This window comes from Brachionichthys hirsutus, chromosome 8 (assembly GCF_040956055.1).
Source record: "Brachionichthys hirsutus isolate HB-005 chromosome 8, CSIRO-AGI_Bhir_v1, whole genome shotgun sequence".
Classification (NCBI taxonomy): Eukaryota; Metazoa; Chordata; class Actinopteri; order Lophiiformes; family Brachionichthyidae; genus Brachionichthys; species Brachionichthys hirsutus.
The window spans coordinates 12,532,249-12,604,337 of record NC_090904.1 but is presented as its reverse complement, the minus strand read 5'-3'; the positions used below and the strand labels follow the sequence as shown (position 1 = coordinate 12,604,337).

The 72,089-nt window shown below is 45.0% G+C and overlaps 2 protein-coding genes across 2 annotated transcripts in view; one reads left to right on the top strand and one right to left on the bottom strand.

Annotated features, from left to right (window-relative positions):
* LOC137898143 (transcription initiation factor TFIID subunit 4-like) overlaps positions 1–3,535 on the top strand; it is a 3,566-nt gene extending 31 nt beyond the window's left edge. Inside the window, exons 1-11 of the mRNA XM_068742140.1 lie at positions 1–83; positions 533–673; positions 787–876; positions 967–1,158; positions 1,249–1,385; positions 1,623–1,789; positions 1,874–2,004; positions 2,187–2,312; positions 2,860–2,916; positions 3,002–3,118; positions 3,371–3,535. The exon at positions 1–83 is cut by the window's left edge and continues 31 nt beyond it. Coding sequence (XP_068598241.1) covers positions 1–83; positions 533–673; positions 787–876; positions 967–1,158; positions 1,249–1,385; positions 1,623–1,789; positions 1,874–2,004; positions 2,187–2,312; positions 2,860–2,916; positions 3,002–3,118; positions 3,371–3,535 — 1,406 coding nt within the window. The remainder of the gene's footprint in view (positions 84–532; positions 674–786; positions 877–966; positions 1,159–1,248; positions 1,386–1,622; positions 1,790–1,873; positions 2,005–2,186; positions 2,313–2,859; positions 2,917–3,001; positions 3,119–3,370) is intronic.
* An 8,947-nt stretch (positions 3,536–12,482) lies between these two features.
* LOC137898258 (cadherin-4-like) lies at positions 12,483–54,495 on the bottom strand. The gene is made up of 13 exons (XM_068742277.1): positions 54,328–54,495; positions 41,247–41,402; positions 37,112–37,256; positions 31,147–31,319; positions 24,650–24,787; positions 20,910–21,095; positions 20,571–20,824; positions 19,576–19,718; positions 16,073–16,309; positions 15,161–15,394; positions 14,557–14,696; positions 13,022–13,186; positions 12,483–12,689 (listed from the first exon to the last, which is right to left on the bottom strand). The coding sequence occupies exons 1-13, from the start codon at positions 54,493–54,495 to the stop codon at positions 12,483–12,485; spliced, it is 2,346 nt and encodes a 781-aa protein (XP_068598378.1).
* Between the last annotated feature and the right edge of the window lie 17,594 nt (positions 54,496–72,089).

The following is a 72,089-nucleotide window of genomic DNA, read 5'->3' as shown; positions in this document are numbered from 1 at the left end:
TGCTGGTGACCCCCCTCCCGGCCCAGGCGCGGGGGGGCACGGCACCAGAGACTGCCACGCCAACGAGCATCTCTCCTGGCCAGGTAAGATCACAGAAACTATTTATGAGTCCTTCTGCCTGCAGCTGAGGGACATCACCATTAAACAAAATGTGAGCGCAGCTGTGTGGAAAGTAGGGCGGCGTTTACATCATTGTGATGTATGAAGTATCAACTGTCAACAAATAGTTATTTATTTTATCTGGTTTTTTTTCTTGCTTCACGAAATAGAGGTATTTAACAAAATGAAATACGATCCCATCGAAATGTTACGGTCGACTCAACACGATTTAAAAAATGTAAATACCATTGTTCATCCATCCGGGCGGCGCGGTGAGCGGCGCAGTGAGTGGCGCTGTTGCGTCACAGCAAGAAGGTCACAGGTTCAAATCTAGATCGCTCAGCCGAAGGGCGATGAGATAAAAAGGGTCGGATTGGAATGGTTAATGTGGTTTATGTTTGGAGGCGGGACTTAGACGTGCTTCTTATCTCAGCGATTTGTGTTTTTGTCTTCGGAGAAGATGGAGAATGTGAAGAAATGCGAGCGTTTCTTGTCGACATTGATCAAGTTTGCGTCTTCTGGAAACCAGTCGACAGCGGCAGCGAACGTGAGCGAGCTGGTCAAGGACCTGCTGGTGAGCGCCGCGCAGGGGCACGCCGGCCGCCACTTCAAACGCAAAATAAAAGGCTCTGAGAAACCGTCAGACCTGGCAGCTTGTTTTTTTTTTTGTTTTTTTTATTGTGCCAGGAGGACAAACTGGAATGTGAGGAATTCACCAGCAAACTATGCAAAGCGCTAAACTCCTCGCCCCAACCCTACCTTGTGCCTTTCCTTAAGGTGAGAAATGATTTCCACCCACCTGATCAGTCGTCTTTCAGTGTTCTGTAACGCCCCCCCCCCCCCCCCCCCCTCGGTGGTCCTGTGCAGAGAAGCCTCCCCGCCTTAAGGCAGCTCATGCCGGACTCAGCCGCCTTCATCCTGCAGAGTCAGCCCCCCCAGCTGGCCTCAACGATCCCCAGCATGGTGGTCCTGGGCAACCTAGCCCCCCCTCCCACTGCCCCAGGCAGCAGGTCCCAGCTCCAGCCAGCAGTGACTCGACCCACGCAGGCCTCCTCACTGGTAAACAGCCAGTCAAATGTCAGGCATCGCACCCGTTTCAGACATAAAGGCGCATCCTTCTGCTAACAATCGCCTCATCTACGTTTGCAGGTTATTCCAGCTCAACAGCAAGGAGCATTGCTGAGCCCTCAGGTGACCTCACCTTTGACCCCCGCGGCGACGCTCGGGAATCAGACCCCTGGGCACGCCTCTACCTGGAGTCCAAAGAACAAGCTAAGCACTTTCGAGTAAGAACACAAATTACAGAATTATTAAATGATCTCTCATAAGGAGGATCATTGAATGTACCCAGAGACGTTGTATGTTTAACGTGCCTCACTGGCAGCATCCGTTAAGGTAAGAACTCATGCATAGATGGATAAATACGAACATTCAAAGCTACTCCTGAAGCGTCTCATGATGCATCACGACTCACGGTCTTTAGCCTCGTGTGCCGGTTTGCCGCTCTGCCTGTATGTTTGCAGCGACAATGAGGACCTCAACGACGTGGCCTCCATGGCTGGAGTCAAGCTCACAGAGGAAAGCGATAAACTAGCAACCAGTTCGGGAATCGTGGGATTCGTGACACATTCCTGTAAGGAAGAGGCGTTCCTCTCCTGTCCCATTCTGGAAAAGAGAATGCTGGAGATCGGTGAGACACTTGCCACGCCGTTACTATTGCCCATCCCGTCCCCTCCTAAAGGCACAGCGATGCCTCGCCTCTTCGTTTCTCCAGGCAGGAGGTACGGCGTGACAGAGCTGAGCGCTGAGGCCGTGAACTGCGTCTCCCACGCGACTCAGCAGCGGCTCCAGAACCTGCTGGAAAAGGTTTCCCAAGTGGCCCAGCAGAGAAACACCAACTTCAAGGTTCATTTACGGCATGGCTGGAGGGATTAGCTTTAGTTTTTGCACGAAATATATTTCTGCAAAAAAATTAAAAAATGGTGCAGCTTTACAGTGTCTTAAGGTCACATTAATATATTAGAATTTGCGCTGTAATCTTTTGACCTTTAACGGGATGGCATTGAAACGCCGCTGCCTGCCTCCAGGAGGAGGGCAACTACCAGCAGAGCAGCGACGCTCGCACTCAGCTCAAGTTCTTTGAGCAGCTGGACCAGTTAGAGAAACAACGGAAGGAGGAGCAGGAGAGGGAGCTCCTCCTAAAAGCAGCAAAGGTACGAGCCTCGAGGCGCTGACCCGGTCTCATTGGGTTAAAACATACTCTACATTTAGCTCAAACGCGTGTAAATCGATAAGCCGTCCATCGGCTGGGAGTTTTTGATGTTGAATTGTTCCGAGGACACACTTTGGCATCTGTTAACTTTGCCTTTCGATTAAATGCGCAGGCCCGGACCTACCCTATTAGGTTTGACAAATGTTCTCCTGCTGGTAATAATTTTGACTCACCGTCAGGATGCAGCTCAAACAGCAGCTAACAAATGCACAGTGTGATATATGATTGGCCGTGGCAGCACATTTATTAAAGTTAATTAAATCTCAGCAGGTTTGTGACGTGAGAAACAAAATGAGACACGGATTAAAAAAATGATTTTGACACGGCAAACTAAGTTCCAGGCAAACTGCGTGATTTGTCTGTGTGTGTAAAATACTGAAAGGTGGCGTGAGAAGGATTGGAACCATTAAAAAGCATCGCTTTCCATCATGAATGTTCAGATTTCTTTCTCATCAGTTAGCGACGCATCTTGTTTTTCGGCTTTGCAGTCTCCAACTCGGCAAGGCGACCCGGAGCAGCTGCGCTTGAAACAGAAGGCAAAAGAAGTGAGACGAGAGGCGGCCCGTCAGTACTTCTCTGGTTCTGTATCAATGGACGGCGTGCGCTTGATTTCATACACGCTGTGTCCAGATGTGGCAGCAGGAGCTGGAGCAGATGAGACAGAGGGAGACCAACCAGGCGGCTCTGGCAGCCATCAGTCCCAGGAAAAAGAGGACGCTTCTGGACTCCTCATCCGCCGCGGCCGAGGTAGCGTTTTTTCCAGTGAGGTCCATTCTCCATTCGTTGTTGTTTATTATGGGATAGCTGTCAGGTAAAGCACCTGTTTGATTATTTTTATTTAAATGTATTTTATTCTTGCGGTTCTTCCTTTAAAATAATTCCACAATGAGGTGACGTGGATCAAGTGCCCGCCAAACACCTTCATTCATGTCCGTTCATAACTGTCTGACTCTTCTCATGACACCCACTCACCCACTCTCTCTCTCTTTCATCCCACAGGGCTCAGGATCGGGCCCCTCTCCGCTCGACGGGGCGGCGCCATTGGGCCCCAGACCCACGCAGCAGCGCGTCACGCGTGCCAATCTCAGGGATCTGCTCTTCTGTATGGAGAATGAGAGATTTACCAAGCACTCCCTTCTCCTCTACAAGGGCTTTCTCAAATAGGCTTGTAGTCAGAGGAGAGGATGAGGGAGGAGAGGGGGGGGGGGGAAATGAAGTGTGTGGGAAGAGCAACTGCTCCCACCACAGAGAGCTCTTATACATGATGAAGAGGAGCGCAGCGACTTAAGGTCCTTGAGATGAACACGCCAAATATTCTTCCTCCCAGATGAATGTATCTTTTCCAGGGCAGCCGTAGACTAATGTTCCTTTATTTACTCCTCACAACGTTTACAGGAAGTGCAAAACACAAGTCACCTGGCACAGTTCGCTCTCCCTCCCTCCCGTCAGAGTGGAGTAGTTTACAGATCACCGACTGAGTTGCCTTCCTGACTGTGAATAAGCCATATAGCCATCCTAGAGCAATTAACCCTTCATGTGCCGTAGCGTAAGCTTTCTGTCTTTCCCACTATTTGATTTTCTTCTTCTGCATATTTATTTACTAAAACTTGGTTGTTTAGTTATTTATTTCATTGCACTTGTTTCCTCATCGCTTAAATTAAAAAAGCAATGCGCTTGTATGTGGTTAAATTCAGTTTTGACATTTTGTGGGGCGTATTCAGGGAGCAAAAAGAGGTTTTGTATTGATCCCTTGAATTGAATTGGTTTTCTGACGGCTCTTCACACGCGTCCACTGGAAAGTTATTTATATTTTTGTAGCTGTCACAAATTGTATTTAAAAAACAAACTATTTTATTACTGACTGACTGTCGCTCTGGTCGAACAAACTGGAACGTCTTCCTGCATGTTTGTACATTTTACATGAGTATTGAGTATTTACTATACAACAGAAAATGTGTTTTCTCTATTGAACATTTTGAATAAATATTTTTTTTTACACTAACTTGTTTTGTCTCTTCGAATGATGATTTCCGTATTTCATTGCAGGGCAGCAGAGGGCAGCATTGTATTATCATGAACCTCCTGTGTGCTGGAGGATGCTGAGAATATTTCCACTTTCTGCACGAACAAGCCCAATGGCTTTAACTCCTTCTTGCTCTACCTGCTTGTGATAATTCCCCTTAATCCTCCAACATCTGTAAAGCCACATGTAGACACAGTCTGTGTCCCTTGAGTCTAAATTAGCATAATTTGAGCACAATCACATGCAGTTTAATAAATGTCTTTGTCTCATTTGAGTCCATCGCCATTATCAGACCAACAGCTGCAACATCAGACCCAAACATTCAGTAAGTAATCAGGCCACTGGGAAAGCAGCCGGATGTCCCAGTGATTGGGAGCAGCCTTTGTGTCTGCGGGGAACAATAAGAGTATATTTGGAGCCATCAGTGGGATAATAAGCCACAATTTTGTTTTCCCAAACGAAAGTGCGACTGTGAGCCGCTTGGGTGGCAAAAAAATAAATAAAAATGGAGAAAATGACAGATTGTTGTGTTGCTCACGTGGACTGAAGCTGTTCGACTTCATGCTCTGACGCACGCTGTGTCGGATACCTGCTGGCAATTCTTCACTAAATTTGGCAGACAAAATTGGATTTTTAAATGACATCACATGGTTTTGTTTTGTCCTCCAGGCTTTTGAGAGAGTAGAGTGTGCCCCCACCCCCCCCACTCCCCCCACCCCCCTCCATGGTGTGTGTCAGTGGTGATCCGTGTTCGGCCCAAACCTTCTACCTACTCGTATATTCTTCACGGCAAATCCCACTTCCACTCCTCAACACACCACTTGCACTTTTAAAGTTAAGTCCCCATGAGCTGCCGCTTGAGTGCCAGAGGCAGGGGAACAACAGGGATGGGACGGTTGCCTAGCGACATTTCTGTCACCATACCTGAGGGTGAAATAAACACCCTGAGCTTGCCAGAGGCAACAGGAGCGGAGTAACATCACTGCTTTCTTCCATGACATTTATTAAAGGGGCGCGTTATTCATTTGTTACATTCAGTTGCTCTCACCTTAGGGTGAGTCTATATAATAGAACACATCTTCACTTTGGCACTGGTGCCGGCACACTAATGTATGAAATGTGGGTGCTGCTTTATGATGAATTCTTTGTTTACACCCTTTGAAGGTTTGAGTTTTAGTGGGGGTTTTAGGCTGATGAAAACTTTCCCCGAGCCCCCACGACTTAGATCAATGTTATAGGTTTGAAAATCCTTATTGAGACTTTATTGACTAAAAATGCTGTCATTTTCTTTTAATTTTTTACATTTATACTTTTTGGAAATTCAAAATTCCACTCAAAATCCCACTGTATAAAGTTTTCAGATATGCAATTCTAAAAGAAAAAAAAAAAAATCTAACATTTCAATGCGTGTTTGGATGCCGTTGATTTGATTTGAATGTATGAATAAAACGATGTCCTAGGAGGGACATGAGAATCTGATTAGGATGAACTGTGATCCATTCGCTGCACTTTGTCATCCATTTATGACGTGAATAATTGCAGTAGCCTGTAGCCATTCATATCCTCCAATGGACGTGAATACATTTGAGCCTTTTCTGAGGAATCGGACCCTGAAACATGACACACAACAACAGTTCACCAGTTTACTCGCTCTCACAAGTCCATTTCCTGCGCGTCCATGCCCTTGTTCCACCCGGCTTAGCGCTGACTTTAGGACCCTTTTGTAACGGCCTCATCTGGGAGGCTCTGCTACAATAAGATCAGCATTTATGACCGCGGCTGAAATAGGTTTGTAAGCGTGGCTGAACCTGCGAGGTATTGATGTTGGGGTTAATAGCCCGTTGCCCTTTTTAATGGATTTGGATTAGGTGCTGCACTCTAGAATGACAAAGGAAAAAAAACAACAACTCTTTGCTGTGATGTCTGAGGCACAAGTCCAAAGATAGACGCTGAATAAGATGCTGCAAGCATGAGAGCAGCCTTGTGATGCTGCACCACAGGGAAATGCTAATCACTGCCACAGAGGGGGTTATGCAATCGCTGGCGTTTGTTTGTCCGTCCGTTAGCGAGATAACTCAAAAAGGCCACGACGGATCTTAGGAATGTTAGCAGAAACAGGCGATTACATTTTGGTGATGATCCAGAAGAGATCCTGGATTCTGGGTCAGTTTGAAATTTCAATGGAGAGTCAAAATTTGTTCCTCAATATCTCAGTTGACATGTTTATGGAATTCATCCAGATTTATGTATGAAAGTGTCATTTGTGGGTAATCACCAAGAAAAATATGCAAATTAAATTTCTTCTTGAAATGTGAAAGGAGCTTACACACGCAAGACGTAGAAGAACAGTCACCAAGCCCCCCCGACTAATCAGCTTACAATGGACACCTTGAAACTCTTCCTCCCTGTCGTGTTATTGTAATATTAACATTACACTTACAAGAGTAATTCTGGAGACATGCGTGGAGGACAATTATTTATTTATAACGACGACCGTGCCGCGCATACACTATTCATGGATAAGTGTTGGTCTCTCTTCCCGGAGTGACGCCGACAGAGGGAAACAGAGGAGCAGATGAGAGTGGAAGCTCCTTTGCACCGTTACGGACACCGGGGAATGACTTGACTGTGAAGGAATTATCTCCCACGATTTTAGTATTTAAGCCACAGTCCCAGCGAAGGCACTTAAACTGTGACTAAAGTGAGGAATTACATCCAGTTGATTAGAGCAGCCACTCTGCGACAGGATGCGGCTCCAGTTTACAAATGTGCTCATAATTAGAGGGTTCAGTTCTGCATGAGTACACCCTATATGGTACCATTTACATAAGTAAAAGTACCAATATCCCACTAGAAATGCTCAATAGCGTCACTTCCAGGTCCAAGTTAGTACAACTCCTGCATCCCAGTGATATTTCAACTACTTACTTTTGCATCTCCAGGAAGCAGCGGCGCTCACAGAAGTCATTTACAGACTCGTTTTCACCAGTTGCATGAATTATTGATGCACAACGTGATGATGATGATGGATATATTTATTAGATAGAATGTTAGGGTACAAGTACAGTCACACAGTAGCATGTATTACAGTACGAATAAAGTCAAACATCCTGTCTAAGAGGAGCATTTCAAAAAAGCCCTTGCGGTCTTGTTTCCGTTGAAAGTCCTTAGTACATAAATCATCGACATTTAACAGTACAATTTTTGCAATACAAATAAAAATAAAACCAATATTAAATTACTCAATTTATGCAAAATAACATTAGAAAAATAAAAAAATAAAAAATAATTTTACACCACAGATGTAAAATGACAATGAATGACAATAAATTACATAAATTACAATAAATTACCAAGACACTTAATATGTGCAACGTAGGTGGACAAAAAAGGGGGTGGGGGGGGGTTGATCCGGATTGAGTCGCGATGACTATCTCCGTTTCTGTCCCCCTGAAAGGTGTATTTTTAGGGCCGTTTTGAAGGAGGCCAAGGAGGTGCATGTTTTGAGGGCGGGAGTCATAAGCAGCTCGGTTATTTCTCACAACTTAGCCGGTCCTCGTAGGCTGGAGCAACAGCATGTCTTGAAATCCCATCTTAATGTGTGTCAGTGATTTGATTTCATAAAGTTTAACAGGAAAACACAATGAAACAAATCCACAGAGCCTCGAGCCAAATTAGCGGCTTTGCTTCGGCACAGCTGTTGAGCTAAATGCGCATCGGTGCGCTAATATGCTCGTGACGGCAATAACATAAAGTCGAGTCAATTTATTTATACAGCACAGCAAAAGTTATTTCATCACACTTTAAAAACAAAAAAGAGAAAACGTCTGGACGAAGCAGGCTCACTGGTGACGCTCGAGAGGAAACAGCGACTTGTAACAGTTATAAACCTCCGAGCAGATCCCGCCTCGAGACGGACGGACATCTGCATCGGGTTGAGAGAGAGAGAGAGAGAGAGTTTATACAACCATCGAGTACAGAATGCGTCAATTATTCATCCCCTTTTGTCTTTTTCTGAACTGATATGTGAGATTTTCAGATTCCCTTGGTGTCCATTCCACACATACGATTCCGATTAACAGCCCTTCATTAAGGTCATTATGTCTCCGCCATTATTTTCCTCTTCTACAATTTCTTCTTTCTCATCCGTCCTTTCCCTCTTGTATTGAGAGACATACTTTAATGGAGATTCAAAATGAAACTGATGTTCCACTTGTGCCGAATGTTGAACCAGTTCAAGACCCGTGTAGGCTGGTTGTCTCACATTCATGCGTTCATGATGGACTGCTCCCAGCTCCATCATCCGAACAGTCTTTATCTAGATAGGAACCAGGCTTGGACCTGTTTGAAGAGGAGAACTTGATTTACCCACACAGAAACAGTGGCTGGAAGCCAGCAGCAAAGCTTTCGGTCCACGGCGTGCGTTCCATTTATCAAGCGGGTAAGTTGAATTTGTTTTGCTCTTTTAATTTGCCATGAGAAGTTCAGCCAAACCAATTAAATAAAGTCTTCCTTGAAGCTAATCTGCTTACTGGCTGCGACTGAAGTGACCTTTTACCATCTAGATGATTATTTCAGTGCAGCGCGGCCCACCTCTGATGGCTATCTTAATAGCGTTGCTCCTCAAAGCTCCTCAATGCAGATGAGACCGCAGCGCAGCTCACAGTGAAAGGTTAATTTAGCTTTATTACTGGATGCTTTAATCTCTGGGATGATTCGGTGGAGATCATTTAGCAGCACCCTCTTTCCCCTTCCTCATACTCAACCTGGTATTTTCTTTATAAAGCCTCCTGTAAAGATGATCTCTTGTCCCCCCCTCTGTGCTTGGACCCATTAATTGCCTCTTCTCCACGCTGCCTACCTGGATGAGAACCCAGCCTCATTTTTCTCCCTCTCTCCTCACTTGTTGCCTGCCGCTCTGCTTTCTCTCCCGGTTTCTCATTAGAGGAGCTCTATCTAATGAGATTATGCCATGGGGATTAATGGTGTGGCTAATTGATAGACACATAGCCGGAGAGGATTAAATCCCTTTAAATCCCCAGTGGGGTTTTTTTTTTGGCGCTTCAGCTGACTAATTGAAATCACAGGAATGGACACAAATATACTTCCTGACCTAAACGCAGCTCTCCTACTCCGTCTTCTGAGATGCAATGAAATGATAAACAGCAAGTGTTTTATTAGGAAATGAAGCTGCATCCAACTCTCGGTTCAAAGGTTAATGGAGTAATTAACAAGGGTGTGAGTTTGTTCTGCTTCATGTTTCTTTCCATCACTTAAATTTCACAAATAAAGAGCGTGCAATTATTCAGCGTGTCAATAGAAACAATCGGTTCATGAACAAATTGAAAAGCTCTCAGAGAGCTCAGACCTCCGCCAAGCAGCTCATTCCCCTCCTAATTGGATTTACACCGTCCACATGGTGATCTGGATCCTCATCAAAAGGTTCTAAATTGTTTTTGATATCTTTATACACCAACCATGCAAAGTTAAAGTGAATCGGAGTCGATGTGTATTTTTAACTGATTGTTGAATCCATAAATTGGATTTTCAATGTTAAAATTTTATATTTTATTATTAAATATCAAATAATGAAATATTTAATATTTAATATCCTGACCTCATTCTGGATCCGATCCAGAAGACATTTTACATGATAGTTCATATTGGACCCCCTGTATGACTGTGATTTTTGGTGTGAATTGAGTGTGAATTTTACAAGACATGATTTTTGTTTTATCCAGATTTTGTTTTTGTATTTAGACGGGTATCCGGATCACTCTCAAAATTTAATGGGATCTAAGTTAGACCAAGACCCATCTTCAGATTTTTTTTTTTATCAAGATCCACCCAGCAGTTTTGTACCCACATTTTACAAAAAATAAATCACAACAGTATCCGCAATCCGGTTTTGATCCGGATGAAATTGGGTGGTAGGATAGAGGTCCCCTCCCCACATGACTGTGTCAACTTCCATAAACATCGGTCAATAATCAACCGAGATATTGAGAAACACATTTTGAAACTCCATTGACTGCAATGTTAACAAAAATTTAAAAGTGACCCAGAATCCAGGATCTCTTCTGGATCATCACCAAAATGTAATCGTCTATTCCTGGTAACATTCCCAACATCTCCTGAAAATTTCATCAAGACCCATCTGTAACTGTTTGAGTCATGACTCATGACAGATAAACCCCGGCAAAAACCTAACCTCCTTTGTAGAGGTAATAAAGTGAAGAAGCAGTGAAATTAAAGAGACTGTGTGCAGCTTATTTTTTTATGTTATATTTGAAATACAGTCCTGGTGAAAACTGATCCAACACAGCACCTTTAAACCTAATCAACATTATCGGGCCGATACTGAACCCACCCGGCCGCGAACACGATCCAGCATAGATAAAGGAACGTTCAAAAAGACGGGCATTTTCAAAACATGTCTTTATTTTCTGAAGCACACATCCATATCTAGATGAATGAATAAAATAATTCCAGGACACTGATTCATTGAACAACTATCAGCAGGCATGGCTAACGACCCTTCCGCTGTCCAGAGGCTCGAGGCCGACAGGAGGGATGCGTCTGTCCGGGACAATACAGAGTAAAAGGCTGCCTTTTCACATATAAAAAGGGGTCTAGAACAAAGCTAAAAAAAATGGAACAATCTCAAAAGAAAGATAAAAGAGCAAATCATATACAAGCGGTCATCTTTTAAATGGAATTATGCTTCAACCAAAGACAAAGAAAAGAACATATTAACATACACGTCCCCAAATCCCACTGCAGAGCGAGGCAAAGAGCAGCAGCTTGTATGTCATCAATACTTCAAAAATAGGTATCTTACAGTATTCTTGTTTTCCCAGTGTCTTTATACAGAGTATATTCATATAGTTTCAGATGACTATGTTCACATTCTCACCACAGAGCAACAAGTGCTTGAAGTAAAACCTTTGGAGAAAAGAAAAATCATGCACTTTTTAATAGTTTTGTTGGCCGATAAAAAACAGGAATGCTCAAGGCGACCAACCAGCCCCCCCCCCCCCCAAAAAAACCCAGAAAAAACAAAAGCCCAATCGGATGCCCTTGTTCCGGGTTCTTCTTTCTCACACTCTCGGCCTAATCTCATGCCTACATAAACGTTAACACTGTGAAGAAAGCAACACGAAACCTTACAGGGCAGGCAAGGCGTCTCCACCTCGACTCGGTCCACAGAAGAAAGACAGGCATTCTCTGTGAAATTAGAAAACCCCCACATGTATAAAAAAAATGGTCTCACACCATGTCAGTGGGTCGACGGGTGACGCTTGTGAAAGTCAAACTGAGCAGGTCCTTGGAGAAGAGGAAGAGGCAAAGCGATCATTCATTGGGTTAGGATGTTCTGTCCCTGGATGTGTCCTTCCCTCCTGGGACTGACTGCTGGGATTGTTCATCTGCACCAGTGTGAATGGGAGAGGAGAGCGACAGGCGGGGGCTGGTTTCGGGAGCATGTGTGTGTGTGTGTGTGTGTGTGTTGGGGGGGGGGGGGGGGGTGACGGAAAACGCGCCTCCGACTGGACTACACAAATGGCAACCGATCCTGAGATAGCAGGAGTCTGATACAAAAACACACCACAAAAGGCACTTTATAAAATGACAGTGCTTCTGTTCTAAGGAAATTCAAGTTGACAGAGTGAAAAGAGAGATTCAGAGAGAACCGAAAACAATCTCTTCAGTGTTAAGACTGAAAGCAAGAGATGGGTTTTGTTTTAGCAATCGATCAAAGCTCAAATTCACTCCTCGTGTCTCTCAACGACCGCCTTGATTCATCCCCGGAGAGCCCCGGGTCCGGCGCAGGGAGAGGACAACAACGACAAAGAAAAGAAAAGAAAAGAACATCACGCTACAAACTCGCCACAGAAAATATAGAAAATAAAGCCAGAATACAGTTGCGTTGCAGCAGAATTCATGTTTGTGGGCTTGGTTCGCTGCCCGTTTAAGGGTCTGTTCCTCACATGTCCACCGCAGAGCCTGCATCATGTTCTTCTTAGGAGCATCCATCAAATCCCCATCCGCAGCTCCGCCCCCCCCCCCCCCCCCCCCCGTTCTCCGCTCTCAGTCGTCGCCCCCTCCTCCGTAAAGGTCGGCCAGCTTCTTGAAGCGAGGCCCCCAGTCGTTGAGGTAGTCGTAGTCCTGGTCGCCTGAGCTGATGGAGTTGAGCGAGCTGACGGAGCCGGCGGTCGAGCCGTTGCCCTCGTAGTCGAACACCAGCAGGGAGTCGTATGGAGGAGCCGTCGGGTCGTTGTCCGCCGCCCGCAGACCCTGGAGATGCGAAGGATTCGACAGATAATGAAATGATCTCCGCCAGCGGAAAGCGTTTTCTTCCAGACCGGACGTTGGCCGATCGCCATTGTTTACCAACCGAAAAGCAATGCTGTTGAAATTTGTCACTTCATTATTATTCATTATCATTTTACTGAGAGGAAGGAATAAATCACTGCGTTTTGGCCCGGAAAATAAGATGTTCCGCGCACCAGAACTCATGCTGAGCGAAAATCAGGAAGGCGATGCGAGCGCTACGAGAACACGGCGAGACCGTCCAGCCTCGGGGGGGGGGGAGGAAATGGATTTGGAGAAAACATTTAGCAACTTACATCGTTAATGAAGTCTCCGATGTCTCCAGGGTGGGGCAGACTGGGTCTGACGGGGTACTGAGACTCAGCAATCACCGGCCTCTCATCCACCCTGCGGACCCCCGTCGACTTATTGATGATGTGGTCCAACGACTCCGGCTGCTGCAGCTGGCTCAGGTCGTAGTCCTGCACGGAGGAGGTGGAGCCAATCAGAACAACGTCAACGCCATCTTGTCCCTTCTGTTTTTATTTGAGTGGGCGTGCATATTTTACACGGATTTAAAAACGGAATATATCTGCTATATATCGATTTTTGTTTCGTTTGTTTCAGAAAACTCCGTTCCAAAGTTGGTGCATGCATTTTAATCGAGTCCAGTCTGGCCTCGCCGACTTGGACCTGCATCCTGTCAAGTCAAGAATGACCTGCAGGGAAACCTTTCCTCCAAACTAGTGCTGCGGAATTCAGCGTTCTCCTGCTAGAAGGAAAGTCTTAAGCAATAAAAAAAAGAATAACGGAGCAGCTGTGGTTGAATAATCATCATTATACGTAGTGTGACTAATTGTTAAATTCCCAATACGAACGGGGCTCATTCAAACGCTGAGCCTCCTCCTGTTCCCTCTGTACGCCCATGAATGCAAATCACAGACGTGGAGAGAAATCAGTGGCGTAACCGATGCAGGCGACGCCGTCGTCGCAAAAACAGATTACAAACGGTAACGCGAGTTCATAGCGGGAGGAATCCTGCAGGGGAATGAACAGATAACAAGCTGCATATCAATGTCAGGAATAACACCAAGGAGGTGATTGTTGCTTTAATAAATAAATGAATCAGCGGCGCTGGGATGGAGCAGGTGGACAGAGTATAGAATCAACCGCGCTTTGAAAAGAAGCTGAAACATCCAGTGCCAAGCCCCTTTTGAACTTTTACCGAGGAGCGGCAGGAAGCCTCCTGCATGGAAAACGGTTTAAGCACAGCCCAGGACAGCAGGGGATTAAAACCGCCCTGAACATCAGCGGCAACCCGTCGCCCGAGCATCTGTGGTGTCAATGCGATGTCTGCATGGAGCCCAAAGGATGCTGGGAGAAAACACCCACCCCGCCCATGGCCCCTTCACTCTGCAGCCATCTGGGTAAAGCACAGAAGCATCGGACTTCAGAGCAGCTTGGTCTTCCTCAGGGTGTGACACTCCTCCTCCTCCTCCTCCTCCTTGTGTTTTTGGACTCTTTCAATAATATCTCTCTGATTACCTCCACAAAGGAGCTTCTGTTTCTGCTGGTCTTTACCAAGACGCTGTGGAATCAGTAGTGGGCAAACGGATTTGTTGCATCTTCAAAGGCTCTGGATCCAGATCCAGAAGAATCCGCCATTACTGAACGTGATGCTTTTTGTGAATAACTTTGAAACTAATAATGACGTCAATGTGAATCCAAATGATAAAAGTTCGTTTTCATGGTTAAGGAATCTAAAAATATCGATAAAATAAATGTCGGACAATCATTTTTGGTGTAAATCACAATAGAGTGGGACTGAGGCATTCATGATCTTGACCCGTACCTGGTCTTCCTCTCCGCCGCCCTCCTCGTCATACTTCAGGATGTTGTCTCTGACGTCGTCCTCGGGGTCGATCAGCAGGGGCTTCGCCTGCCGCTCCTTCTCCCGGCGCTTCATCCACACCACAAAGAGCAGAACCATGGCTGTGAAAAGCAAACGGTCGTCTCGGTCAGGAGCAGACACCGGAACGGTCGTCACAAACAGTCTGACATTCTGCTGCTTCCATACTGCAGCTATATTCCTTAAAACACATTGATATTACACTTCAAGCTGTTTATTCCAGCTCATTATTAGCATCTCTTGAACTATTTCGTAGTTTTGCAGGCACTGCCGACTGTAAATGCGGCACATCTACACACATTCATCTTTATTTATACACACCTCGATATGTAAAATATACACATTACTGCTTTTTGTACTTAAGCACAGATCTCAATTAGCATTTCTTCGTTTTTATATTTTATGCATTGAAAGTACATTTTTCAGCACATTTCAAGCAAATGCAGGTCAGGAGGCTTCACACGAAAGCCTTAAAAAAAAGAGACACGGATTCTAATTGGAATCAAATTTGAATCGATCTAATCTCATCCCGCTGCGATGCACTCACTGAGCAGGATGATGATGCAGATGAGTATGGCAATGATGGCGCCGGTGCCAAGGCCGTTGGCCGCCACGGCCCCCGTGGCGCTGCAGTCCCCGTTTTCATCACAGGGACAGACTTTGACCCTGATCACAGAGCGGTTGGACAGGGGAGGATTCCCCGAATCAGACACGATGACCGGAATCTCGTAGACGCCCGCTTCCAAGTAGGAGATCCTTAGCCTCATTTGAGCATAGTCACCTGGAAAGTGGTGGAGAAAATGATGGAGAGAATATAGTGTAAACGGGGAAGTGGAAAGAGATGTGGGGGGGGGTAGTTGAGTTGGAGGAAAGAAGGAAAATAAGGATGCAGGAGAGCTTTGGCAGCAGGATATCACGCTTATGTATGAGTGAATGACACGGCGGATAAAAGCTGTGACCAAACAGCAGCCATCATTCCACGTATGAGAGGAGGCAAACAACAACAACAACAACATCTCTCAGCATCTATCACTCAGTCAAGCTGAGACAAGAGCCTCGGTGGAAGACAAATCCAGGCACGCCATCAGATTTGTCCTTAAGACAGCTGCTGTGATGCATCCATCTGGGTGGAGCAGGTGACAGATCGGCTGCTGGGGGGACAGACGGATGAATGGATCTCATTTGTCACAAGCGGCCGATCGTCCCTCAACGCTAGGTGGCACCTGCGTCTTTCACTGGGAGCTTTGTGAAACATTTTGTTCGACTTGGACTTCTCCCACAGCTCGAGCAATCCCCGCTCTCCCTGATGGATGTCAGCGGTTATACCACAGAGCGGTCTCTTCACCCCATCTATTAGGTTTATGATTTAATTCAGCAGGGGGGGGGGCGGAATGGTTCTACGCCATTTCCACAGTTTCTCAATGTGACACAAGAGTAGCGTTATGAATACAAAAATTACCGTTGAGTCGTGAAATAGTCCAGTTGCGACGAACGCTAGCAGGAAAAGAAGGCAGCTCGAACACAAAAGGCCCCACGTTGGGGTCGGCGTCGGCGTCGGAGGCCGTGATGTTGATCCGGGAGTTGGGGCGGGCGCGCTCGCACACCTGGGCCTCACGTGGTATGAGCACCGGAGCGTTGTCGTTCACGTCAATCAGGTAGATCTGGAGGGTTCCCGTCCCGCTGGCTTGAGGCGAGCCTGAGGGGAGGCGAGAAGGAGAGAAGGGAGAGACGGAGAAATCAAAGGAGGACACGGTGAGGTAATTACACAGCGGAAGAAAGAGAGAGACGCGAAGTGAAGATGAGGCGGAGGAATAAAGATTAAACGAGTGGAGCCGGAGTGAAAACCGGGAAGGCCGAGTTGAGAGACAGCCTAATGATAAAGGTTCAGACGAAGGCCAAACAATTCTTCCGGCTGATTCATGTGAGGAGGAGAGAAAATGAGTTGAACAGGGAGACAAACAGCAGAGCGGCAAAAGGTTGTGTTTGCTGATTAGCTGGAAGCGGAGCGCCCATTTGTAGTGAGGCGTGCAAACAAAGCAGCGGGAGCATCGCTGCCACGCAAAGGCAAAGTGTGTATAATAGAGTCGTATCTTCCATTCTATCTGTTAGGCCTACTGCACAGTTTCCAGAGATGTTGGGCTTTTTCAAAATTTATTTTCTGATGTCTATAGTTCGTGAGAAAAAAAACAAACGAAAACCCTGAAGCTGCAGTTTTTTGGCGCTTTAGTGTTTGGAGCCGTCTGCTTTCTGAAACTTCCAGGGCGAGACTCACACAAAGGCGGCGAAAAAGACTCGAAGGCTATACATCGAGTCTTACTCATGTCGGCGGGGCCCCGAACAAAACCATCAGTTTGGGGGACACATTTATGTTTTATGCATCAGCAGCAAACCCTCTAATGCGCCTTGATGACAGAGAACATCGTCTCTGAAGTGCAGCCCGAGTGAAATGCTGTTTATCCGTCACTCGGCTTCCATCGCTGGAGATAAGAACGCTTTCATGTGCGCCGCTGGTGATCAAAGTTGTGTTTCTGGTGCGCCTCAAGTCGCTGCAATGTGAGCCGTGAAAGCCTTTGTAACGATGTTGAACTACGGAGAGTTTCAATATTTAACTAGAAAAAGCACTCAGACAGCGCAGACCTCCGCCAAGCAGCTCATTCCCCTACTAATTGGATTTACACCGTCCACATGGTGATCTGGATCATTATCAAAAGGCTCTAGATTGTTCTTGGTATCTTTATACACCAACCAGGAGAAGTAAAAGAGAATCAGATTTGATGTGTATTTTTAACTGATTTTTGAATCCATAAATGGGGTTTTCAATGTGTATCCAGACGGGTACACTCTCAAATGTTTCTTTTTTTTAATATTAAGATCCATCCATCAGTTTTTCCAAGAGACAGACAGATAGGCAAACACCATCAAAAACATAACCTCCTTGTTGGGGGTGAATATTGGTCTGAAAATGAGAGCGTAACACCTTGAATATGATCTACCTTCAGGTGTTTTAGCACGCCGGTTTGGACTGGTGTTCTTCACAGCAGTCGAAACACCGCCAGGCTGCAATCTTTCCCTTGACGATGATCTTATAAAAAAAAAACCTCGCTCCTCTGTTTTGTGTCTTTATAGGCATAGATCAAGAAATGCAGTAATTGTCACATGTATTACAGTCCTTAAAGTCATTTTTGTGACAGAAATAAAAACATATTATGTCTCAAACTGACTTTTCTGCAAAGCGGGTATTTTCAAGTTTGATACTTACAATTTACCGTTCCTACTTTTTCAGTTTAGCACGTCCCTTTTCTGAAAACTTCAGTGACACAAGAATCAAAATAAACTCCGGATGATGGACGCGCGTGCACGGCTGTGCTGTGATATATTGTGGCCTTGATATCCGGTTGACAACCCCCTGCGCACAGACTGTCAGCAGGCTGAATAAAATTCCCGATGCAGTAAGGCATACAGGGAGTTTATCCCAGCAGCTCGTCAGAGTAGTATTTCAACTTTTCCCCTTACCAGACGCCAACTTGGTGCATCAACTATGTAAAGGTCTGTTGCCCAAGGGCCATCGACCGTCTTGTCAGTTATGATCGGCTGCATGCTTTGTTGCTTCTTACACTTCACTTGAAAAGAATGAGTAAAGAGAATCTCAATCAAAGTGGAATACATTCCCTTGTTGACACAGGGCCCCAGAATCAATAGGCAGTCAACACTTGGAGCTTAAGTTGGTGTGCTTTGGGGCAGCAAATCCCTCATTTTGCACTGGAGTAAGAAACACCTGGGTCCCTCCTCCTAACAGAGATAGCAAGCGCGTTTCTTTGTAGTACTTTAGTACTTTAGCTTTGTACACTGTTGCAGGACAAATGCTGAAGAACACTGACTGATCATCTTTATTATTCTAACCAAGATAAGATCAGCGGTTCTTTGTATACTGCATACGATCTACACTATTTTGGCTTCACACAATATATTTATATAGTGGATCTAATACTATTCCATTTCCAATTCATTTTACTTCTATTGTGCCAGATCATAACAGGAATTCATCTCAAGGCATTTTCAGGTACTGCAGAGAAACTTGGCAAAGGAGGCAAAGAAAAACTTCCCTTTAAGAGGCAGAAACCTTGAACAGAACCTAAGACTCAAAGTAGACGGACATCTGTCTTGACCGGTTGGGTTGAGAAAGAGAGAGACAACAACGGCGAGACAATGACAGAGACGAGAACAGGTAGGAGGAGAGTAAAAAACAAAGAGGAAGAGAGAAGAGGAGCAGAATAAAACATAATATATAAGCTGCTGATTAAACTGACTGACAAGCTGCTATACAAGAATTAGTGAAACGCTAATATCACCTGCGACTAGATGTCACAACAGCACATTCCTGCAAACTACAAAGTTAAAGTTACCTGTTTCATAAGAATCAGAACATTTCAGCAGTTGTTTGACATCACGCCCTGATTAAATCTATATGCGCCAACAGTCATCTGGAGACGGAGGCGTTGATACGCTGCCGCTGTCGGCACCTTTCTATCAGTCGCATCCCGGCACCAATGTCGGGATGTTTTCTGCAACTAAAGGAGTTATTTTCTACAAGCCATCTGGAGATTCTCGGTATGTGTTTGTAGAGACTGATGCAGTTATTTCTGAGATATCAAGAACGTTTCCAGCGTTTTGGGAGCAACAACAAGTATTTTAAGACAGAATGTGTTTTCCTGACCCAAAACCCAGAGTCATAAAATAAAACATTCAAGAAGAAAATACATGTTTCAGTGATAGAATAACTTTATTTCTTATTCAACAGTAAAAATATTTGTCTGGGTTTTAATCCGATTGCAAAATATGCAAATATGTTATTATTTGGTGGCAGTTTAGCCGCTAACGTTGTTCTGCCTCTGTTGTTCTGTACGCTGCCCTGATCATAATTCAATCATGACACACTCAGTCATACCGACTTACCAGACTTACCATTGTCGAATCCCAGGAACGTCGCCTCGTACACATTGTTTTTGACGTGCGTGGACTCTCGGTCCAGCAAGGCCATGGTGGTGATCTGACCATTGGTCCGGTTGATCCTCAGCCAGTTAGCTGGATCTGACAGCTTGGAATACCTGTACACACACACACACACACGCACATCAGCCAACTGCTGTTTGATTCTCAATCAAATCTAATTACCATATAAACCGATATTGACCAAGTACCTTTAAAGTATTACTGCATACATAGAGAGCTGAGGATATGTTCACCAAGATTATGTTAGCGGCGGCGGCTCATGAGCATGAAGGCCGATGAAAACCGCATCCTACATGCGGAGAAGTCAAGCAACACTCTTAACAACTCTCACTACTCTTTGTGGCCACGTGGCTGCCACAGCAGATCTCACGATGTCATCGGTCCTGATGCGATGGTGGGAAACGACAGCAGCAGATAAAGTCTATAAATCCCATTGTCGACTTCGACAAGTCTAATCTGACCAAGAGGAGGACGTGCTTCTCCCTCAGGTCAGAGGAGAGCCAGTTATCTGTCGTCATGGGAGACGATTCAACAGCAGCTATGACACCAGAACGTCGCCATAGTGATAGACGGTCTAAATATAAGCAAGGTCATTGGTGGCTAACACTGGCTAGCCAGCGATAAGGTTCTAAAGCATTTATCTGGTGTTACCGTGCAGATTACAGCCCAGTAACTGTGTGACATGCTCGACAGTTTGAACTTTGCTATTTTGGCTCCTGCTTCTTATAGGGCAAACAGAGATGGTAAGATGGTAAAACCATAAGCAGAAATAATATGTCAATAATATGAAATATTTCTTTTTGCTCTTTTCGGGATAGCGTCAATCAAAGCAAGGGTTTCCAAATCAAATGAGTTCCTGCAGTGGAGACAAGCGGGACTCTAAATGGACATTCATGCGACACCATTACGTGTAAGTTACCCCCCCCGATCCCCATATTGCGGCGTACCTGACAGTCTGGTGGATGAAGTGGTCGGGGTCTTGAGCCGAGAACACGGTGAGAGTGGTCCCTGCCGGCACACCCTCCTCAAAGCGGATTGTCTTGGGGTTGGCTGGGAAGACGGGCGGCTCGTTCACATCCTGAACAGAGATGGTGACTCCCGCTGTGGACTGAAGCGAGGACTGGATGCCGCTCGCCAGGTGGGCTTGGTTGGACACCACGACGGTCAACATGAAGGCGCGATTCATCTCAAAATCAACTGGCTGGAGAGGAAGCAATCAGGTGCTGCTTAATATCAGCCCCCCCTGGATTGGAGTGGGGACGCCGACCTGCACGGCTTCCTTTTACCTTAACCACTGTCAGCATGCCGTCATTGGTGATGGGGTTGGTGCGAATAGTGAAGTGTCCCGACGGGTCGCCGCTGACGATGCGGTAGACAGCGTTCCAGTTGGGACTGTGTGGCTGATCCCTGTCCACCACTGTTAGGTTGGTCACCACCACATTCACCTTGTTCTCTGGCACCTCCCCCGAAAACTAAGGAGAAAGGAGGATGAGGAAGGGTAAAGGTGATATTATGGCGACACTAATTTTCCAGCCTACTAATGCATGTTGATAAGCTGATTTATTTACTGTCCTGATGCCGTTATCAATCTTTAATCTGTTTGTTTAATTGTCATGGTGAAAGCAAACTGCTTTTGCGGTCGTTACGTGGAACATGTGAACTGGAAGTGGTAGCAAAACCAGCTAGAAAGGTAGGGGAGGAACAAAACATACAAAAGGAATGCTAATTGTTTGAATGTGGATATTAGAGAATCATATCCATTATGCTAATGTAATTTACTTCATGTCTGCTCATATGAAACCCATTATTTGAGCTAATGGATTTGTTCAGTTCAGTAGTTACCTGTGTAATTTAAACCAACCTAGCTCTTAATAAGCAATGAAGTAAGAACTGTAATTAAAGCAGTGTAGGAATCATCTTTAGCTAAGGATCCTGGTTATATTACAGCATGAAACAACGCTTTGCTGACAATCAGAAGGAATGGGAAAGGGCGAGGTGTCAAATTATTAAATACAGTCATGTTTAGCGTGTAACATTTTTTAATTTTGTTAATCTAATTTTTAATCTCGAACTTTACTGTTTGTGTATTGCCTTTTTTATATATATATATATACTCTATAATCATTTTTAATGCTTTGGGCTTTTTCTGCTTGAGTTGCTGGGGATGGAATAGTCAGTGACACCCTGAAGCGGACATTGATTGGCTTGGCATTGCGTTTGGGCTTGTTTGGCACAAGCTGATAGGCTCCCATTGTAGTTGGGCGGGACTGCTGTGTGTTAACTTACAGCAACAAAGGTAGACACACACACACATACACACAGTAATGGCTTCCATTGTCGGACAGTAATCAGTGTTAATGCGTTCATGGTTATCATAGGGGCGGAGGCAGCGTCCTAACCAAACAGCATCCACATTGATTTTTCCTGCAGACCAGGCTTATAAGGTCAGAGCAAATTAAATATGCACTCCCAGTCTCTGGTGTGCGGGCTCCTCCATTTCATTTTCACCCAAAAGCTTCAGCACAAAAACTACTGCAAGCCTTCCAAGCCTGTTTGGGCCATGCTTTCAGACAGCTGAATGGAATACGCTCCCTCGGAGGCGTACATAATGGTGCCGACTGTCGGGGAGGATGCTTCCAAAACAGACACTCTTTCTAAATTGCAATGTGGGCTTATTGATAAGCCACTAGAGACGCAGAGTTCCTGAAGGACTTTGTAGTTACAAAGTGTGGGGGGGGGGGGGAAGAAAAAAAAAACCCAAACAAATGGGACGAATAAAATTCAATTGCAGGTCTTCAACAGATGGGAACTTAGTCTGCCAGTGAGTAAAGACTTAACATGGGAAAAGGAAAGATAGATGATTTAATGCTAATGTTTTTTGGAGGTTTCTGATTGGATGATGTTAGACTTTACAGAGATACTGATGCCAGCCTTAAAGGACATTTTGAATGTAAAGACAACAGTAAGTGACATTAATACTTAAACAAGTGATGGAAGCAGCGACACAAATTGGACTGAAGGGGCCTAATAAAGAATATATATCTGTGATTCACTGCTTTGTCAGAGGCATTTAAATTAACAGCTTGGTGTAACACATTAATTAATAATTATTAACCTTCATATGTCTGAGCTGCAGTCTCTTCAGGCAAAAAAAATAAATCTACATATAGTACGCTGCTAAACCTGGAAAAATCCACAACCTCTGCACCGAAACTGACTCCGCAGCCTGAACAGCTCCCTTTTTAGACAGCAAAGGAGCGCTTCCTTTCCTAAATGGGCTGTTAAAAACCAAAAACAAAACGGTAATGATGGCATTACTTAGGAATATATGCCACCAAAACAGACTTCTAATATCAGACTGCTATCAGACAAAATATCGGCCCACTTACGACAGCCGTTACGTCTTCATTAAGGTGTAATAAAGATGTAACAGCTGGCGTCTTCCCGCCCTCATCTTTTTGGCCATACATACACATCAAGCCGCTGTTATAGCAACTCTGTCTCAACATAAATCAAATCTGAGGATCGAAAGCTGAGGAAAGTGGTGAGTGGCACTCCAATGCGTTCAGGCATTTAGAGCTGCAGGCTGCAGTTCTGCAGGAGATTCACAAATAACACTTATTCAGATCTGTAAGCTCGTGTCTTGGATTTTAAGCTCTCAAAGCTTTCGAGCGACCCTGCAGCTACTTATCACAGTTCAGCGAACGTGAAACCGCTGGGCTCGCATCTGCAGGAGTGTAATAGACTTGACTAGCCAGTTTGATTAGCTGGATAGTGTACGATTGTCTTTTTTGTTACTACAAAAACAAAGAACATAGCACGAGCGTGGCACCTTAAAGGCCATGTGGTGATAGGAATCAAACATTTGGCTTTAAAGCACCGGCAAGAAATGTCACCTAATTAGCGTCTTTATGTTTTCTCTATGCCTCTTGTAGAGAGCGATGGATTCTTCCCATGTCTGTCATGCTCAAATAATTACAGAACTGCTCCGAGTCTAGATGTGTGTGTGGGAAGCAAAAGAGTAGAGATTGACAAAGCAGTGGAAACGGCATCTCGTGAAGAGAAAAGTCTTTGCTGTTTGTGTCTAAAGAAAGGACAAACAAACATATTTCTCATTAATGTTTCACTCGTCCTCTTTGAGTCACAAATCAAGTCATTATAGTCTCTGTGTATGCGCGTACATGCATGTGAAGGTCAAAGACCATGTCTAAGTGTTTCCGTGTGAATGTTGAAACACAGCACTCCGTCTCTCTGGCTGCTCGTAGGACTCCGGCCTTCCTCCCTCCCGGAGAAGAGCTCCGGAGCCGCCACCACAGACGGAGGACAGAGGGATTCTGAGTGGAGCGGAAGCCTTGCTCGGTGAGCTCTACTCCTGACAGCTGGGAGCTCTTATCAGAGCATGAGGCTGGAACTGCACTGGTGTGCACGCTGCCAACGGCTCCACCGAGGAGACGGGGATCACAGTGTGTGACGACTGACACACTGCTTGCTCTGCCTCTGAGCTCCATTGCAGACGGCATCTGTCTCCCTCAGGAATGTCAGGAATCCAGGCGTTCGCATAAAAGAGCAGCTACAATCCTGTAGGCCTGTCGAGCCGCGGTCAGCGTTTGATTCGCCTCGCTGATCGGCCTGCCGTACGCAGGGAAAGATGGAGGAAAGAAATGGCACGCATGCATGCTTGCACAACATCTACAAGTTGCACACGCCTCCAAATATTCCTCATCAAAAGCCTTTCAAAAGCAAACAATCCACCTAACCATCCACGCTGCTACAGTTAACTATGCCAGATGTAGCATGGCTCCTTGTCAGACAAACCCATCTTGATCTAACTTAATGTTGAAGCATCTTTTTCCGTCATTAAGGGGTCTCTTTGTCTACATCACATGATGTACCTGCACCGCTTTCCTCTCAATGCTCTATGAAATAGTGTCGCAAATACATTTTTATTGCATGATTGTATAAAAAAAAAAAACACCCATCAAGGGATTCATTTAGTCAAACATTTTCAAAAGAGCTGACGACTCACCGTTCTGACTGTCAGCTCTGGGGGGTTGTCGTTAATGTCGGTGATGCTAATAAGGGCGGTGGCCGTGTTGGATAAACCAAAGTTCAAGTTGCCCTCCATGTCCGTGGCCTGGACGATGATCGTGTACTGGGACACTTTCTGCAAACACAGACGAAAAAGAAAGAGAAAGCACACTCAGGATTTGGATTGAATGCTGCAACAATCCCCAACCGCAGGCATCAATCAACAGATGAATACTTTTTGCCTGGTGACAATGACAAAGTGAGCCACATGAATTAATAAATAAGTGCATGCATCAATGAAAAGTTCACCCGACTATCAGCCCTGCACGCATATCTTCCCTCCATCCACAGAAGACAAAGGACATCTATTAGAGCACCATATTTGCTGAGTAACAGTCACAGAAACACACACACACACACACTGAGACGTATGCAGAGTTGCAGGGAGGGAGCAATGTGTTGCTAAAAGGCCCATCCATTATTCCTTTAAAGTCCCGGCTTTCCTTCGTGGGGACAGATCTGGATCATCTTTCATTTTAATGGAGGTGCCGTCACACGAAGATGTGCCACAGCGCTGCAGATAATACCCAGAGGTGGACAGGCCGTACTTAGCCCGGTTAACGCAAGGCTGAGCCGCTGCAGAATGTACTGCAACCCACGCTGCGATATTACAGTGCTTTGACAAGGCGCATCATCAAACATTCTGCCTTGTTTAGACAGAGCCGAAAAAGAGACATTTCATCTATATTCTGCGTAGCGACAGAAGCGAGCCTCTGTCCACGGCTCTGAAAGTTCATTCTGTCCCCAGACTCGCCACTGGAGAGAGGACTTTCTCTGAGCGTAAAGCCGATGTGGTCTCTTTCAGTCCCTATTAATCCACTTGACTCAAACCTCCATTGTGACAGAGCAAAGCCTAAGGGTGAAAGAGAGCGCCCGTCAAGGACAGGCCGGCCTTGTGCAAACAGGGTCTGTTGATTTCAGCATCCAGAATGCATATCTCCCGCTGCTCGGTTAGTCGTGCCGTATTCACTCTGGGTCATGCTTGGACACGACGACCTGGGGTACTGATGCCAGAAACAAGAGCAAATCCAGGGCAGTGCTCTTGGAGGTGTCAATTGGATGGTAACTGCCTGCTCTTTTGCTGGGTTGCTGCTTTATTTCTTTTAGTTGTTGCTTTTTCTTACACACCAATTTATTCGGTTCTCTACCCTAACCTGCATTTTGTGCTTCTTTTCATCTCTCGGCATCTTTCTCTTCACATTTTGATCGAACAGATTTCCCCGCCTGCCTGTTCTCCTAAAAGTCCATGTCTCTGTCTGTCTGCCAGAGACTCTTTGTGCATCCCTATATCGTCCTCCTTCTCCTCACTCTATTTTCAGCAGAGAAGAATACAGCCGATTGTTGGTTCAGCCAACCATTGAGGCTGGTTAAGACACCCAGCTGGACTCATTTCGCATCGCTCCAAGTTGTTATGAGGTGCACAGACTTGTTAATCTGCACCAAACCAATCCTATTAATGAAAATTCAATACTGGCTACCGTTTATTAGACTCATGATGAAATATCAATACCATCTCCCCTCATAGAGCGCATCAGTAAATACAGCCGCCAATAAATGTGCCTCTCTGCAGACTCATTTAGTTCCGGTCACATACATCAATCTAGAAATAGCAGCAGATGGCTGTAGGAAGCTAATAGACTTTAGCCTTTTTTTTTTGGTTGTCAGGTAAGGATAAATGTCTGGAGTGGAGCCAGCAGGTGGAGCTGTCACATTGTAGGATGTATCGCTGTTGCCATCCCATCAGGCAGGGTTGTATCGTCTGAGGTTAGTTGTGAGTTCACGACCCTTCTATTGCACACACACATATCCGTTAACGCTTCGGTGAGTGGGAACAGGTGGGGCACTCGGACTGTTACACCAGGGATAGACATGCACAAGCACCACACACACACACACACAATCTGCTGTCTAAACCTGCCCGAACAAGCCAGAAAAAGCCTCTCTAATTAGTCTTATAGAAGTGCTGAACAGAAAATCTCTACGTTAGATTGGAGTCCAGTCTTGGCAGGAAATACGGCTTTTTGTCTCGTGACCAATTGGAGTAGCCTGGAGCTCCCCAAAGGCCTTCGTCTGCAGAGGCTGAAAGCCATCAATGGCTACAGATACACCTGTACACGGAGACCCACCCACAATAAAACCCAATCTGCTTTTTTCACCGAGACCAAATTAGGTAGTTTACCACCCAGTAGTCTGAAGAAAATGGAAAAATAGGAAAATACCTCCAGGCGACCGATGTTAGCTGCTTGACAAGTCAAGCCAATGAGCAAGCAGGACAGGTGGAGAAAACGGCTACTCGTGGTTTCTAATCAAATGGACCTGTGCGCCCGTGAGACATTGTTAGCTCGAACAAAGCAGGGGAAATAATTGTCCAAATTGTATTGCAAGGTGATGTCTAACCGAGTAAGGAGAGTGGTTTCCCAGAAAAACATACACCGCTGAAATAAATATACCTAAAGAGGAGGATTAAATAAATGACAAAATACATCCTATTCATATCTCGTGCCTTCCTTCAAGTCCAGATCGGGCACCGTTTAAGTATTTGCACGATACACATTAAACCGTGCACTACTGGTAATTCAGGAAGATCCCGCAGGGTTTCTAAGAGTCTGAGATAAAACCCCGTCGCAGTCTGTCTCTCTGCTCCGTCCTCCAGCCACATTCACATCACATCAAACAGACTTATAGCCAACGTCTCACAGCCTGTTGGCTTCTTCTACCTCCACCTGTTTGAAGACAGCACCATCACGCTTCTCCCTACGGGGTCCTGAGTGGTGGAAATTCGTCATCAAGGCGTTTTCTTTTTTTTCATTACGATTGTCTTTCAGTTAAATAAACAAACTTATTTTCAGGTACAACTGTTTTGTGTTTCTGCTCCCTGAGCCAGGCTGTGACAACCTGCTTGTCCGTCTGCACACCTGAATACTTGCCTGCCAGTCAAGCCCGTAAGCGATCTCTCTAATAAATCACCGCTGCCTCCATTGTCCTCCATCTTTGAGCACAACTCCTGTTGCGCAGCATGAACTGCCAGTTCTCAGCATGTGTAGATAGTAATGTAGCTATAGGCTGCTGGCGCTCCCAGCAATGGCAAGACAGTCTAATGTAGATTCTGGCATCAGCCTCGTGGACACCCTGGCACTGGGCCACGCCACACCATGTCACGCCAGACCATTACAATCATGGAAGATTGGGACAGCCCTCCATGGCTGCCAATGGATTGGCAGCCATGGAGAGAGCGGGCACAAAGGAAGAACATCCATGCCAGCTGCAGCACCCTGACATCTAACGCTCTGCCCGCTACCTGCTGCTTCATTATGAATATATTGTTTCCATAGCAGGCTGTCGCATTTCTGTACAGAACCGAGGAAAACCCAACCCAAACCATCAAACGCTTTCATCTGCTTTCTGTCCAGACACTCTCACATGCAACACACCACTTTATGTGCAGGATGTGCAGGAGGTATGGAGTCAGGAACGTTTACTGAATACTGCAGCTTGTTAGGGCTGCGATGCGGAGCATGTGTGGTCATGGGCGTAGAAGGAGGCGCTGGTGGTAGAGACAATAATTTGTATTCAAAGGTGTCAGTGGTAAGTGATACCCGGCTAACCTCCATGCCCCCCCCATCTCCTCGACATGATAGAACCTGTTTCACCCCGTAATTAGCACATGGATATTCTAATTAGACACCACCCCGATGGATGGGGACGATGTCACAGTAGGCATGAGGGTGGCCACAGAAAACAAAGTGTGTTCAGCAGAGATGCTTATCAGGTATTTCCTACCAACACAGTGCGTATGCGTATTCATATTGTATTATTGTGGCTTCTAAATGCCACGGGCGCGTATACGAACACATGCCCATGCGTCTGAGACTGTTTGTGCACTTGTGCTGATGACCTTGACAGCAGGTGGGTAAACTCCCAGATGTGCCCCAGTTTGAGCGGGAGGCTCAGAGGCAGGTGGGACTGCGCCTGGCTTGATGTGTCCTGATTAATGAGCTCTCACTCATTCACATCGGCTGGTGCTGCTGCCCGGGCCAAGCTGGAAACAGGGACACAGAGCTGGCGTGCTCTCACTAGACTCGTCTTTTTTTATTGTCCCAGTGTCTCACGCTATCATGCCGTGCCAGCTTTGTACGAGATCTGAATGGGCATTGATGTTTTCTACGCGTTTAACAAAAGCTGGTACTGTTTTTGACATGAAGACCATATTTGATCTCCAAATAAGTTAATCTAGCAGTTGTGAAACTGGCAAATCTCAGAAGTGCTGCCTGGCTGGGTTTAACGCCGACAGAGACCAGTGGGACTTCTGAGAATATAAACATTATGGGAAACAGTCAAAAGTGTTTTAATGTCGGCAGTAAAATTGGCCAACTAAGTTACGAGGAAAAGTTTGCCCTCCTAATATGAATTTAAAAATGTTTCTGATTTTGCCTCATCCTTTATTCTTTTTAAAAAAATCCTGCACCGCAGTTTAATGATTTGTTTTTCCGTGTGTGAAAGGAGGCGGGTCTCAGAATGGATGATCAGGATGGTAAACATGACTTTCCTCATTAGCAGGGTAAGATGGGAGCTGGAGCAGGCATATTGAGTGTTGTGGTGGTGGTGTGTGGGTTGGCTAGCAACCACAGCGAGCAGCAGATCCACACAGACGAAAGACGGCAGTGAGGCACGGACCCCGGCTTTAAATCAACCCCGCACCACACACACGCCAACTTCAGATTAGAGTAGCCCATAATTTATATTGATTACAGTATAAATTGTATATCAAACGATTGGCTTCTATGCGTTGTTTTGAGAAGCGGCTGGTTGGTGAACCGGATCAGGCAGGAATTTTTAAGGGAAAATTCGGAAAGGCATGACACACTGTTTTTTTTATTTATTTAATAGCATATTAAAAAAATGCATGCACAAAAAAACAAACAAACATAATTTAAGCAGCTATAATAGATTCGAGCCCCGACTGCAGCGAACCCACACTTGATTAATTTGATGTTTCACAAGCTGCTGTGAATCACTCCGCCACGGCGTTTTATGTGTGTGTGCATGTGATATGGAGCTCTGCAGAGAAGCTGAAATAATGGATGAGCAAATGTTTTGGTTTTATTGGCCAGTTGTCCCTTGAGTGGGCGAGAAACGGGTGGAGTAACTCCGAACGCTGGTGACGTGAGGAACGGCTGGGTGGTCAAAGCAAGGTTCAGTTCGGTCAGAAGTGAAGATTGATGACTTTGACCTTCCCAGTCAGAATGGGGCATAAAACCCTGACTATTTTAGCGTAAAGCAACCAGCTTCGGACCTGCACCTTTGTTGCATAGGCTACTCCAAACTGTATCCCTTCACTTCCTATCTGTATAGTGTTAAAGAGAAAAGATTTGCCTGGTTTTATTTAAACGTCCTATTATCGGTACTATTGATTGCAATAATATTAAATTAAAACAAAGCATTCCCCAGAGAAAGCTGCAAAATCTGTTGTCAGTGACGCAGATGTTGTTAAGGGAGAACGGCCGGCTATTTCACCTTGAATTTAGCCCTCCGATTGCGAGAGGCAATGTTGCTTGGAAACTCCAATACTTGTGAACAAGCTACACACGACACTGGGCATGAATGTATCTTACACCGGGTAGACAAACTGTAATATTCAGTGTTGTTTATGTGAGTCATAATATTCAGTCAATGAAGTAAAGAGCAGACGGGCTGCTTTCGCTGTGGAGGAGGAGATGGCCAGTGGGCTGGAGAATATCAATTCTGTTGTTGGCTGCAAAAATCAACACAAATGTCATCATCTGCTTCATCACCACTTGGCATCTGAGGATATCAAGGATCGGTAGTTCAGCTTGAATTTTGATGAAGACTCAATGCAAGCGTTTCATCATCAACTGGAAAACTAGCTCAAGGTATGTGACTTTTAATGGACTGGTTGATCCTGCCTTTTTTAAATTAGACATGTTCCTGGGCTAATATGCCTACTGCCACTCACTGTTTAGGGTGATGGTGAACTAACTGTATGATACATGAGCGCCGAGCCCACATCTCAACCTGCTCACAGACCGTTTGCCCTCTTGCTCTTCCACAGATGTTTCAGGAGCCCCTGATCCAGGACCAGCAGACTGAGGAACAGATTTCCCCCCCAGACATGCCTCCTTACTGATCTCTGCCCCCTGCTGACCCCCATCTGCACCTCATACATCACTGCATACTCACATTCTCACCTGGTCAAATGTACATGTCTCTCACCTATCTGTAAAATGTGACCATAGAGGGGGTCGACCACAATTGGTTCCGAGGATTTTTGTCGTAAGCCGATTTGATCGTAAGTCGGTCCACGCTAAATTACCGCGAGTATATTATGCTGCATCATGATTCTGTAAATGAGGAGTAGAAAGCGACCATCTCCTCTTGGTAGACATTGTGGATGCAATGCTTGCAACTGAGACTGACCTCTCTGTCCAGGCCTGCTGCCACTGTCACTATGTCTCCGGTCTCACTGTTGATGGTGAACATGTTGGGGATGGGGCTGTGGGGAGTCTGAGAGAGGATCCGGTAGCGCACCATGCCGTTAGCCGTGGTGGAGTCGTCCGAGTCGGCGGCCGTCACCTGCATCACAGACGAGCCTGCGGAGAAAAGATTTGTTAGCACAGCGGAGGTAAGGGAGGTTGTGCAAAAAAAGAAAGACAGCAAAATGATAGGCGACATTAATTAAAGCACAAAGACTTTCATTTCAACGTTCTTTACTTCTTTGCAGTGCGTTTTGATTTATAATAAAGGCTCCTTGTGGGCCTATTACTGTTAGAAAAAAAAATGACGAGACTTGTTTAAAAACAACATTTCAATTAGACTTCGCAAATTTCTGCAACGTTATCTTTGCCGAGCAACTTTTAGAGCAAAAGCACAAAAACACAAACAAATCTGTTAAATAAGCCTCTTTGGTAAGTTGTGCCGTTTTGTACTATAACAAGCGAGAGAGGCAAAGTTTCCGCATCTGCAGAGTCCATTTAGTAATGAGCAGTGCTCGGTTTTTCCCACCATCCATTAGTTCGGCCTTCAGTACCGCCGTGACTGCCCTTAATGCTCCGATGCGTTCTCCCCATTTGTCTTAGAATCACGGATAAACAACGCCATTTAAGGCAGACAGCAGAGACGGTGAGGCGGAGGGACGGCGTTGTGTTAGCCTGTGCTTGAAGAGTTCTGCGACTTCCAGGCGGTACATGTGCACATCAGAACACGTGTGTGCGTGTGTGTGTGTGTGTCCTCACAGAGCCGTGTCCCTGCTTATACCGGCAGCAGAATTATTGATTTGCACGACTTTGTCAGCCGATGCTCGCAAATGTAACCAGGCAATTAGGAGCACTTTGTTCTGGAAAGAGGAGAGATCACCTCTCTCGCAGGGTTCTCTGAAAATGTCACTTTCAATCAGACAGCTGCTTACAGGCAGCTGCTGCCACCGAGTGAAAAAGACCACCAGCTCCCCGGAGTGGGAACGAAGAGGCAAGGGATGGCGGAAGCGCTAACATGCCAGGAAGGGAAGACAGTGTAAGTGGAGACATTTTTTTATAATGAGGCAGACAAGGACACAGGTCCTGAAGTAGGAAAGGGAGATGGCAGCAATTTTTTTTATTTCCTTCATCTCAAGCTAAAAATAATTGGACACCTTAAAATTTGTGATGATTCCAAATTTTTTTTGAAATCGAGTAATATTTTCATGTCAGTGGGGACCAAAACATGACTTTAGTGACTAATGAACTAGTCTTCTGAATTAGTCATGAAGCGAGAATGATGGTGGGCGGTGAGCGCCATGCAGGGCAGGCAATAAACCCGCAATGTTCATTATCACATTAAAAGCAATCAAAATCAGGCTAGAGCTGAAGTACCAATGTCAATTTCTGATTCACAACTTTCCAAATCACAAATGTTAACTTTTTAGCCAAGACAAGAGACACTTCACTCGTGGCACATTGGGGTGCCTTTGTGGGTTTGAGCAGTTCCAGCTGTTTGCATTGCCGTAGCCGAGACCAGATGACATCATAATTTCTTTGACAGCCTGTATGGACAGGATAATTGTAGCCTCAGATTCCATTTCAAACATCATTAAGTTTCAAAGCAGGATTCGTCACTTTGTCCATAAAGGAAATGAAAAGACTCAAAGGAAAGACAGAGGAAAGGGAAAACAATTACCGCTATTCCACCAAAGGCAGCGTCAATATATAATCAACCATTTTGTCCCAGTAGGGAGGGAGATAGAGGGATGTTCAATCACAGTCGGTGCTGCAACCTTTCCCTTCGGTGAGGGGGGGGGGGGGGGGGGGGGTAGGTCCGGTGAAGATGATTGCGACCAGAGATCCAAAGAGTGGTAGCCACGCCTGAAAGGGTTCATCTCTGAGCCTGATTAATTCCTCTTTAATTTGAACACTAATTCCAAATCCTAATTGCTTTTCCACTAAAATTGCTAGAGCTGAAAATCTAACTGGTGGCAGGCGCGCATGTTGTTGGCCATTTTTGCTCACGTGATTGGAGATCACCGGTGAGGTCTCTCCCGAAGAGGAACAGAGAGGACTGAGAACTACAGCTTGGGAGAAGGCACTCAACTGCTAGCTTAGATCTTTTGTTCTTATGTCCGATGGCCTTTGTGGGGAAGGTGGTCCAGAAAACTTCTGTTAGAGTTTGTGGGAAGGGGCACTATTGAACATTACTTCTTCAGTTCTGAGAGACTGGTCGAGGGTCCAGGTGCTTATACTAATGTTGGAGCACAAAACAAAGAAGTGACCGAAGCCACAAAGGCAATCAGACACCCCAGGAGTATTAGCATTCTCTTTATGAATCTGTTCATTCAGAGGTGAGAGAGGCGCAACCTCTTCAATCAAACTTGGACAAACTTGAACGTTTGTTGGGCGCTCGACTTTGGGGGCGTGACAAAGATCCTAGCTGACGATTTGATGGAATTGCTCCTTGTTCCTTCCTCCTTTGATGACAGTTCTACAGTGCTGGATGCAATGATGTGTTGTCACGCTTCAGAGAACATTTGCCATCTGGCTCCGTGGACACGGACTGAAACGCTGCTGCAACTGCACTTTCTTTATTTCTGCAAAGCCCCACATGTTAGCATATTACAAACTTTAACTGACACATCCCTTTGTTGGATTATTTATCACACACAATGAATATGAAGAACAGAACATAGGCTCCTTTTGTGCACGGGTTTATCTAATTCACTCTTCGGGCTGAAACCTTTCTACTTTGCAGGCATCTTGCTCCATCTTCCTGCTGAGACAGCGCTGATAAATATATCTTCAATTAGGTTTCCCCTGGGATAAGGGAGCATGAGCTCTGACTCATCCCAAAGCCATCGCCCCACGGAGATATGAACATTTAGATGGTTACACCCAAACAAAACTGTGGATGATTAAATAAATTACACTTCGAAACTGGTGATATCCTACCAGATAACTTCCAACTTTGAAAATCATTTCAATGATGTGAAAAACGGCATCATAAAATGACCAGAGCTGAATTTTGCCCTGAATTGTTATTCAATTGTAGCTATGATCACTATTTAATGTTCATCACTATTAAAACCTGCTGTGGGTAGAAAGGAAGAATCAGATAATCCAGCAGCATCACCTGCCAGCTGCAGTGTGTGATGGGTTCAAACATTCCACCTGTTGGCAGGATGGAGGAAAGGTGCATCGCCTGCATTAACCTCATTGAATTCTGTGATCACTTTATTTATCTGGTAGCTCAGAGCGAAGTTCACAAAATCTGAAGTTATATAAATAAAGCATTTAATATATCATACTTGCAATTCAGCACATGTCAGTAGATTATGCACACAAGAGTCCTAAGAGATTTTGAAAGGGACTGCATCAGAAAAAGAGAAGTGAAGAACTGCACGGAGTCAGAATAGTCATAAATTTCAGAAGCTGAGGTATTTTCTTTCTGCCTTAGTGAAGGTTGAGCACTCAAAGAGGTGAAAAACACAAGGAATGGGATACATAAAAAAAAAACCCACACTATTCATGCCTCAGTGTCTTTCTATTATATTTGAGATAGCTTTTTTGTTGAATCTTTGTACTATTTTTTTGGGTTATAGCCTCAGGTTTTTTGATTCACTGCACCAGAGGTTTCAAAAGTGCATACAAAATAGTTTAGTCAGAGTTGTTACTGATAAATGTACATTACCTGAATGTGTCTGTGTCTCTTTTCAGGAGTGCTGCTGGGTATAAAAACTGACTTCAGCAAAACTGTGCAGAACTTCACTTGAGGTCCAAACTGGGTCCATTTTTAGTGAGTAAATGATTTATGCAGCTGGTGGAAGATATATTAAAGGCTTAAATGGGCCAGAAAAGCATGCAACGTCTTCTTAAACCTACAGTGGAGATGAATCGCAGTCATTCTCTCTTTTTTCCGATTAAACAGGGAGCTATGGCGGTCAAGTTGTGCAGCCGATTCTTCTAATTTAAAATTCAATCAATTTATGGTGCCGATGGTTGAGCAAAGGAAGACAAAAATAAACTGCTGCACTTTGCAAGATGCTCCCACAAAACTCCCTGATATTATGTGCTCCAGAAACAAACTTTAATTGTGAACGCTTAAAGTGGAACAAATCTGTTGACCTGCTCCGATGTGGGATTGACTCAACTATATGCCAAACCAAAACGCAAACTTATATGTACCCCAAATTGTTGGAAAAATATTGATAATATCCGCAAACAAGATCCGATCCAGATGACATTCGGTGGTGAGCTAGAGGACCCCACCCTACATGACTGTGCCAAACTCCATAAACATCGGTCAATAATCAACCGAGATATTGAGGAACACATTTTAAAGCTCCATTGACTGCAATGTTAATGAAGATTTCAAAGTGATCCAGAATTCAGGATCTCTTCTGGATCATCACCAAAATGTAATCATCTGTTCCTGGTAACATTCCCAACATTTCCTGAAACTTTCATCAAGATCCGTCTGTAACTTTGTTGATAACAGACAAGCAAACAAACAAACAGACAGACAGATAAAGATGCTACGAAACTTCCTGACATTATGTGCTCCAGAAACAAACTTCAACTATGAATGCTTATTTGACAACAGAGCAATTATTCTTTACATGCTGTAATATGGTCTTTCTTAATTGCTATCAGAGATCCTTTTCCCTTCAAAACAAAATTTAATTCAGACTCTGCTTTTGAATGGTCTTATTTTACATGAAGTCGAGAGTCTCGGAGTAAAAAAAAAAAAAGGAAGAAAGCAGCTTTTGGAACGTCTGGTTGTCCTCACTAATTAGAAGCTCTGTATATAAACCAGTGCTCCACTGAGAAGTAACCGGTAGTCACCCCCACGCACGCACGCACACACACACATACACACATTCAAAGTCAATTCTATACTTGCTCATCCATGCACAGACACACCACATACTTTCATATATTGTTTACAAATCCCCTTGAGATTAAACTTTGCAGCAGAACAATATCTGAATGCTGTGAAGACAAACACGGGTCCTCTGGGTCTCATTGTTAGAACAAGAGTTCTTGCAGTCAAGACATGAAGGCTACTTGTACATTCTGCCCTCCTTTCAGGCTTCGCATTGACCACAGCTCTCTGTTTGTGGGGTAAAACCTACGTCTCTCCACGCTCTGCAGAATCTGATAATGATCCGTCCAGTGGAGACACCCGACCTAAAGCATCTCGTGAACTTGCCCTGGACTGAACCCGACCAAAATCAAGTCCCAGTAAACTCACCCCACACGATTCATGCTTTTGATGAGGGGTTCGTTGGCCAAGCAAGTCCAAGTGTATTCATAAAATACTGAAAGTATTATAGAAGACAAAGGTTTTCTTTGCAGGGAAATGGAATTTTGTTCAGACGGATACAGTAAATCCAACAAAATTGCACGGAAGCGGATTTTGATTGGGTTCATTAGCTGTAACGACAGTCATAAGTGGAATATCAAGTGTGAGTGTGGATAATCATGCTCATGAAATAAAGCCACTTAATTCTCTGAAAATGACGCTCACAATGTGATCCGTTGCTCGGTGACGCAATTCATTCAACCATCCATTTTCTGTAACCGCTATGCAGGGTCACATGGGACTGGAGTCTATCCCAGAATGAGCGGTGGGGATAAACCCTGGAGAGGCACCAGGGCCAACGCAACAACAACAATAACAACAACAACACAATTGTTTACACTCATGTTCAAACAATTATATAGTATTTTGGGGGCTTTGAAAGGTGGCCAGAAGATGTGGAGAGAACCCACAAATTGCAAACATCCTGTAAACACATGCAGACAACCCAGATCCTGAGATGAGCCCAGAACCTTCTGCTGCGAGGCATCATTGCCACCACAGTTCACACATTCACCCCAAGCAGCTGTTATCTATGATGAGCAGAAGGAACTCTTACCTGGTTTGGACCCTTCGGCCACTGAGCCGTTGTAGACCTGGTTCTGGAACTCCGGTCTGTTGTCGTTCATGTCGATCACATAGATGTACAGGTCGATTGGATTTTCCACCTGGTTACCGTTCATGTCTACCGCATGGGCTCGCAGCTGGAAATGAAAGCGCAAAGGATCCATGAGCAGCCGACTCTGAATCTCAGCTTGGGTGAATGTGATTGATTGTTCTCGTCCAGACAGCCTGGATCGTTTCCAAACAACACGCAGCAGAACTTTGGCTTTATTAACGACCAACAAATCAAATTAGAAAATGTTAGCGTCTTCCAACGGGGCATTAGTGCCCTGTTTTCTTTTCTTTTGGCTTGGGCCGCAGCATCACAGAAAAGGGAAAAGTGCCGTGAAACATTTTAGACACCTATTTTGTTGTTAGCGCAGCCAGATGTCTAAAAATATCAGATGTGTGGCGGCTCGTGCTGCGCCTCCTCTTTGTGAGGGAAGATTGCTCGTCTAGGCTAGCCGTTTGGATGGCTGATGAGTCGCTTCCTGATGATGCACAGTGTGAGAGGCGACTGAAGAAAAAGGCAACGCGGGGGGAAAAGGCAAATGAGATGGGAAGGAGTGGAAGAAAGGGACTTAGCTTTGCACATGTAAATGAGAGATGAAAACAGAGAGGTGTGCGTGTGGGGGGAGAGGGAGGGTCGAACAGGGAAGACTGACAAAAGCAATCATCATCTGCAGTGGGACGTCTTAATCTCCGGTGCTGCAGCTACACCCCCTCGACGCTCCACCAATCCCCACTAATGATGTCTAATATAAGGCAAAGCTTTGTAATGGCCCTGGAACCAAACTAGCAACCATTCAAACTCTCATTCAACTGTCTGGAAGCTCACATCCTGTGGAGGAATGCTATTCAATCACATGTTGGCTAGCAAAGAAGCGAGTAAGTCACGTTTTGGTTACGTTGGTGGCGCGCTACCACAACGCAGGAAGTGGTGATGTACGCTCTGATGACGCTCAAACGGCAGCTTCCCCTCTCAGAAAGACAACTAGTCACATTCAAACACATTTACATTTAGGCATGCAACAACAGACACGGACACAAATGCATAGCTACACACAAGCAGCCAATCGAAAGAGCCCTGATTCATCCACTTAATGATGCTCAAGATGCTCGTGTTCCATTGGCTGAAGCAGACCAAATAAACAAAGAAAAAAAAAAAAACCCCAATCAGTTCTCTCAGCTGTGAACACTGCACACTGAGGCATGTGTGATATGCATGACCGCTTTAGCAGTGTGATAATAATTGTGTATATTTTGTCCCTGACTATCGATGTGTGTACTACATACTGTCTTACACTCCCGTATCTACAGTACTGCATTTATACACCCTACTACCGGTATGTCTAGGTATGTCTTTGTTGGAGGAGCTGAAAATGTGCCCTAAGGTCATCGATTGTGTGTGTGTGTGTGTGTGTGTGTGTGTGCACCACTGGGTGCAAATGCATGCCATTTATGTATTCTGAGGGGTGAACTTTAGTATGATGGGACAAAACACGCAAAATAAATACACTTAAAAAAAATCCATGACAACTTTGTACATAAATCCCTTTTCTCTCTCTGCTGAAACATCGTAGCTGGTGCTGCTTGTGCCAACGGCCCATCACAATATTAATTTGCTTCCACCAGTGAAAGCTGAAGGTCAGCATGAATGGCGCTCGACTTCCACTTTTATGAATTTTGAGCTCATTTAATGGAACTCAAAAAGACCATTTCCTCAATCTCGTTCTTTATTATTTATTAATCTTAAACTCTAGACAACAGCTTCCCCCCCCCCCCATCACATAAACAAACCTATAAAATATGTGACAGTGGATGTTAGTTTGTGTGACACTTGTATCCTTGGAATAACACCACTCAGCTGGTCCACACTGAAATACAGTCGTACCTCGCTACATCGCTATATCGCCATATCGAATTTATCACCCCCTGACAATGTACAATGATCACAATGTACAATGATTTGCCGACATTTCAGTTTCAGCCACTACCTTCTTTAATGACCAAATGATTTTCCACGCTAATCATGCTAACATGAGTCGCGCATACAGGCATACTGATACTGAACATTAAGTCAGCATTACTGCAGCTTCACTAATAATAGCAGTAACAGCAGGTTTAATTGACATTAAAGTCAAGTAAAACCAATGTTATATATAGGCCATAGCCCGATATTACTCATTTGGCTTTTTAAAGCCGTATAATATAATATAACACACTCCATTCAGACATAAATACAAACACATAAAAAGCTGTCTGCCTCAGGATGGATAGACAAGAAACTGGTTCAAGTGCACAGAAAAGAAATAGATGGGATGATAGAATCAAACCCTGCTTGCTAACCCGCATTAAAATGAATAAATCTGGGACAATAGTAAGCAGCCAAATAAGTCCTATCAATATGTCTTACTGTCAAAATTCACAAAGAAGTCCCAACAGGAGCAGCGGGTGATGGTGATCAGCGCATTATGTTGGACACACACACACACACACACACACACACAGACGCACACAGCACTGTCCCTAAAAGTCCACACGCTCATGCAAACAATCACCACACTGTTTTATTCGCTCACTTCTCCTTGTGCCCTGCTGACTCGTGGATCTGTTTGACAAAAAAAACCAAACTCGCCTACAATGCTCAGCTCGCAGATCGCTTCCTCCTGGCGCCACTCTGTCAGAAACAGCATCCTCGTCTCTATTTCCACTTCAGCCCAAAACTAATAAGCAAAGTTTAGCCTAGGAGAGGAGACCGGCGCTGACAACTTCCCGTGCAAATTGAAAGAAAGCAAACGACGGACTGCACCTGGGTAAAGCGTGGACTACACTAAATCATACATCGCACCGCAAGCAGCGTGGATCCACGGGAGACAGAATGAAGTGCCCTCAAGTCACTCTGCCACTACAAGCAGTGTCAAGTGGGAACTGTTTACTGGCCGCCTGTTCCATCCCAGGGACTGAAAACCTTGATTCTTTATTGATCCCACTTTGTAGGGTTAGCTTATGAGCTGGCGCGGAGTGAAAAGCTACAAAACAAGGTGCAGCGTTTCCTGAAGGTGCCAAAGTGAGGTAACTACTGAATGGGACGTAGGAGACAATCAAAACAAGACAATCATCTGGAGCTTTGTGTCCATCTGTCACGGCGCATAGTATGTGTGTGTGTATTTGCATCAGCGATATTAATGTGTCAGAGAGAGAGACGTTGAAGCGATCCGCTGTCCTTTATTCCACGTCTCCTGGGAGGCGGCGGCGTTTCTCTGGATAAGCTCTATCAGCAGCGGAGTCCATCCATCATACCGACAGGCGGGCCGGCGCCGTGTCTGACACCAGCGCTCACCCCGAGTGAAGGTGTTAGTCGTTGTTGATGCATATTAAAACCTGTAATACGCGCATTTGAACCAATGACCTCACACGCGTAACAAGTAGTGCACAAATTTGATTCCCGTGTGTGTGTGTGTGTGTGTCCGGAAAGTAAACCTGACAGCTGCTACACATTTTGAGTAGAACACAATTTGACATTAAACTGCACTAATTAGATTTGTTGGTCTACTCTAAAGTATGCCAACATCTGCTGACGTCTGCGGCGTTCATCTGCAGTACTAAAGATCAACCAGTTTAAGTGCTAAATGCTAACTGTGCAGCGGTCGGCCTGCACCTTTGAACAAAACATCTGTAAGGTAAACGAGGGTGTCTGAGGGCGGTGAAATAGGATGGGGCAGCAGTGCAGTGCACAGAGAAGAAGTGAGGACCACTTACAGAAAGAGATATGAGACAGGGAACAGAAAGATGCGCACACAACTAAAGGTGCACCTGCTCATTAGCCCTGATGGAAACAACACATGCAATAGTGTTCCTGCGCTCTACCTCCACGCACTTCCCCTCTTTCCTGTCCATCTTGCTCAAACTCTGTGCAGCTAAACTTCAATCTAAATGAGGGTTGAAGTGGTAGCCAAGGGATTTGTCAATTAACTGCTGCCGTCAGCAGCAATCCAAGCTCGGAGGGGTAGGTGCGAGGGTACGCAATTCTCAGGGATCAATAGATGATAAAGGGATAGGTGAAGTGCAAAAATGAATTTCTTCCTTACGTGGAAGGAGGCTCGCTCCTCTCTGTCGAGGGGCTGGGTGACAAACATGTTGCCGCTGACGGGGTCTATGTTGTAGATCCCACTCGGGGGTTGATCAGCGCCTGCTCCCGTGACGCTGTAGCGGATGCCAACGTCCTTGTCCTGATCTGAGCGGATCTGTGGACAGAACCAGAGAAACAACTTTTAAGGCTTCTTTTTTCCCCCCAAGCAACAATCGCAAAATATTCCACGCATAGTGATGGCGATTGCCAAAAACACACACATTTTGAATTAGAACCAGAAGTGTGTGAGAAGACACAATGCGTGGGATGTTGATAGATGCAGTGATAATAACATTTCACCTCAAGGTTTTTTTTCTTCTTCTTCTTATTTTTTATTTAAACTTTGAACTTCCAGGCTGAAAGTGAACATTGAAAACTCAACAATCTGCAGAGAGTTGGAACAGTTTGAATTAATTCTTCAGTTATCGGCTTGCTTCCCCTTCTCGGCAGACATTGAACTGCTGTGAGGAATATTCTAGCGGCTACCTGCCTGGATGTGAAAGCGATGTGTGTCGTTATTCTCAACGGCCTTCTTTTACAGCTCCGTTCTGACTTTCACGCCTCTGCTTTTACTTCCCATACAATTCCAAATGTGACATTTGAATAAGCTTCGCTGTGAGTGCCTCCACAGCAACAGCAATATAAAAAAAATATCAATACTTTTACTCAGCACCTCCATGACTGCAAAGACAAAAGGGAACGGGATTGCAGGTCTTCTATCTGAGAAATTGATTTTCAATGAGCGTCAAGGATTCTAATGTCACATCAAATAATGCAGCCACGTTAATGCGACTTACTCAAACCAGTGGGGTTGAATGTGTAGAAGAAAAAAAATATTTTATATTTTTTTTAGAACACGTTTTGTCCGAGTGTCTAAGAAAATTCACACATTTGTTTTCTTGAGAGGAAAGTTGAACGAGGGAATAAAGTTCACTCTCAGGTCTATAGCGTAAATATGAAGCCACAGCCAAGAGCTAGTTAGCTTAGCTTAGCATAGCAAAAAGACAGGAAACATGGGGAAACAGCAGGAGTGAGTTAAAAAAAACAATTTCCTTCAGTCCAACATTGGACAGCGATGTATAAACGCGATGCTTGAGACAGTTAGGCCGAATGCTATTCTATTTCTAGTCTAATGAATGGTGCTATTTTAATCATAACAAATTGAAAAAGGTGGAGACTCATATTCCAATAACAAAACCATTAGCACAAATTAACAGTACTGTATAGATTATTCTTATTTAATCTAATTACTGCTCACCAGCATTAATGCATTCAAGCAGTAAACTCTCTCAGCATATATTTATGATTCAGTGATGATCTGAGGATAAAATGCAGACTTGTTTTCATTTGCAGACAAAATAAACATTACTTATATGTATGTGGATTATTACAACTGTCTGACTCTTGCATAGAAGGGACACAAATGAAACTAGAAAACGACAATCAGAGATTGCAGACCCTTGCCTCCAATCGACTATTCGATCTTGTGAGACAGTAAACAGGGCTTCCGGATCAGAGGAGCCAAACCTGCTCTAGCTTGCTGCTCCGGAATGTACTACAAGAGTCCTTCTGGACTCTTTTTCCCATCATGCCATTCGTGTCCCGCCCTCTTAAAGTGACAGTTTACAGCACAGGCACGATTCCAGATGTAAAAATAATTCTAGAATCTGGATCCAGATCCGGATCAACGGATCCGGATCAACGCCATTCTCGGGGAGGACCGAGCCACGGACAGAACCTTGCTTGTGTAAAAATTTCAAGTCGATTGGGTTACTAGTTTTTGAATTATGCGCTCGGACAGACAAACAGACAGACAGACAGACAGACAGACAGACAGACATACAAACGCACCCAATTGCAATACCCTCGCCTCCTCTTCGGCGAGGGTAACAAACAAACAGAAACCTCTGTTTTTAATTCAGACCTTATCAATGTATGTTGATCCTGGAACTAAGGAAAGGAGCCTCTTTAGTTCAACGGTGATGAGCCTGCAAAAGTTTGCATTTTCTGAATATCAAAGGGCGCATCCACAGTACATGAGTATGAAGTTTTGTTAAACTACGGCGAACCTTTTCCGAGTCATGTTCCAGAAATAAATTGATGACGCACAGACTGATGGACAGGCTGATCACCAGGTCACCCGCCTCACCCTCATGCACCGCTGGGATTAAAATGATCTTTACATAGTGGCTCTTCTCACCTTAATCCCCGTATTACTCTTTGATTTTATTGAGGTATTAATTATGGATCGGTTTGATGCATCCTTAAACAGAAAACATATATTTTCTCTGATCGCACCATCATTCTGAACACATCACTGGACAGACTTTTATTATTATTAATATTTAGACTTAAGCATTTACTACGATTTCAAGTCAGGAGGGAATAATTAGAGTCAAATAGAGAAAAGGGAAAGCCTGATTCTCTCTCTCTTTCTCTCTCTCTCTCCCTCTCCCCCCCCCCCCCTTCTCCTCCTATGCAATTGTCCCGGTCTGCTGGGTTGCAGATCGTGCATGAAAATGAAATGACTTCATCCGTTCAGCAGTGACGGTGGTTTCTGCATAAAACATGTCTCTGTTTGAACATGATACCCTCTCTCTTAATTTCCAGCCCAGTCCTCCCACATCCACGGTGAAGCGCGCCGCTGCTTTCACCGCTGCAATTTTCGTCTCCACTGCTCACTTCGCCAGAGATCTGTGGAGCCTGCAGATTCAGATGTGTTGCGTAACTCTCATCAATCAGTGCACCCACTCTTCTGCGTGAAATCACTGTGGCGTGAGAATAATGCTGTAAGACAAATTGCATTTATTCACCACACCTATCATCTGCCAATCAAGGCACGGGGAAATCGTGGCACAAATAATGACATAATTTGATCATACCCCCCCCCCCCCCCCCATCATCAGTGTAATTTGCTTTGACAACAGATGTGGAGCAGGACTAATGGATTTATGCATTTCAGGAATGAGACGGTGTTGAATAAATCCGGTTTCTGTAAAGGAGACAAATGTGATGTGGACTTAAAAAAAAGGACAAGAGATGAACTGAGCTGCACCGCTGAGCGTCCCTTCCACTCGAGTCGCCGGGACATGCAAACAAAGCCGGCAACCCTGCATGTGAATAGTGAGGAGTTTGACAGGTAGGTGGAGGAGATCTCCACAGCTTGGATCAGGACGACTAGCTCAGATCAATAATTCACACAGAAAGTTCCTCCTGCCACGGCTCTGAGCTTCTTCATCCGGCTGCGTGTCCGTGTGTGTCTCGCCTCAGTGCAACTTCAAAGCAGTCGGAGGAGGCGGAGCTTCTTATAGGTCACACATCCTCTTGTTTCCAAGGCCACCGGAGACCAGATAAATAAAGAAGCATGGTTTCGCCGAGTCTTGGGAATCCCATGAATGACCACCACACAATTAAGTCATTTGGACAGAATGGTAATGATGCAAGCTGGAATTTCAATCCTCTTCTCCCCCCTCTCTCTCTCTCACTGTCTTTCTTAGTCCCTCTTACTTCACTACCTCCTGGCAGATAGAATTGCTGCTAATCATGCTCAGAACTAGCAGAGGGAGGCAGATGCAAGGGACTTAACTGGCTGTCTCTCTCTTCCAGATCAGACATCAGATAAGTGACCTATTTGTAGCTCTTTGAGAGTGATTTCCACGATTACTGACAACTGCTGGGATCCTGTGGGATGAGCCATCAGCACGGGAACAAAGATGGAGAGCGATGGAGACAGAGAGACATACAGAATGAAAGCAGCAGGGAATTGGGGAAAATGAGATGAAGAGTCGGCGTTCTGCTAATCTCATCGTGGTAACACAAGGCGCACACACAGACGGAAAGGAATGGAAACAAATACATTTTCATTTATCGAGCGTAGCGGCGGGCTGCCTAATTAGCACACTGTGAAGTTTCAGTCTGTCCAAATCTGCTTTAATTGATCCAACCCCGTATGATCGCCCTGACTGCACAAGCCCTTTGATGTTTTACTGTTTCACTACATGTCGGACTCCTTTAGCAACACTGCAAAGTGAACAAAGTGGCATTCTGGCTATGCACCGAAACGCATGCAGCTCTTTCCCTGGCAGCGATTTGCTCGCTGAAAACAACAATCATTCAACTAGGAAGTCATTAAAAGGACAGCGAGCTGCAAGCACACACGGGATCACGAGAGGCTACTGTGTGCTACGGGCTAATGTCGCACAGTAATGGCAATCTGTGGTTTACACTCTTTGATGGGCTCTTTCGTGTCTCATCTGCGCTTAATGGTTCTGGCCTATGTGTCGCAGGCCTCTGGTTTCACCTCCCTCTATCTATCTCCGTCTTTTATAGCTCTTTGACGCCACAGCCGACTCACATTGCCTTCAGGGTAAATCAAACACCCGCCCCACCCATGGGTTACATGGGATCAAGGGCACGAGAAAGAACAGAGTAACAGCAAAGCCTGGCTCACTAAAACCGGCACTATTATTTAACAGCGGTGGATCACTAACAGTTAAAAAACACCCACCTAATGCTGTGACCCTGGAAACCTATACTCCTACACATGTGGAATCATATCTTCATCATCAGTATAATTTCCCATCATGGAAGATCTGGATCAATTTAAATCAAGTTATATCTTCTTAATATTTTTAAAATAAAAGCGAAAAAAAGAAGAAGTATCCTCATCCATGCCAAGATTTAATGAAATCTTATTTGGCTCCATATCCATCACTTATCCCTGAGCACAAAGTCCATTTATGAGTTTTAGAGATAAACATACAAACAGTGATGATTATCCAACCAGCTCCAACTCCCATGAGCCGAGGTAATCAATACTTGACATCAATATAAGACGATGAATGAACACTGAATACATTTACAAACACCTTTAAATGTCAGGCTTGCATGTGAAATGGAGATTGCTAATTTAGTTTGGTACCGGAGCCGTCCCGACCGGCACTAAGCAACGACCAGTTTGACCCGGACCAGCCCATTTAGCCGACTTTGGATATAAACTAACTGTTGTAGCACTTTGTGTAGAGAAATCCTCAAAAGCCCAAATATTTCCTTTGCATCTCCAAATTTCTGATTCCCGCATTCCTCTCCCAGCACCTCCTCTCGTTTGCTGGAGGCGGGAGTAGATGAAAACTGGAGGAGTAGAGGGAAATAATAAAGCGTAACATTAAGAATTAAATAGAAGCCGTAGGGGGCAAAGCAACATGATCAGAAAAACAAGGGAATTCTAGTCTGTTAAAAGCACGACTAGAATTCCAAAACCGAGCAGAGAGCCTCTATAATATTCACCGGGACGAGATGGTCACCGCTGATGAAGGCTGATTAAATGTCGAATGGCAAATTCAAAAAATAACACGGCTGTCACACAATTCTTCTCCTACCTCTAGGGTGATTAAGTTTTAGTCCACATTGCTTATTGCCTCGCTTGTTTATTTATTGTTGTTTGTTGTGTGTACGCCGTACGTTTGACTCATTCAATTCTTTACTCAGGCCTACATTTGGTTATTTTATTCCCTCACCGTTACTTAGCAGAATGTTTATTTTTATTTTTTCATTTTTCATGATTGATCAAATCTATTTGTTTGCTGGAGTAATCTCTGGGTCCGGGTTTATTGTGGGGTTTTGCATATGGAGCATTCCCTGGGATCGGAGGCATGAAATGAAAGCACGCGAGGCTGCATCGTAGATCAAGCTGGCTTCTTCGTGGGAGATTTTCTACCTGTTGCTTGAAAGAATTCGACAGCAAAAGTGTGTTATTGTGTAGAAATTGTAAAACAATAAAACAGCACATAAGCAACTCTAGCTTTCTCACAAAACAATCGTGATCTAATATGAAACGCAAGTATCAGAACAACACTAAAACTGAATGCGTCTGTCAGGACTCCTGAGTCCTGACTGGGCTCGAGTTTTCCCATGTGTTAACGTCTCCTGGCTTTCCGGATCCTTCTCCACTTCTTTGCACACAATCAGACTCATTCCCGTCACCTGTGCTGCCGTGGCCACCTGCTGCTCATCCTTCAATCAACCGCCACTTTGCTTATACTCTGTTCAGCCGGCTGCCTCCTTCCAGATTGCTGCCTACGTTCCAGCGCTCCTGTTTCCACCTGAATATTGTGCAGAGATTCTTGCCAGATTTCCGGCTCCTGTCTGTTTGCTTTTCCCTCGTCTGGCTCGTCCGGAACTCTGCTTTAGAATAAATTACAGATTTAGACTTTCCTTTTTTTGCGATGCATTTGGGTTCTCACCCTCGATCCGGCGGCAAATTCATTCCACCGTCTTCACGTTGCAGTTATTAATTTTAAGTCGCTGCAAACAGAGGCGTCGCCCGATTGTAGCTGTCAGAATCTTCATATGTCTTCATGAAAAGATACTCGTCTGCTGGAGCTGTCACAATCAACGAAAATCAAAATCTGAAGTCGTGTCCCTCGCTGATGAAAGCGGAGGAAGGGATATCAAACGCTCGAGGAGCGGACGATCACAGAGCGGGTCCAGCTTGAGCCGTCGACCGTAACGAAGACGGCATCTGCCAAATATCTTTAACAGAAAGTGCGGACACGATGCCTCGTTTACTTACAAGCCTGATTTGCTTTTGGACCCACACATCTACTTCAGCACACACGTGACATGACAATGTGTCGTCTTGTTCCGACGGATTGGACGGAAGGATTCTGAATTGTAATTGGCCAAAATAAACAGGAAATGTGTGCTTAAAGTCAGGCCAAAGATGTGTGGATTCATTTAAAGGAGATTTAGATCTGGGTTGAAGGAATAACTGAATCCAACGAGCTCTGAAATGACCTTGACAACACAGCAGTTACTGATTGCTACATAGAATGGTGGCGCAGTGGGTAACCGTGCTGCCCCTGTAAAAAAAAATGTTAGTGCTAAAATTACAAGTCACTTAACTACATGACTCTTTATGCAAGCTGGAGCTCAGCTACGTTAGTAACATGGACTTCACTGGTCTTTATCTTTCTCTGCTTTTTCTGCTTTTTTTTAAATGAAAGTTTCTGTCAATGAGTAAACTTCTAGAAATTTCAGCTGCTATATTTGTAAAATCATTTTATACACTATTGCTTGTCACTTGAAGAACTGCTGACAAGTTGTTTATGTTTTTGGATTTCTGAACAGTTGCAGGCTTTGCCAACTTGCGGGATGATTTTCAAAGGCAGAAAATAGCACCGTCATTCCAGAATAGACTCTTGATGTTCCTGTCTTGAGCAGTTTGACTTCAGTGTCACCGGCGGGGTTAAATTATGAAGATCTGACAGCGCACTTCTGCAGCTGTCTGAACAACCGCTGTGTTAAAAAGCATTATCAAACGCATCTCGATGACAGACATCCTTGAAAATCTCCGTGTTTGATAACGTCTCATCTTCCCCTGCTGTTATACAGTATCTGTTTTCTTTGTGTTCAACACGAGGGAAAAGGCAAAACCACACGCTTTTTTAACTTCCTCTTAAATTTTGGTTTTGCATTGCTTTGATCCCTCCTGCTGTGCGCCTGTCACTCTTCAAAGCTGATGTGGCCTGCTCATGAAGGAGAAGAAGAACTCCAATAGTCTGATAGGTCATCCACACAAGCATCCGACAAAACGACGGAGGAGGAAATAGGAAGGCGGAGGATGAAAGAGAGAAATGGGCTGACTAAACGGAAACAAAATTTCCAATTATGGAAAGTTGTGGAACCTTACGTGGGTTTTTTTTAACCAGCCTTCAAACTTTCAATCATATGAAATACAATAATAACTTTAAATGGAAGTGTGGCGATTAAATAAAAAAAAAAAAAGTGGGTAAAAGCTGTCAGATTGGCGCTGCAGAGAGACGGTTGGTTTAAAACCAGTCACAGGAGATCCATTAGAAGCTGCAGAGAGCCAGGATTTAATATATCTCAAATGAGAGTCGCTGACAGTCATCGTCGTGTCTGGGTCTTGCCGTGCCGGCATGCTAGTCCGTAATGGATCTGAAAATGAATGGGAAATGAGCCGAGCTCCATGCCGCTTTAAAATATTCTTCTTCTTTTTTTTTTTTGCTGTACACATGCTTCTTTTCATTGTCAGTCTTCTCCCATTCATCTTGTTTTTTGCGCTGCCATTACAGATCGTCTCCAGTAATATCTCCTTTCACTCTACTGCCATTTCTCCCAGCGGGAATGAAGCGGCGAAAGTCCCATCAAAAACAAAAGAGCAACAGTCTCCACCCGAGGAAGGTTTTCCTTCTCTGGTACTCTGTTATTCAGGCATTATTCTCCATTTTCGATCACGGCCGCGCGAATGGGACCCTTCGAGTTCCTCGGGTGTCCTGAGGTAATGTTTCTGCGAAGTGGCTTTTGGATTTAAAGATAATAGAGTGGGGTTTTTTGTCTTGACAATTTAAGGAAACAAAGCAGGGACCTTTTGCAGGCAATGTTTTTCTCCTTCCCGTGGCAGAGCTGTTTTAATGTGAGAAGAAAAGACAATCCAGTTATAGGTGAGTGTGAAAAGAAGTGGCTTAGGAGCAAACATCTTGGAAAGCATTCTGGAAGCTGGCAGCATATAGAATAAATAACTTTCAAACAAAATTTTGGCTCTCTTTTGAAAGCCGCTATGACGTCTTTAGGATAAAGTGTGTTTTTGATCATAAAGATTACGGATTCCCTCAAATTTCCACCGGAAACCTTTTCTAATATTGCTCTCTGAAACGTAGATCCTCCAACCCGACGCTGGATGTCGCTCATTGTTATCTCGAAGAGAGAGAGAAAAAAAGCAATCAGAGGGCTTTAAATTGAATATGAACAAATGTTAATAATGAAACTTAAGAAGCGACTCGCAAAGCCAATTACGGCATTAACCATGCAAATTAAACGAGGGCTGCGAGAGTTGGGAATCCTGTTGGAATGTGGAGACGTGGTCTCTCTCTGCATTAACAATGGCATTCATTCCTGTTATTCACGGCGAGGGGAGAATAATACAGGCATTCTGTCTGCCTTAAAAAGAGCGACCTCTGCCATGAGAATGGAGGAGGCCTTCTTCAAACAGACCGCAGACCCCTGGGGAGTCTCAATTCATTAAATATCACCATTCTGCTGCTCTTCCCAATACAATGGTGACAGGTAAACTACACTACATGCTCTCCCAAGCAGAGAGAAATGTCCCACTCGATAATTAAAGCAGAGACATGGTTGGCTGCTGGAAGGCTGACTAAAGGGAAAAGCACAGTAGCGTACTGACATCGCTATAGATGGAGGGTGGGAGTTGGGGTTGGGAATGACGAGCTTTCTGCTGCTCTTGCACTTTTCCTGTACCGCCATCGTCAAATTGCGTCTTCCCATCCGAGCTTCTGCCCCATGCTCCCATCGGAGACATGCAGGCCTGACAACCTGGCCAATCAGCAGCACCCTGAGGCCAGTTGAAAGCCCTTCTGGCATGCCTAAGGCCAGCGGGGTGGGGGGTCCTACCAATCAGGTGGAGGCCAGGCTTGAAAGGAAGGGCACGCTTGGCTCAGGGACCTGCTAAGGCTGGCAATGAGAGTCCAGAGGGGAGTTTGAGTGGTAAAGGGGATGGATGTACTTCCTGCATCGGCTCAAAAAGTTCAGCCTGCCTACGGAGACGCTGACGCGGTTGTATGCTGAAACCGTCCGGCCTGTTCTCTGCTCATCGATCACTGAAGAGTTTGGGTCAGTGCCATTGAAAACGTATCGGCGCCAGCTTGACCTCCATTCAGGACTTGTAGACATCTGGAACCAAGAAAAGGGCAGGAGGCATTGCTGCAGATCGGTTTCACCCTGGACACAGGCTGTTTGATCTCCTCCCCTGCGGTAGGTGCTAGAGAGCACTTTATGTCAAAATAACCTATGTGTTCATATATTGGCCAATAAAGTTGATTCTGATTCGGAAGCGCAACGCAGCCTCATTGGCAGCACGGTCGGCAGGAGCTAGCTTAGCACCGCCAGTGTCTCCCTTGAGCCCGTCCCAAGCCTGGATATATGCAGAGCGTTATAGCAGGAATGGCATCCGACGTAAAACTTTGCCAGAATTAAACCTGCAATCAACCCGATTCGGAAAAGCCTTCCTCATCCAGTATTAATTCCTCTGCTTGTGCTCGAGCCATCGGGACTTCGTGCAGTCCTGTACCCAAGAAGGAGAGTCTGTCTTGCTACCCAGCTGGTCTCCTCTGGAGGAAACGGGACTTCATTATGAAAGGGGGGAAATATACGACTTTCCTGTTACTGTGGCTGCTTGAGCAATGAGGAACAGAGTGTGGATGGTGTCATGAGAAAAGGGAGTGAAGGGTTTCCTGATTAAAACCTGGAAAACGTGTCAACACATTCTGTTTGCTCCTTGAAGCTGAAAGTTGAACTTTGGATTTCTCAAACAGCTGCTGCACAAAGACTTGCGGCTGTAATAAATGCAGACTATTATTACGGTTAATTATTACCGCCGCCAAGGACGCAATGTTTTTTGCCAGCGTTTGTCTGTCTGTTTGTCTTTACTCAAAAGGTTCTGGATGAATCTTGATGACATTTTCAGGAAATGTTGGGAATGTTACCAGGAACAGGTGATTTGTTACCCCCGCCAAGAAGGTTATGTTTCTGATGGTGTTTAGTCTGTCTGTTTGTTTTTCTCTCTGTTTAGCATGGATTAACTGCTGGGTGGATCTTGATGAAAAAAAAATCTGAAGATGGATCTTGGTTTAACTTAGATCCCATTAATTTTTGAGAGCAATCTGGATTCCTAGAGGTCAGGAAATAAATAAAAAATAACATTGAAAACCCCATATATGGATTCAAAACAGTTACTACACATCAACTCTGATTCACTTTTACTTTTCATGGTTGGTGTATAAAGATACCAAGAACAATTCAGAAGCTTTTGATGATGATCCAGATCACCATGTGGATGGTGTAAATCCAATTATGAGGGGAATGAGCTGCTTGGTGAAGGTCTGCGCTCTCCCAGTGCTTTTTTAGTTACACATATTTTGATGGTCCTGGTTAATTGAATTAGAAAAGACACTGCTTCCAGATGCCCAAAGGAGGGTAGGTCATCTGGATGGGAAGCCCCAAGTCCAACAAGGTCCTAGGGCGGATAACCTGACCAGGAACATGTTGGAGGGATTACCGAGGAACACTGAGTCTCTCAGAGGAGAAAAATGCAAGTAAAAGTGTTTTCCATCTGCGAGCCGGACGGCAGCGCAACACACTCCTTGAAACATTTGGTTAAGTGTTAATTTTGATAAAGTTGTTCCTGCGTAATCTAGTGCACTGCTGTACATTTCATTATGCTGCCTCACAAACCACTGTTGCTGGAAACATCCACACATACACACACACACACAAAATGTATTTCAACGCACAAGAGATGTAATAAAACTGCAAACAAAGCGACCGTATCCAAAAAGCATATTATGAGCTCATTACCAGCTGTAATGAAATACGCCGTGCAATATGAGTTTGTAAATAAACTGCCGTGGTTTCATTTTGGGAACTGAGCAAACAGCTACACCCAAACACGCACGCACACACACACATCACAATATCACAGAGCCAACTAGCTTCCCCACGGATACCTATATCACATACTCGTATATTCCATCGATGGCACGGTAAACAGAATAAAAAGAATATCACAAGCCATATAATTTGCATATTTCTAAAAGGAAGCGTCAAGTTTTCTTCTGCCAAAGTGCAGAAAGTAAAGTAGAATGTCAGGATAACAGAATCATTTGTTGTTGTTTGTGTGCTTCTGTTTGCTTCTGATAAAAAGAAATCCCTCTAAATGAGGGCCCCCCAGCCGTCCTGTCTCTGACACACTCGGTGTACGGTATTATTTTATCGATGATCGCTACTTTAATGGGCTATTTAAAATAATGAGGTGAAACAAATCATGGCGAGGCGCACTCTAATATTCCGTTTCACCTCCTCACCTTAAGACCTCGGTACCTCTACGAGGACACGAATGTGTGATAAAGACTACATATCATTACAGTTTCATTGCCTCCGTGGAAACGAATGCGTGCTGTGCCGAAAAGGAAGCATTAACTTCTACATTTCTCTTAAGCCTTTCCCTCGGCTGTAGAATCGCATAATATTAAAACAACCCACGACAATGTGCTCAATTATTTCCAGCTCGTGTTGTCCGTGTTCCCGTCCTAACTGTGTGTCAAAGACGGCACCGGTGTAGGTGCTGCAGGAGACGTTTGAGATGAGAGTGCCACAAATGGCCTGAAACTAATGTTGGCCTCCCTCACCCATGCAAATGTTGCCATTTTTTTGGTATTATTATTTTTCCCGTTTCCACCCTCAGCCCGTCCTCCTTTCCATCGCCCGCTCTCGCTGCTTTCTGGAGGGAAACATTCACTGCTTTCCCTCAATGGTATTTAACTCGACTAATTCTCATTTCCACTCCACTTAAATCTGTCATGTCAAGCAATTTCTCAGCGAGGGCTCTGAGGCATATTCCATTTCCAACAATGGCAAATCAATTGGCATCAAAGCTGCACCACTTGTGGTCGTCCCTGATGGATTTACATGTCACGTATACAGTACATCTATGCTGTATATACTGTGTGTGTGTGTGTGTGGGTATCAGACTTCAATAGAACTTAAGTTTTTGATTTCGTAAAGGTTGAAAACGGTTCACTTCATTTCGAACCAAATCAATTTATTTGCTTTCAAAAGTATACTTAAAAGAAATTAGGGATTTGTTTTGGCTCTCTAAACTCACAAAAATATGGAAGTCAACCATTTAGATGTGTTGGTATCTAGGAAGAAAGGTAGTGCAATGTGCGAAATAGTCCCCCGACTACATGAACAGAAGCTAAAACGCCACAGGAAAAGAATAATCCCAAATATTCCCAAGATGTATTCCACTGAAACGGAGCATAAAGTGTGTTTTATGTGATTTCTGACAATAACAGCACTTTGTCTGCTTGGCGTTGACTCCCTTGGTCCCACTGTGATTGAAAGAGATGCCATTATTGTGTGTGTGTGTGTGTTTATTGTATACGGCATTACATATCAGAAAAAGACTGTGTTTTACAGAAATCAAATAAAGTGTGACTCACTCTGACAAGCATGTGTGGGAAAGGTCCCCTGGAGTTTTCAGGCACATTGACAGGCGGGATGACCCAATCTCTCTTCTGTCGCCTCAGCCCATTGGCAGAAGAGCTCCTCTGATGTTTTCGAGAAAACCTGATAACTCTGGGTTGGGAGTCCCAGACCCTTGACAGCATTTCTTCGATGCCAGCCTGAAAGGAAAAACACATCACACTGAACAACTTGCTCGTGTTATCATCTGAAGAACGCTGTTTTGCAACATCAGGTGGGGAAATAAATCTACAAAATGCTATGAAATGACAAGCGTTCTCCTCTGCTGAAATTGAAACTAAAACACTGGGTTGAGATTAGGATAAACCGACGTTGAGAGGGGCGAATGCAAGGAAATGAAAACCTTTTCCTGAATGCTGCTGCTGCATCCAATTTCATGAAAAAACAGTTATCCTACAGAAATCCTTGGCTTCTGTGGAAGAAAGTCAGACCTCGCCGGCGTATATGGCTGGGTTTTTATTATTTTTTTAAATCCACTGAGGTGTTGTGCTTTGTCTGCATTCCTGCACAGCATCATCCCATCCCTGCCCTCTCTGTACCGGCTGATGATGATGATTTAAGGCTTTGCCTTGACAGGGGACCATCGTCAAAAAAGCAGATAATGATGAAATGACAGTGTAATAACAGGGGGAGCAGCAGCATGGTGGAGCAGTGGGTTGCGCTGTTGCCTCACAGCAAGAAGGTCACAGGTTCAAATCCAACTCGGGGCCTTTCTGTGAGGAGCTTGCATGTTCTCCCCACGTCGGCGTGGGTTCTCTCCGGGTTCTCCGGCTTCCTCACCCACCACCAAAAGCATGCAACTTAGAATTGGTTACGCTAAATCATCCAACGGGACCCCGCCCTGGAGTTATATCCACTCGGATCACCCCAGCTGAGCTACTCTAATTAAAAAATATTATTAATATTATATGAACGGATCATAGCGTGTGCTGCGTCGTGTTTCTGAGGCTACGCTAGCGGAAGCACCACAGCATTATGGGTAACTCGTGCAGGACTGTACGGGGTGTACAAACAAGCCCTCCAGCTCCAGCTGCAGAAAGAAGATTGTGTTATTACTCATCTCGCCTGGTGAAACGAGGGTTAGAAGGGTGTTTGAAAGACTCGTGTTTTCTCCTGATCCTCTGCGGTGTCCTCCTGTGTAAAATAGTTGTTTTGCTGTAATCTACATAATCCTATTGTTGTCTCTATGCCTGCCCCCCAACTCGTGTGAACACACAAATAAACACATGCATTCGTTCACTTTCTGGCGGTGTGCAGCTGTCACCTGAGGCGGTGTGGAAATCCTCCTGCTCATCATACCTTCCAAACACACAAAGGGAACCGACGTGCGAGTTGCCAGGCGGATAGTTCATCCCAATGACATGCAGGCTGGAACCTACGCCTGAGAACGCACTTTGGCTTTACCTCCACACACTCACAGCTCACACACTGCTCGCTCCGGTCCTCCGGGGGGGGGGGGGGGGTGACGTAGAGGGAGCGGGATGACCGGGAGGATGGTTAGAGGACGGAAAGACAAACGAGGGGGACCAGATGTGTTTCCCAGATAGCACAACTCTCATCCCAGCACCGCTCATCCAAAACACTCACAGGTACAAACGCCCCCCCCCCCCCCCCCCTCCACACGCTGGAGGACAGCATGGGTGTTTGAGCGCTGAAAACAAACAAATAAGAAGGGGAATAAACAAACAACATGCCACAGAGGACAGAGCACGCAACCGTCTCGTCCAGATGACAATAAATCATCAGGCCGTCTATGTTTTACTGGGCTGGTTTCTAACACGCGTGATGTCGCCCCCATCTACACCCAATCAATGTGCTCCCAGCACGATAACGTCCTTATCTGCCTCCCAGAAAAGACACAATGGAAACACAATGAATAGTCGCTCTGTGCACAAATCCACCCGATGACGAAGGCGTGCGCATCAGGCCCGAAGATAACCAGGCCGAGCGATCCGATTGGTCGAATAGAAACGAGCATCAGCAACAACAGGAATCCACATGGAAACAACTAGACTGAGTTTAAACATCAATAAATATCGTTAGAATAGTTCTCATTAAATGACCATGAAAACTCAGACTTGGAATCTTTACTAATATGATATTTTAAAAAACAAGACAAAACAGCATTTTCTGGTCGATGATTTTCCTTCATGGCTTGCCCCATGCCATCCAATAAAACAGGACATAATGCTCTTTGTAAATATTGGGACGCTGTCTTAAGATCAGCTCAAGTACAGCGTCATGGTAGGAAAGACGCAGGAGGTGAAGTTCCAACAGACCATCATGTCTGCGTTCCCCGTAAAAGGCTATAAATCAACTCACAGATTCTGTTTTACGGTGGAAAATGACATGAAGTCTAATTGGCCGCTTTATAATGAATCACATAAGTAATGTGATGCGAGACTAGTTTGAGTAGAAACTGGAAACCGACAAATACGAGTGTTGTGGCTCATTAATTTCTCATCAACTGTTAACTGTTAATGTGTTCGACTATTGTTTAATTAAAATTCACATCATTTGTAACCCGACTTGTGCACATCCAACCGGCTCTCCATGGGTCGCTAGGAAGCTACGTGGCTACGAGAGCTTGGGGATTGTGGGATGTGGAGTTTGTGGACGTTCGGTGTGTTCAGCGATTCCTGCATTGGCATATGGGAACTCGTGTGTGTGTGTGTGTGTGTGTGTGTGTGTGTGTTCCTCGGTGTAAGTATGTGTGCACACATATGTGTTGCTGCATGAATGCATGACAAGGAATCTGTTAGCGCATCTCTGAAACCCTCAGGCAGCCAGGGCCAGCTGGCGTCCCTCTGCTCCCAGGCAGCTTGCACACTGCCCGGGCATTTTCCAGGCCCGCCGCCCCCGAGCCCTGGAGCCGACATCTGGAGGTTATCAGCGCAGCAAACATGGACAATGCAATCAGACTGGGTGCTCATTGCCTATTGTTCAGAGCGAGCCTGAAACATTTGATTCGGGCCGTCGTCATTTTATATCTGCAGCAGTTTCCTTTGTTATTTGACATTAAACTCGTGTCCTTTTCGTATAAAAAAATTCTCCCAGAAAATTAAACGGAATGAAAACCTTTTAGTTTATATGGGAAGTAGAAATTTAAATTTTAATAGCTGCTCTTTGCCGGCAGAGACTTGCTGCTTTCCAGCGTGGACTGTAAACACAATCTGAATGTGATCTCAAAGTGATAGCCCCCAAATCCTATCCTGATGGGGTTGCTTTTCTATAGCCGTTAGGCCTCCAGGGGCCCCATGTTCCACCCTACTGCCGGCCTTCGCTTTAATCTACCTTGAACAGGTGAGGCTGTTTGGGGAGAGTGTGGTCAAAATGCAAATTAAGTAAGCACTAAAACCCGCCTCGGGAACCGGTCGACTCCAAATCCAGTGGTGCGTAACTGATGGGCTCCAAGCTGGTGGAGAAGGCAAACCAACGTCCCATGAAATCAGCACGAGTTGGAGAGCACTCAACGAGAGGCCCTACCTGTGTGAGGTGTGATAGCCCGAGTGCACAAACAAAGCACAAGAGGCACTCGGGGCCAAAGATGCTCTACGCTTCAGTTGCTGTTATTGTACAGCAGAAAATTAAATGCGGAAATTAGCGGGCTAATCATGGAACATATTGCAAGTATGGTCATTTCGGTTAGTGACACATCACAGGGAGAAACTCCACCAGTTATTTGGAGCAAATCAAAGCAAACGCATCCGTTAACACAGCGTCTGGCTTCACATATTACCTGTGGCTACACAAGGTAGCGTTAGTTTAGAGATAAACTAATAACTAGTTACCTCCGCCCAGGCCGGGGTTAAGTGATCGCCGGCGCTGGTTTCTTAGTCTGTCTGTTAGCAACATAACTCAAAAAGTTACAGATGGACATTGATGAATTGTTATCCAGAAGAGATCCTGGATTCTGGATCACTTTGACATTTTCATTAACATTGCAGTCAATGGAGCTTCAAAATGTGTTTCTCAATATCTCGGAGGATTATTGATTGATATTTATGGCATTTGACACAGTCATGCCGGGTTGGGGGGGGGCCCTCTATGTCACCACCGAATTTCATCTGGATCGGAGATCAGTTAAAATACACATCAAGTCCGATTCACGTTTACGTTTCATGGTTGGTGTATAAAGAATAATTTAGAACCTTTTGATGATGATCCAGATCACCATGTGGACGGTGTAAATCCAATTAGGAGGGGAATGAGCTGCTTGGCGGAGGTCTGTGCTCTCTGAGAGCTTTTCTAGTTTGTTAGTTAATTACAGCATCTCAGTTAATGAGAAATTTACTTTTTATTGTGTGCTGATTTGTGTGTGTTGGCGTGGGGGGAGTGAATGATCTTGTAATTTCTCCGACTCTTCGTCAAGATGGTGGCTCTCGGATTACGTCAGCAAACTGGACAGGTAGCCGAATCCATCGACTCGTCGACTTCTAGTTCTATCGCTCTTCCCTCCAGAGATGTGATGAATCGTTCTCTGTGTGGTCGAACGGTGGCCGTCCATCATGATGCCAGCTGGTTAGCAGGAGTTAATTAATGAGCTTGTTAGTTAATGATGATTCATCCATCCAACGTCAGGCGTACATGAAAGCTGACTGATCAAACGCAAAGATGAAATAAATAAGGTGTATCTAATCGTGACTTCACTTTTAATCAAGTTTGACGGGAGAGACGAGGACAGGACCGCTTCCATTGCACAATAACATGGTTTTAAAACTGTTATCAACAAATGTCTTAAATTGAGGATATTTTTTTAGGGGGCATCAGCTCAATTTTTGGACCTCGTGTATTTCTGATAGTCTGTGTAAGGAGAAGAGATGCTAGTGGCTAGTAGGCTAAAATAAAATTAATGGATTAACTGATTAAAAATAAAATAATAATCAGAATGCTTGCAATCCTGCCAAGATGGGAGACTCCTGCACATGTCTACTAGCATGCTGGACTCATAGTCCACCAATCCACAAAGCTCAATGCAAATTATTTGAATAGTTTTTGCAAAAGTAGGGAATAAACTGAAAAACATCCTTAAAAAATCCACTCGCTGTTCCAGATCTATTCTAAATTATGTGTTGTTTTTACCTGATTCTGCGAACAAACACATTTCCTGACTCAAATGAAAAAGGTTCATGGTGGGGGGTACATTTAAATGCCTTCTACTGGATTATTCATGCGATTGTTCAAGCACACAAGCTCTCAGCCTGAAGGAAGATCATCAGCCTCATCCTCTATTTCATGTGGTTTTACTAATATTGACCTATCGTGTTAATAGATAGATAAAAAAAAACTAAAAATCAATTAAATGTTTTCCCATTTTTGCTCCTATATGACTTCACCATAGTGTTCTCATCACTGTAATTGTATGGTTGCGCTCTTAATGGAGCGAGAGTTCATTTGATTTCTCCTCAGGGCATTTCTGGATACTGGATTAAATTCTCCTGAAGCACCTGTACTGCTCTGTACATGTAATTCTTTTAAAATGCCCATGTTATTACAGGAAACGTATTTATTTCCTGTTCGCTTATTGAATCTGTCTCTCACTCCACGATGTAAGGAACATAATTATGAACCAAAACTGCATCACCTGGACCTCGCAGACTCTGCCAGAGTGGAACGTTAGTTCAATCAATGTTTATTTCCCTTTCTTATGAGTGGGCAGAATTTTAATCCCCAGTCTGCAATTGCTTTAGCAACATGCATCTTTTCTTCTTTATTTATTTTTTATTATCATGATTAGAGCCATGACTGATCATTAAACCCCTCTGGTGTTCAACAAGTAGATGAGGAAACATGATTCTGGGTTCAGTGGTGGAAACGTGTAGCCAAGCAGAAAATAAGTAAAAAATGCATATTAAAGTCTAACTCAGTAAAGATTGACTCGGGGACAAATGCTGCAAATTCTAAATTCTTAGACGTTCTAAACTAATAAAAAATGTTTCCTACATTGGTTGGCTATCAGTGCCCCCTTTATTTATTCATTTATATATTCCAGAATCTTTCCTTCCTCCTTACCTTTGTCAGAGATAAAGGATGAGGATGTCCCGCCAGGGCCAGTTTAACCGTCGTCTCCCAGATGTGTGGGTCGTGGAGTCCTTTGGCCGTCACCATGAACTGGACGGGCTCCGACAGGTTCGCCACCTCCTGCCCGGCGTACACCGTTCCATCAGGCCTCACACTGAAGTTGGGGTCGTTGCTGATGAAGCCCACGTCTCTGCTGCGCTGGCAATTCTCAAACCTCACTGCAGAGACAGACGGAAAGGGGAACGGAGGTACAGAATCAGAGGGCTGCATGGTGAGATTTACCCCACAAACCGCTCGCGATTCCTCGACACATTAGGCAGGTGTTAAGATGAACCCGACTCCATCGAGACATGTCTTGAATTGGAATATCTCACTTTCCCTGCTGTCCCTTTTGATTCCCTGCCGAAACGTGGTCCGCAAAAAAAAACTGGAACCGGAATGCACAGGAGGGAATGTAATTCTTTTTCATAACATTCTTTTCCCAAACTAGACAGAGAGCGATGTCAAACCAGCATTTCCCTCGGTTCCTCTGGAGAAAACACGAGGAGAAGCTTTCATGCACGTTGGGCCGACTGGGTCGATTGTGTTCCGTGTTCTGTTGCCAAACGCACGAAGCTCACTGTTGAATAAAATTTGGGGGGATCTGCTCGACCGAGACAAAAGAAGAAGGCTGTGAGGATTATGTCTGCACACAGACAATACTTCTGTTCATGCTATCAGAGCGTATGCACGGTTCTGGTGCCGGGTCCGGTCATAGCGCGAGGCTGGCGCTGGTTCTGCTCCAGTCCCAAACAAATTGATGGCCCAGGAGGGCAGAGGGGTGTCATCGGTCTTTTGAGGGCATCGGTGCAGATTCTCCAGTGTGGAATGACGTGACATCACACAGAACACACACACACACACACACACACACTCGCCGTATCTTACACTTGAGACTTGAACTGCACGTGCTCTGATCCCATCTCTCCGGCTGCTGATAACAAGACAAACCGGTTTCATTAATCACTCGGGGACCAGATTGCGCCGCTATGAGCTATGACAGCATGATTTTTCAGAAATCCAGCATGAAGAATTCTGCACTGCAAGCGTTTTATCAGGCCATCTATTTAATTAATCGCTCAGCGCCCTGTCAAAAGCAGCTTCCAAGCAGCAGGCCAATAAATGCTCAGAGATCCCATCGGCCGCCGCCGCATTAGGCCGCTTGTTTCCAACCTGAGTAATTGAATGCGTGACGGGACGGATGCGAGCCGCAGTTGGGACAAACGCCTGCATCTGTCTGGGTTGGCACGCGCAACCAGTAGTTTCATGTCCAAGCCCAGTGGAGGACATGCCCATGTGAGAGATAAGCGATCGGCTTACTCCAGGGGATCGCTTATCGAGGCGGGGGGGGGGTTAACATCGGGTTGTGCCAATATGACAGACATTTTTGAACAGTCCACCGATGAATTGTGATGGCAGGCATGTATTATGTAAATGCCTTCAATTAGCTTGAACTGAGCCGGCTAATTGTTGTCACTGAGACGGGTCTCTGGTGGCGCAGGCGGGACAAGCGGGGGGGGGCTTAAGGACACACGGGCTTCAAAGGGCCGCTCATGAGTCCCTGTGTGTGCGTCTGCGGTAAGCGTGAGAACATGCGTCCACAGATGGCGCATATATTAATTTCTATCTTAATTCTTCAATAAAGCCGGCTCGGTCTCGCTGGATTTGTCTCGCCTCGTGCGCCGTGGCGGTGCCAGTTGGCATGGGAACACACGTGGGCTGTGAGGCATCGCCATAGCACAGCGCCGTCAGAGGGGCGTCTTTGATTCTTTGTAAGGGCACGGTGGTCCCCTCTCCGTTTAACATTCACCGCCTACTGGTTCGTACCCACGAGGAGCCGGGACCATGACCCTCATTCACAATGCATCAACCTAGAGCGAAGATATTCATTAATGCTGAGCTATTCGTTAATAATTCAGCTCACAAAGCACGTTTAATTCAGTTGGTGGCATCTGATCTGCCTCACGATTAAATGGAGACGAGACAAGATTCTGATGAAGAAATGATGTGTGGTGGGGGGATAGGTGGAAGCTCGCAAGAAAAATAGGTGGAAGTACTTAAATCAGCTGAAAACATGTAATCGGAACATTAAGCCATCAAGACGAAAGATATGTTTAAGACAAGAATCGGAAGTTTGAATATACCACAACGTGGTTCATTCCCTCCTGTCGTAAAGTAGACGCGGTGAATGAAGACGAGCACTGCTGGTAACTCATGCGGGCTTATTTGTTGTCATTGTTCCCCAGTGCGCGTAATTCATTTTGTCATCTTCCGCTTTGCAAAATACAGAAAGGAAAGGTGAATAAATAAAGACAAAGTATCAGGGCATTTTCCATGCTGGCAGCCCTGAAGGTCAATAAAACCAAAGTTCCTCGATCATCAAGAACAAAGAAGTGTTTCTGGATGCTTTATGAATCCCGACAGCAGATTCTACTCTTACCTGTTGAGCTGATCGGAAGCACCAGGAGCAAACAGAAAAAAGCTCTGGTGGAAACACGTAAAACAGAGGATATGCTCAAAAAGGAACTCGATGATTTAATAAATGAACATCCGGTTAACCGAATGAATACGTCTGTGTTTCAAACCGAGGTTTCTTTAGAGGTGAAGCTCAAACTGAAGACTTGCTGAATACACAAAAGTTAGTCGCTTTGACATAATATAATCACGCAGTCAAAAACACAGAGTCAAAATCACATAGTCAAAATGAGGGGCAGTGGTCGCACATTTTCAGAAAGCCTTGACTGTGAAATTATGGGAAATCGAGTGGCTTTCAAAGTAATGGTGCCAAGTTGTTGGGGTTTCAGGGGGTTTCATTCATTCTTCCCTCTCTCTCGACAGTGGGCGTGGCAGAGAACGGAGCGGCAGTTACAGACGCACCTCAAACCCATCATCCCCATTATCCCACTGCTTAAAGTTCCTCCGTCCCCACAGTCAATCACCGGATCACCCAAATGTCTCCCGTGCCTGTCTCCCGTCCCCTCCGATCTGTTCCTGTTTTTCCCGTTCCAGTCCCTGCTCTTTGGTGAAGCTGTTCCGTTCTCTGCCGTTTCTGAACTCAGCAAAGTATTTGATTTTGTTTGTTTGAGTCAACTTCCAGACCAGCTGATGGTTCTGCGCTTTTGTTTGGCTGTGATTTTGCGTTGTTTTCTTGTTAGGACGTTCCAGCCCGTCCACCCCCTCAGTACAGTTTTTGACTGAGTGTTTTGTGTTTTTTGGGGACCATTAAAGACTGTATTTTGATTTCCCAACTCAGTCTCCGCATTTTTGGGGTCTGGCTCTGCTCCTTGGCCCTACGGGACACGACACAAGTCTGACTATACTACTAATAATAATAATATAAGCTGCTCTATTATTCAATTCTCTCATCCCATCTCTCTCTCTCTCTCTCTTTCTCTTTCCTTCACCCCACAGGTCAAGGCAGAGGCTCCGCCCACCTTGACTCTGGGATCTGCTGGAGGTTTCTGCCTACTAAAAGGCAATTTTTTCCCGTCGCTGTCACCGAGTGTTTGTTGGGTCTCTGCAGAATAAAGTTGGTCTTCTGTAGGTGGAGGATGACTTTGAAATATAAAAGCGATAAACGCAACAATCAGACTGTCAAACATAATCGGAATACAATAAAGGAGAAGAAATGAAGAGGATCGGAGGTGAACTACTGCCTAGACTATCAGACAGAACGGACCAAAGAGAGGCGGGCGCTAATGTGTGAGGTGAAAGAACCACCGACGAGTTGGCCTGATCTACACTGGATATGCCTTTTTTCAAAATCTGACATGATTTATGCGTAAATGGCGTCTGGAACCTACGTAAGACCGCAAACGAATACAAGGACGACAGATGAGGCCGTGGTTGCGTGGGCGCATCGGAGGGTATCCTGTGTATTTCGGCGTGTGACAGGCCACTGAGGCTGGTGGAATTATGCTCGGCTGCTTCCCTGGATTCGTACGACCGAGAACATGTTGTCCAACAGAGCGGCTAGCACGGCACGGACGCCGCTGAAAATACAGCGAGCAAGCAGCCGTGACTGCCAACCACACACACACACACACACACTGTTTTATCTGTTCCTGCTTGTCGGTCCAAAACAGTACCCCAGAGAAAGCTAAAACAGCTTTTATATGGAAACATTTCATGTGCATAATGCTGATGGTGGGGAATAACTGCACACCCTGCTACGTGCGCCCGCATGGCGCCTGCCCCCCTCGTCCCTGTGCATCCGTCTACACCGTGTTCACCTGTCGACTGTCCACGCCTCCGCTCCTCCCTGGTGCTTGCGCTTCACCCTGTCACCTTATCCTCCCTGTCTCATTCACTTGCCTCTTTTCACCGCTCCCTGGTCCCCATGCTGCTTACTGCCCTTGTTTATCTCTCCTTCTCCTCCTCCTCCTTTTGTGACACCCGCAGACTGAGGCAGGTTCTCCCTGTTACAAACCAGGCCAGCCAGAGAGACAGAAAGGAATGTCTTTGTAGGACGGATGCTAATATTATCAAAGTGAGCTGAGGAACCGGTTCAAAAGACGTAAAGTTCGGGTACTATTGGTTTGATTTTAACATTCACGCCTCCTTTAGGAGTGTTGCTCTCGGATTTACAGTGAACACTGCTTTATTATTATTACTATTATTAGCCTCCCTTTTAAATATTTTGCTTGCCTCACTTTGTGTTTATTGCTTTCCTGTTCATTTCACCGTAATGAGTTCCAATGCATTTTCATTTATGAGGTCTATAAATATTAAATTGAAAACGGCTAAAAGTGTCTGACAAAAAAAACAAAAAACAAACGCGCTCCTCTGTGCAGGACATAAAAATCATCCTTTATACATAAAGAAAAGTTAACATTTGAAGTCTTTGTGCTGCCGGGTTGACGAGTCTGCTAAATAAATGATGCTAGTAGATCTATCCAGATTCAGCATATGGAGCTCTTTCTTGTTCGGGCTCGTGCCACTGTGCTAGATAAATATTCCCTCTGGTACCCTGCTGCTTTCCTCACGCCAACAGGAAAAACAACGCCACCCACTCACTTCATAAATGGCTGATTTTTGCCAAGCCGAAGCTGTGACAGACAGCGGCACCGAAAAACACTGCAAAGGTGCGGCAAATACTGCTGCATGGTAAAAGGAAGCCAAAGGGAATATCTCAATCCAAACAAAACACCACCATGTATTTTTTTATGTGCTCGTTACAAGTCATTTTTGAAAGCTTGTCGTTATTATTCCATCGGGGTTTTATTTTAAGTTAACCTGAAATAACTAATTCATTCAAAAATGACAAATCAAGTATTGAAACGAATCCTGACGTGAAAAATGTCACGCGAGGCGGGAAGCTGAGTTTTAATGACACGCTCTATCAAATATGTCTCTGAAGCACAAGATACAAACGCTGAATGTGCTAAGAAGTCACACCACGTGGCTCGAACACAAAAATACAATCTGAATCGCCAACAAAAAAAACAGCAGAGTGAAAACCCCCCCCAAAAATCAACTTGAGTCTCTTTTCAGTCGGACTGGAATGTTCTCGGGTAAAACCGAAATGTAAATGTGTTCCTCCGGTGAAAAAGGAAAAGCTTACACCTGACATCACAGCATCTGAAAGTCGCCTTCATAGACCTGTTGGTTGTGATATTCTTTCAGACGAAGGGAACGCAAATGGAAAAAGGCGACATCTTTCAGGTGCGATTGGCAAGTCAAGTTGTAAAAATCTATTTTCTGATGCCGCGTTTTACATCGACTGAAGAGCAGCATCCAGGCGCCCCGTGCCGCACAACCCCCAACCCTTGAACTCTTTTGAAATCTAGCCCGCTGCGTTCCCCCCGGAAAGCTTACAACTAATTCAATTTACATGCTGCCATTTTTAAAACACTGCAGGTAAAATGTGACTTTCCTGAAAAGACTCTCCTTTTTGCTGCAGTTGGAAATGAATTTCTCTGCCTCTGCACTTCTGTGTTTTAACAAAAGCCCACACAGTTCCCTCTGACAGCTTGCGCTCTCAAAAGGAAACCACTGTGACTCAAGTGTGTGTGTGTGTGTGCGTGTGTTTGAGGGAGGGAGATTAAAAAGACAGAGAGAAGTGGGACACTGGAGTGGGGGGTGTGTGACTTTATCTTCACATATGTGATTATTAAAGCTGATGGATAAATGGTCATGGGTCTCATTGAGTCACTGAACTCGTGGGCGTGTGTGTGTGTGTGTGTGTGCTGTCACCCTGCGTTTGTGTGCGTCAGTGTTCATGTTTCACTTTTTAAACGCCGCTTCTTATCTGGCACATACTGCAGACGGATGAAAACTAAAACCTGTCAAATTATAAGCACGCTGTCACACCTAGAGGGCCAATACCTGCCTACGCCCTCTGCCCCCCTCCCTTGTTATGCAGGTATGGATGCAGCTGCCATTAAAGGAAACCGTTGGAGTTGCTATACCGCAGATCTGCCGGTATCACAAGCACACACGCCGGATGTTGTGTGGGCCTCATGCTCCTTTTTCAAAGGTTGTCGCCCTCTTTCAGTGGATTATGAAAATGCCTTCACACATATTTGTTTTGCACATCATCGCATTACATACTCAGCTCCGCTCCACTTTGTAGCTCAAATCTTAGAGGGTTAAAGTCCTGCTTCAAACACTGTGCCGTGGGTTTTGCCCATGTCATTGTGGGTAGAGCATTCGGGGTTCACACATCGCGGGCTTTGGCTCTTATCTCTGCATTAGCCTTCTCTCATGGGCACTGGCATGAGGAGGCTTGAGGAATGAGAAGGGGGGGGGGGGGGGGGGGAGCGGAGCGGATGCAATTAAAAGACTGGGTCACAGATCGCAGGGCTAATCGTCAGAGTGATTAATACACCAGCATTCAGCCCACGAGCTTCTCTCATCCCTGCCTGAGTGTGTGTGTGAGTGTGTGTGTTATCTTCAGGGCATAACACAGCTAGGGGGCGCTGCGAGTTCCAATGCGTGCGCTCTACAGGTACATCCGGATTCTTTTTTTTTAAAGGTATCAGTAATTCTAGTGATCAAAAAAGGTCTAATAAATCAAATGTAATATTTAAGTTTTTTTTTTTTTTTATTCTACCAATTAAAAAGACAAAAACAAGAAGACAGCTCCGAAGCCGTTAATTCGTATTCTACGGGAGTTGCTGGAGTGTCTCAGCTTGCTGCGGGTGAGAGGCGGGGGCTGCACCCCGAGTGCGTCGCCGGGTCACACAGAGATGAACAACCACTCACTACGGACAGTTTGGGGCAGCCGATTGACCTAAATTGTATGTTTATTGAGGTCGGAAGAAACTGGAGAACCGGGGAACCCATGAAACCTATTCGGACCTGGGGAGAACATACAAACGCCACACAGTATATATAGGATTCAAACCTGGTGCCTTTTCGCTGTGAGGTGACACAGCGCTGACCACTCCGCCACCGTGCCGCCCATAGTAATTCATGATTAGATTAAAATACTGCATGAATATTCCCATGTTGTGTCCTTTCATCCACCATCTTTATGTCTTTTTGCATGGCTCTCGGCATTAGAAAGACTTGAACCGATGCAGCAAACAACACAGTACGAAGCCCCCCAGGGCCCCCCATGCTCCAGAAAAACGTACCTTCATGACACACAACAAGCTGCCCATATGAACTCCTTGGTTTTATTGCTTCTATCTGGCTCCCCCTCGTCGATCCTCATCAGCAAGGCGACTATTGAGGACGCGCTTTATCACAGAAATATCTTCTTTCAGGAGTCAAGAAGTCAAGAAACTGCCTCAAGGCTGCGTGCTTTCTGTTAACTCCCAGTACGATGTAATAAACTCACATGGGCCAAAGCGAGGTGGCGGGACCTCAGCTGGACCGAGCGACAAAAAAAGGGGCGTATGAGCAAACTGGGGCTAAAGATCGGGGGGTAAAAAGGGGCTCCTGGGAAATAACAGCGACTCTCACTCAACCGTCTAATGACTGGAATGGATTTCTGTTTTCGAGGCTGATTCACATTCTCTCTTCTGCACGTATTGCACAAAGTAGAGAACAATCTTCAGGTTTAAGATAACAGCCACACTTTTATAATAATAACTGACACTGCAGAAACACCTCCCATCTGAAAATGGCTGAGCAAGCAAATGGGTTCCGTTCTAGAACATCAGGCCGGACGCCGCCTGTGTCCGCCGTTTATGACTGCAGCACACCTTAGCAGGTTATTTTTAGATGGTCTTGATTAGCTCAGACGTTATCATGTGTGTGTGTATATGCCTACATACACACATGATGCTACGTATAATATGAGACTAAATTAGGCTTCCTCTACATCGATCTTCCTCATCCTCAGGGAAACACAAGACTAACTCAGCAGCTGTTAATCCCTCTTTTACGCTCCCTAAATTTATCTCGCCATCTCAAATCTCACTCTCCATTTCCCGCGACCGCCAGCCCAAACTCTCCCTCTCTTTCTTTCTGGTTATTGCGATTCCCTCTCTTTCCTCTTCTCGTGTTATTAGCATAAATAGGTTTGCCTACTTTGCTGATAATTGTGTAGCTGTTCTTCAGCCTTTAAATGATATTCCCTACATCTGCTCTAATTACTATTGCATATATGTCTTTAAAGAGTAACAGAAAAATATTGTATACTTGACAGAGTGATTTAAAGGAATGGATGTCAAAGGCAACGCTAAATCTGCGTGATAGAAGGCGCTTCACTGCGCTGCGAGCAGGACGTGACTTTTCTGAGCCTGCAGAAACGCTCTTTTCCCTACGTTTATATAAATCAGAGAATGGGGCGTTTGCTTTAACTAAGACAACAATGGAATGGTATTGGATGCTCAGTCATGATAAAAGGTGTAATCACAACAGGAAAGGCTCCTTATCTTCTCTCGCCCTCTCCATGTCTTCTAAAGTCAATGATTAGATTTAAGACAGACCTTTCTCATTATCCATTGCACTCATCCATTTTATTCCTAATCCTGTCTCTACTCCAAAGCCCCCCCGATAGGCCGTAGCACCATTCGTCTCCAGGCCCAGAGACCAGGGACAAAACTCGACCGAAGCGATGTCAGAGGTCAGGTGCACCAACTGCATTCACGTACCCAGCATGCAACACGGTTTTTGCTCATTTGGGTATGGACACGCCGTTTCAAGAGTGATCTTTGCCTTTGCTTCCCTGGGGTGATCATTTTCCGCTCATCTGATCTAAGGCTAATGCCATCTGAGGCTGCAAAGGTCACGATGCTGATTGAGCAGCAAAGCAACCGGCGGGAGTAATTGGCTTCATTATTGTCACCCGGCACACACAAGTTGCTTTTAGGTTATTCCCTCCAGAGAAGCGAGAATAAAAAGCGATGAGGTTGACCTGAAGACCAACGACTTCAGGGACTTGCGGGCCGAGATGTTGTGATGCCTAAATAGTGAGGCATAAATAAAGAAATAGAGATATAAATAAACATTTGTGATAGCAAGAATATTGTTGTACTCGGACAGCAGCTGACCGCAGGCTACAAAGAGAAAATAGATCGGTGTGGTTTTATTAACAGTGTGCTCTTTAAGCTAGACATGATATTATATGCAACACAGAGAAGACATGTTGGAGCTCTGGGTGTGGGGGGGAAAAGCGCACACCACATCCATCATGTCTGCAAAACAGGAAACTGCAGCTAAAACCTTTCCTCCAGTGTGGCTCCCCTTTCCCACCTCCAGGCTGAGCCTGGATAGGTATTAGTGCAGCCCACCGTTAAAAGCAACAAACCTGGGTATCTTTCAACCACTGTTTGCTTTGAAGTCACTCTTGCCTGTTCCAGAGAATCAATTAAAAACACGGCAAATACTTTTGCACTTAACATTTTTCACTTTCCCTCTTTAGAGCGTTTGATGTTTCCCAATGCCGAACGCTGTGCAAATGCAGAGATCACAGAGATAGTAATGGGAGCATTTCAACAAGGACCCTTTCATACTCATTTTCTGCTTCAAATAAAGCTCCGAGCTGAAGTCAAATGAAATGATGTTGAAATTCGCTCAGCTCCTGCTGTGATGTTTTCACAGCAAGAAATAATGCTCGCCTCCAAAAGTCAATCCCTTTTAATTTGTTTCAGCATTTCAGGCCTTCAAATGACTTTTCACATCAGATGACTTGTAAATAACCTAATGAAAGTCTCATTTCACCTTCCCTCTAATTCCGTCTCCTATATAAGTGCCCCCCCAGTGACAGTTATCAGAGACATCTGCAGTGGCCCTTAATACGAGCGTATAGCTGTCCCTTAAGAGGGCCATGCTAAGCCTCATTGTCTGCTATGGATGTAGGAGGTACAATAGGAGAGGCTGCTCAACTATCTACCGGGACGGGATGGGAGGTTGGCCTCCGCGGGTCATGGCACTAAAGCCATTATTCTTATCAGCTCGCCACGGGACAGGAAAAAAGACAACCTTTTGAAAGGTGAAATGAGTGTGTCTCTTAGTGTGTATTTACCTCCTTCCTGCCGCTCTCACAGCACACATTTCTGTATTTCTCATTAACTGATAATACATCACTCATGACCTTGTGATAAAAAAATATATAATACATTATCTGGAGACAAGTCATTCATTTATAAAGAATGAGGCTGTTCAGGTTATCTGCTCAGAAGGAGTTATAGGCGTTATTGCAACAGTAGCGGGAATCGGTTTAATTGCTCCACTTCAGCGAGTCATTATACGCAGCGTCATCTTCGGGAGAAAAATGGGATTGATCTCACTTGGCCGGCAGCAACGTGGCTTAGGAGTGACCAGTAAAGGCCAGACTGCAGCTGGGTGTTTGGGGGCACTTTAATGAGGAGCAGGGTTTAACAGACAGCCGCAGACTCTTCGATGAATAGTTCTGTGTTAGGATTCATACACTCGAAGGCAAACGATGTAGATGTGAAGTAAACCAGCATCCCGTGTCGGCCTTTAATTGCCATCACTGCAAATGATATCGCTGACGTTGCTGATATGACAATGAGCTTGAGATCGCGCCGATGATTGCGTCACAGCAGAATGTCAGACTTCTGTAATGCAGGCACCATGCTTACATCATCTAATGGGAGGGGTTCCTTAATGATGTCTTCACCCTCAACAGTCTCTGCAGAAACTTGCCTAAGCAAACAAGCGTGCCGCTGGTCAATGGCGTGCCAATCTGTGCTTGGCTTGGTCTTTGTTGTGTCAAACCAGGTTTGTGAATTCTGCGTTTTCCGTTTCAGAATCCATTGCTATTGTCTGATGATCCTCTTGGTTCACGGGCGATGTTGCAGCCAGCTGATATTCAGACATCGGAGACCTGCCAAGACGATTTCTTCAATACAAGCTGTTTATGGTCCAATCAGTCATCTTGGAACACATTAAATAAAGTCAGTCAAGGATTCCTCTCAATAAACAGATTCCTGCAACTTGTCATCAAGGACTTTATTTTTTTTTAAGTGTAAATAATCAAATATAAATAAATAAGCTAAACTGCTCAGTCATTATCAGCCTTTTCTAACTTCTCCCCGATGATCTCCACGGTCCACTGAACTTCACCGTCCAATGTTTGCGACCAGTAGAAATGTGTGAAATGCATCCAAGTTATACAACAATCAATAAAAAAAACCTAAGTAAAGTAAATAAAACAAAGAAAAGAACTTTTCACTTGTATGGGCAGAACAGAAGGATAAAAAAGCAAATGAGAAGAGTCAGATCTCAGCGCACTTTATTC

Coding starts and splice junctions, on each gene's coding strand:
- LOC137898258 (XM_068742277.1), bottom strand. CDS start 54,495: ATGCTGTCAAGGGTCTGGGACTCCCAACCCAGAGTTATCAGGTTTTCT. Junction 31,320..37,111: donor GGCCGAAGGGTCCAAACCAG/GTAAGAGTTCCT, acceptor TTTTCTCCGCAG/GCTCGTCTGTGATGCAGGTG. Junction 13,187..14,556: donor GCGGCGGAGAGGAAGACCAG/GTACGGGTCAAG, acceptor TCCTCCGTGCAG/GACTACGACCTGAGCCAGCT.